We start from the raw sequence: 72,089 nt of genomic DNA, 5'->3' as shown, positions 1-72,089 counted from the left end.
CACTTTTTTTTGGTAGTTTTTTTTTTTTTTTACTTTTCATTTGTCTAATGAGAAATAATCATATGTTCGTTGACAATTTTTTTTTGTGTGTATTTTGCTCCCTGATGAGCACAGTATGAAAAGACCAAATATTTTATTACCATAGATGGACTCTTTTCTACTTTATCATTATTCATAGCACTGTCCTCTTGAGGCTGGAATATGATCATAGTACATCTGTAGTTATTGGCTTTCAATTAAAATAAATATTCTTGACTAATTTTGGGAAGAGGCTTTTTTCTTCTGGTGTATTTCCCTTTGGTGTTATGCAGTACTTTCCACACTCGTCTTTCTCACTGTAACTTTGTGTACTTAGAATGAAAAACTTAAGTAACAGTGAAAAATCTTAAGAAGTATATCTGCTTCAAAAGATCCATAAACATCTCCCAAAGCCCTGCAGTATTTATTGCAGCACCTCGCACACAATATGCATTCTGTCTTGTTATCTATGTGAAAAAGATGTAAATAGTTTTTGACTTATCTGTGTTACTATCCCCAAATCAAAAATGGATCATAAAATCAAGTCTTTTCCTAAGTCTTCTATTATGGGTTATTTTGATATTTATGCTGTTCATTTTCACGGAGCCCTAACTTGCCAAACTGGGCTGGATGCTCATGAATGCAGTGGACCCAGATGTGACGAAGCTTCAGACTGTTTCATTACGGCCAGTTTGTCTGGTTTCACATATAAAAAGGAACCTAGAAGTGTCAGTCCCTGAAGATTAGAAAGCAGCCACCATGAACTAAGCTAAATGAGACACCTCTGATTTTTCGGGCATGACTGAGAATCTGATGGTGCCAGAGCTGTGTAGGGAGAATGCATAGCAGGATGGAGTCGGGCTGTCCAGGTTCATACATCAAATCTTCCCCGTTACTAATGTGTACTTTTGGACAAATTACTTAACATTTGTGAGCCTCAGTTTCTTCACTTGTAAAATAGAGGTAATAATAGTATCTAACTCACAGGGTTGATGTGAGGATTAAATAAGATCATGCTACTAAGAGAACACAGGACAGAGCCTGGCACCAAATAAATGCTTAGTGAATGTTAGCTGTTAAGAAATGTCTGTCATAACTACTCCTTGATTCTGAACTACTAAAGCTCTTGGAATCTGCAGTGCTCACTTTGGCATTAATTCATTTATTACTATCTATTGAGGTGATTTAACTTCTCCTTAGATTGCTGAATGTGGCTCGCATAGTGTTTAATATAGCAGATTGCCTGGTTCAGTGCTGTTCACATTAAACTGACCTTTGATAAATATTTACTCAAAGCTCTAGTTCAATACCAAAAAAAACTAAAGAGATATTGTATTCTATTAATGGAGAAAAAGTATCCAGCTTATAGAAGCTGCTTTATTCTTCGTTGCTAGAATAATGGGTTTAGTCATGGGAATCTACACCGAGAATGACACTGATAACAGGAAACGAATAGAGGAGGGTTTAGAAACCTTATGTTAGGTTAAATGAGAAACAGTTGAAAGGAGTGGATGAGAATGTCTCTTCCTTTGGTGTTAGGTGCTGTTGGGGATGTTTGCAGTTTTTAGGTTTCTATTTATAGTCAAGATTTAATATGAGTTTCTAAGGCTAGAGACAAGGGGTAGTTTACCATCAGAAGTCATCACACTGTGGAAGCCTTTACTCTTGCAGTTACTATGGCTTTGTTTCTAAGTAAGCTTTATCGTCCTTGCCATTTTCTTTCCCTGAAATAATTCTCCCTACAGCCTCCTCAGTCCCTCTGAGCTTCTTGAGGGAGTGCCTACCAGTTTGCCAGAGGCCCTCAGCGTTACTGAATCCAGCCACACTCTCACTATGCCCTGCTCCCCTAGGCTCCATAGATTCCAGACCAGTAGAATAGAAACAGGTGGGAAACTGGAACTAGCAAACTGTAAATAGCCAAGGGGCTAGGATTTATGGTCAGTAAGAGAGAACTGGGTTGGACAGAGTAGATTCAAAGTTCTCTTCGTCTCAGAGCATGAGTTTGGTTTGAAAAAAAACTCTACAACTTAGCTTCTAACCCTACCCTGTACTTTGAGGATTCATGCTCTCTCTTGAAAGACTTTGCTATTTAGTTTAAGTTGCCAGTGCAAAATAAATAAATAAATAAAATAAAAAAGGTTTTTCTATAAAATAAAAAAATGCCATTTTTATACTATATTTGGTTTGGAGACTGAATATATAAATTCGTAGATCAAAACTATCAGTGGAAGTGCCAAGAACTGCTTTCCTTTATGATCTGGTATTTGGGATTATGAATTTGGTACCTAAAAAGCCAGTTGCTTTGATTTTATGTTCATTTTTGTTTCTAAAATTGGAGATAAGCACAATTACATATAGCTGTTTGCAAGTTCTTCCCCATGTGGATTCTCCTTCCCTTGCAAGTCTTTTACTGTCCTGACTGCCTTTAACTATAATGGTGGCTCAGCTATGTGTTTTGGATGTTTGGCTAACAATTCAAATTTGCCATTTTCCCATCACAATTATATTCTCCATTACTCTTTCTCTCTCTCTTTTTTCTTTAAAGCAACAGTTGTAATTCATGTAATTGTAAACACTTGTTTAAGGTAAATTCTTAGTCTGGAAATATTTAAAATGCTCTGTCCTTTGGAAGCACATGAGAAATAGCATTTTACCACACAGTTTTTATTTTCACTGAGCACACCTAAAGCCAAAGTAATTTTGTTTCGTGTTGTGAAATGTTCTCACTTGTGATTATTCCTGCAGGTTTCTTGTTTTATTTTTTTAAATCACAACAACTAAAGGGCAACAAACAGCTGCTAGAGTTACGGCTGTCAGACATTTTAGGCAGTTTTCCTCTTTGCATGAACCGGGACTGCTGAAAATACCTAGCTGTGTATATGTTGAGATTGCCACCCGCTGGTGAAATAGAGAATTTCCATTTTAATGAGCACTTGAAGAAAACATATTTGTTTTGTTTCCAGAGCATAAATTTATATGTTTAGTTCTTTTAGACAAAATATTTTGAACTTCATTAGAAGAATAAAAGATTTCATTGTTATAAAACAGCTCTACTGAAAAAATTAAATTATCATTATGAAACCATTGAAAAATCTTTGTTTACATCTCTTGTTGACTCTAGAAAGGTGAAAAAAAAATCTTGGAGTTAAATGTGCCAGAGTGTTATCAGTGGTTGCTGTTGAGTACTAAGAGAACGAGGGATTGAAATATTTTTTGTTTCTTCTTTATACTTTTTCTACAGTAAGCTCGTATTGCTTTAAAAGAAAACATAAATCTAAAGAGGAAAAATAACTATATGTGTGTATATAAATCGAAATGTAAGTCTTCAATAACGGCATTTTATGGAGTGTTAAAAAAAAAAAAGCACCATCCTAAATCAATGCCACATTTAACTAAACAGATACAAAAGGAACAAAAGCCTGGAGATTGAACTGCAGCTTTCATCACTCCACTAGCACAGATTTTAAATTCAAATGCATACAAAAGAATTTATTATGTGATAAAGATGCCATTTCAAATTCACGTGCAAAGATGCTTGGTTACCTTACATCATTTACCAAATAAGTTCCAGATGTGGAAAATTAAAAGTATAAAATAAAATAAAATAAAAATATATAAATAAATATTTAGGTTAAGCAAAAAAGCAAAAGAAAAATTATAAAGGAACATATTGAAAACTATGTATGAGCATCATCATAAAAGCAAATGATAAACTGGGAAAAATATAGTATACAGAACTGACAAAATAAGTAAGATATTTTTTAAAAAGGCCTATGAACATTTGGAAAAAAAAGTTTAATCTCATTACAATCAAAGGATTATGCATTTTTAAATGAAAAATTTAGCTATAAAATCAGCCAAGATTTATAAAATTTTATTATACTCTATGTTGTCATAAGTAGTCAATATGATAGAACTATTTTGTTATTTAAAATTTTTCCTTAAAAAGATATTTAATAATATGGAAAATGCTAATAACAAACAAATTCAGATTACCAATACAGTTTAAATAATAACATAGTTTTATCTATATTTATCTCTCCAGAAGGATTTTACTCCAAAGTTTTAGTAGTGATTATCTCTATAACTGGAGTTACTGGTGATAATTTTTTTCTTCATTTATTTATATATTTTTTTGAACTTTTTTAAAGTGAAAAAATTGCAAATATCTAAAAAACTCATTAAAATTCCTTTAAAACTAGAGTATAAAGTAATACATGCAGTTTGATTATTATTTTAATAAAAATAAAACATATACACTTATTTACATTCGAAATTCATATATTTCAATTAAATTAATTTAAAATTTTAATAGTAATTTTGTATGGTTATCTCTATCGTTATAGGCATTAATTTTCTTCATCATTCATTCCATAATTTACTGTTGATAAGCAAAAATATGCCTTATTTAGTAAAAATCATCTTTAGGATATATTTAATAATGCAGAAACATAGGCATGAAAAGTTTAGTTAAAAAGAGGGGGAACTATGCGCAGTATATACAGCTTATTCACAATTTGATAGAAGTTAATACGTATATCTATTTTATTCATACAAATATATGAATAGATTTTTTAAAAACTTAGAAGGGAATGTTCTGAAGTTTTAATTCTGATTATCTATAGAATTATGGATGTAGTCGGTATTTTTCTTCTTTAATCATTTCTAACTTTTTAACTGGAAATAATAAAGTCCATACATACATGTCAAATACATACATCAAATTGCATGCTTTAAGTATGTGCAGCTTATTGTATGTTGATTATACCTCCATAAAACTGGTAAAATATATAGTATAAAACTGTACCATCCACTAAAAAAATAAAAACAACTCTCATCTTGTCTTCCTAAAAAAAAAACCTAAATATTTAAAAATGCCGAGTGTTAACTTTTTACTAGCTCAATGTTATTTCACCCCATTTGTAGGTATGGAGAATACCCAAGACATTTAAAAATATTTCTTCCCTGGCTTTTGGTGCAGTAATGAATACAGCACTTTAAACCAGTTAACACACATTTGGATTTACACAAATTTTGGAGAGTGGAGGAAGTGGTGTAGAATATTTCCACTTATCAAGATATGTTAGTCCCTAAAAGGAAATTAACATCAAGTGTAAAGAGCCAACTACCTTGTAGAAATAGTCCACTATTTTTTTGTCAAAAGAAGGTGATTGCTTATGATAACACATTTAAACAATTAAGCAAACATGATCCAACTTTTCAGAAAGAAACCACTTACTGAGATATTAGAGTTTCTCATTAGCACATCCTTGGCTTTAGCAGTAATCTTACTGATTATGTGCACTGTTAAATAGTCCATCTGTAATGCAAATGTAACTTTAAAATGAAAAATCTGACATCAGTTTATTTTCCTCAAGCAACTGTAGAACTAAATTAAATAAAACCCTCTATGTGAGGCAGCCAGCCTTTTCTGATAAAGCTTTCAAATATCCGGCATGTTAAAAGTGTGTTGCTATCTGTGTGGAAAATGATACTAGAAAAAGAACACTTTCTCAATCATTTTTTAATAAAGGAAAATATACAGCTTTCCTGTGTAGCTCCACACTGCCTGACTAGTGAGCAATACTAATGTATATCAAGAGATATGATGATATATCTGCTAGTCTCACTGAGCTAGCTGTTGGGAGACCTTTTGTATAGATGCTCCTATGTGTGACAGCTGGCTGTGTACTCCATTCTGCCTTACTCATAAGACTCACTCTAAAACTCGAGCAACTAATTTTAAAATAGTAATACATAGCATAGGCCTAAAGAAAGAATGAAAATACCCATCCCCGAGGCATGTCTCAAACTGATTAAAATAAAAATTGTTTAATTATTTATTAGTAGTTGTTTTATAAATTTCTGGTTTTGCTAAAGAATATCCACTGTGAGGTGGGAGAGAAGAGCTAGAGGGGAGAACTTGTCAGGGGACATTGTGGTTAAGGGTTTCACATACCACACGGACGTCTTTGGACTTTTTTTCTGTAAGTGCTGTGGAAACAGAAATCTTTTAAGGGGAGTGTGAAAGGTCAGATTTGTATTTTCTCTGTGTGATGGAAGATGGATTTGAGGAGGGCAGGAAAAGAGGCAGGTAGTAGTAATGGTGAAGGACCGTGAAAGTCTGAAGTGAAAAGTCTCAGGTGAAAAAGGGAGGAAGCACTAAAATATTTCTAAGGTAAAGCATGTAGGAAAAATATTCAGAAGGATTTGGTAGTTGAGTGAATATGGGTGCCAGAGGTAAAGCATGGAAAGAATTGAGTTTTCTTCTTTATATAACTGGGTGGATAGTAGCACTCTTAACTGATATTGAAATCACAGGTGCTGATGGTGATTAGAGAGAAACATAAGTGTCTGGCTGACCTACTTTCCTAATGGATACATGCAGTCACTCAGAAATTTTACAAGAGCAAATTGTATGGACAGACATACAACAAACAATGACAGGAAAATTACAGACAAAACCCTCCAACTAGATTGCAAAAGGCCAGTAAAACATAAGAGCCTTTTTACGAAGATGTAACAATTAGATTGCATTAATTGTATTTGCTATGTTGCAATAGGAATGATTTTACTTGCTGTTATAATGAACTCTGTTATAATGGGCATTCGCCTTGTATCTCACCTATTCATTCATTAGAATGAGGTGTTTTTTTTTCTTTTACAAAGTAAATATACAATAAGATCAAGTAAATTTTGATGATTGCCAACAGATGGCGAGGGGCTCAACCTCAGACCATCTGATCTTTTGCTTTTAGTTCTTTCCAGCTGTTCTTTCTACTTAATTACCTTCCCCTCACTTCCTAATCCCTTCCATGTAATTCTACACCCAGATTGGGTCTAGCACTCTCTATTAATTTTCTACAGCCTACACTGCTTTCTGATAAGATAGTCTTTCTTTGTAGCTGTGTTGCTAATGGATCTAAACAGTCTGGTTTTAGCAGAACCTTTCAATCCTACTTGAACCACGTCTTTGCTCAATTTATTAATTCAGTTTGAAGCTGAGAATTTAAAACTTACTCTGACAGTTTGATCTCATTTCACATCTGACACAATAGATCAACTACCAGTAATTTTACATAATCAAAGAACTATTTTAACTGACCTGTCTTTTAAATCCTTCTCATAAGAGACATTTATTTTTTTCAATCACTGAAACAGACTAACTAGAGTGATATATATGTTTCAGTGAGAAATTGCCTTTATTATGTGAATGCATTTCTGCATCTTTTAAGAATGAAACAGAAAGTACTGCTGTAATAGGTATTTTAATGATATTTTAGTGAAGTGCATAAAGGGTAGGAATTAATGGATACTCGAGGTACCTCCTAAGGTGATTTACTATATACTCTGCATGTATATAAAACACACATCTAGATAGAACCTTTTTTTTTTCTTTCGACAAATCTATTTTAATGTTCAGTTTGGTAGAAGGTGGCTATTTCCATGAACTGCTCAATATTCCCTTCTAGCACTGCTTTACCAAGGTAGATTAATTGAATTCTGTTGATGGAAACTTCCTGCATTATAGATATGCTGTCATGTTTCTGTTGTGTTTAGCAGTAGTTTAACCAAATGCTTATTCTTTTGATTTAGAAATTGCACACCAAAAACTATGTATTGTTAAGCATTTGTAAATCAAATAAAGCTTTGTTTTAAAGATATCTTCTGTTTTGTGAATGCCATTTAAAAATAATCACTATTTTTTCTAATTATAAAAGTAATAAATGTACATTTAAAATATTTAGAGAGTACAGAAAGATAAAAGAAAAAAACCTGATAATGCTCATAATCTCATGAGAGATGATGGCTATGAACATTTTTGCATATGTTCTTAGTACATTTTTAATGAGTCTCTGCATAAGTGAAAAATTTTAAGTAAACTTGGACTTCCATTGTATATAATGATTTATAGACAAGCTCTACAAAAATTTAACTTGTGAATTTTACTCTGCATGTGTGAGAGAGAACAATTTAAATTGATTTTTAAAATTTTCCCTTCAATTTGTTTATGAGTGTGTATTCTCTGTAATAAACATAAGATAGGGGATAGGAATTTGCTGTTTTCTCAATCGATCTTAATTTCTGAGTGTCTCATAGTGTGTGGGTATTGTTACACTGACTATGATTCTAATTGTAAAAATACATAATTTTCCTACAACATGGTAAAAACTCGAGCCAACAAGTTTGATTCTCAATCACAGAAATAGTTGTCTATTCTAATACCAAAAAAAAAAACCTGTTGAAGTTATGGTATTTGGTATACAACCTGGAGATTTTCAAAGATAAAAGATTTTTTTCCCATCATATGCTGATTTTAAAACCTCTCTCCTGCATGAGATGCGACTTCACTGTAATCTACTTGTATATAGTTATGAATTTTTCCCATATCAACATTTGACAACATTTGTAATAATTGTATTGTGGTTTAGCAGATGGATGTATCATATCTACTTTAATTCCACTATTTTTAGACACTTGGTTAATTTCCAATGTTTAGCTATAAATAAGGCTATGAACAACTGCTGAGCGCGAGATATGATGGTCGGTCATTATTTTTGCAGATGTATTTACTGCTGTTGTAGTGTTTTTCCTTCAGGTGTTTTTACTACTTTCGTGATGCTAAAATATAAAAGGGGAATGAGGAGAGGAATGTGATTGTACGATATCCAATACAGGGTTGCTTTCATTGGAGGAGGAGGCAATAAAACATACATTAAAAAAACATGTTTATTATCTTTTCAATAATTGTCTTAAAAATCACTTAAAATACTATTTTAATGCACTCAAGAAACTCACATTAAAAGAAATTCTGCACAAAATAAAGTAAAAAAAACCTTACTAATATATAAAGGTATACCATTCCTTAGCTGGATTCTCCCATATTAGTTTATATGTGTACTTTCTAGCATAGTATTTCTCATTTTGTGTTCCCAGGAGCTAAATATTGGTAAGTATTATATCAGTGAATTAAAACATATATTTTAAGTATAACCTTTAAATGTTTGTGAAGACTTCTTGCCATGACACTTCCTGTTCAGAGGATTGGACTAACACTTAGTCAAGTGAGCCAATTCAAAGAGTGTATTTGCTGTGGCTTCTTTTTTTGAGAGGTGCAGTGTTCTGGTTCCTTCTGTTGGTTTCAGGCTGCAAATAGCCATGGCATTTCTCAAAATTAGAAGACTTCAGATGGGCATAGCTTTTCCTCCAAGCTTAGGTTGCTCTGGACAGCTGCACAGGAGGATAGCTATGTGTTGTCCTGACTTGGGCAGTGGAAAGTACCCAAGCTCTCACAGCTTTGTGAGAAACTACTCATGTGGACTCTCCTCGTTCAAAAGTCTTTAGAAGAATCAAGGATTCATTTTCTAGGATACACTCCTAGAAATAATGCGGAATAATAACTCCTAGAAATAATGCGGAATAATAACTAGTTGACAGTATGAACATTTTAAAAGCTTTTGATAATACAGATAAATTACTCTCCAGAAATTTTGTACCAATTTATACTCATGCTAACTTATATGAGACTAATCTTTTGGTTAAAACACTATTATTTTTAAAAGAAACCTAACCATAGACCAAGTGAAGGTTTTACTTTGTATTTCTTTAATTACTAGAGGAATCAAACATTTTTTTCATGCTTAATAACTTATTGCCTTTTTTTTTTTTTTTTAATTTGTGTTCTTTGTCCTCACTCACCCCTGCCCCGGTTCTGGTGCAAGCATTTAAAAAAAAATTAATATCTAAGTACTTTTTGTATTTTATATCCTTATTTGAAGACAAAATACTCAAACATGTGAAATAACATACATTTTTCAGGAGAAGGTAATGATAGGAAGAGTGTGAGAAGGATAGATAGGCAGCGGACATTCAAGTAGAGATGTTACTTATGGCCTTTCATGCCCTCTCCTCTGGTAAAAATTATCTCACCCATGGCTTCTGATGCTTAGGTGGCCACATGTTATACACCACATGACTTTAATGATCATAGTTGATGGGATGTCTACTCAAAGGTCACCAGTTAATTGGCTGCCAAGGGATTTATGAACTGCACTGGAATCTCTCCCTAAGGAATTAGAATACCAAGTAGGAAAAAAAAAAAAAGATTGCCAATTAATAACAGGTATAAAAGGACAAACCTGCAGAATATGAATGAATCAGATTAGTGGTGAAGCTGCAGAGAAAAGAGTCCCGAATTCCTGCTCCTGAGGACTCTAAAGCCACCTTCGATAGGGAGCCACATTCCAGCTCCCATTTCAGCAAGGCTGTTTACTTTTTCCTCTTTTATTCCTCCTTGTATATCTTTGTCTTTTGAGCTTCCTCGAATGGATTCTCTTATTTACATTTAAGTGAACTGGAAGAAACACAATGATTCCGAGGAAGAGTACTTATGATACAGATTTAAAACTATCTTTGTTATTACAACTCTATCTAACTTTAACATATCCCAGCAGAATCATTTTCATAGTTAAAGCTTTTATTTAACAATTTCTTCAACATAAAATCATTGAGCATGTATAGACCATATTAGGAATTGTGCTAGGTGGTAAAGGAAAAAAGGATGATGAATCAGACAATCTCTGTCATCTAGAAGCATATAGTTCAATCATACTTTTCTACATTACGTGGTCTTTCATTACTACAGATTGTCAGATCAATGGTGACCAACTAGTTGCTAGGCAACTTGAAAGACAGGAATACAGAACGGATGCAGCTACATTCTGGTATGACTCCTTTGAAATGTTTATGAAGAACTGTGAAGGGTCTGAAATTTTCTCTACTTTAAAGCTAGGATATTAGCCTGTCACAATTTAATAGATGCTGGCAGAAGACATGTGACTTCTGAATCAGAAACAAAGGACTTTATTACAGAAAGGCAGGCAATGTAAGTTTTACATTTGCTTCTGGTCTCCTTGCCTGTGGCGGCAATGCAGAGCAACCCAGGTGGATGTGTCACAACTGAGGAACACAGGCAAAGGGAACCCAGATCTTTTACTATGGGCTGCAGGCAAACCTGCCCGACCTTTACCCTGGGCAGTAACCTCTCTGCCCTCTGCTCTGCAGGGAGACACTATCTCTCTCTTCCAAGGCTGTTCACTACCACTATACAAACATTCTTAAAAGACAGTCCAAAACAAAAGTTGTCAGTGCCTTTGCTTATAAGACATTTTGCAGAAACGTCAAAGACTCATGGGGAATTGTCTCCCAGCAATGATATATTTTTTAAAAACACTCAAATTTTGATTCTTGTTTTTAACTCTAAATATCTATTTTAAAATTGTCCTGTATTTCTGTTGTTGCCATCTCCAGTTTATAGGTGTATTAGTTAAAACTTTTTTTTGTGTGTGTGTATAATAGAAACCAACTTTCTCTAAGCAAAAAATAAAGTTTGTGGAAAGACACTGGATTATATCATAATACAGAAAACAACCAAAAACCTAGTATCGCTCTGGTATCTTAACAGCAGAAATTCAAAGTTGTCTTTAGAGTGTTATTGTTAGCATGCCTCAACTTCGGCAGCCCTCAAGCTCTGTCATTCTTCATCCCAAGTTTTAAATTCTCAAGCAAGAGGAGTTGAATGGCCCAGCATAGTTAAGGCTCTGCCTCTATCTTGTCAGGAGTGGGGAGGGGCAGAAGGGCCATCAATACACGGACTTGTTAAATCTTGGCTGTTCCCAAATTAGCAGTGTTTCTTGGGAGCATTGAAAGCCTTCTCAATTGCTTTCTGCTATATCTGGATTTGTTTTGATTGATAGTCCATTGCTCATAAGAGAAAGGCAGTTATTGTTTTGAGCATTATTCCATTTCTTTAAAAAAAATCAATCAAATATAATTTTGCTTTGTGTGTCATTTTCTTGGCCATTTTCTGCCATTTCTCTCTCTCTCTCTCTCTCTCTCTCTCTCTCTTTCTTTCCCCCTCTTTTTTGCAGTCATTTTGTGAACTGATCTAAGCCAATTTAGCAATTCAAGAGTTTTATGTAAATATAGCTAGCCTCTGGTGGTTGAAAATAGATTGGACTGTATGTTTTTTCTTGTCGATCTTCCTATTAAGTGGTATACTATAAATAGGGCAAGGCTTAATCCAAGTTTTGTTAATATTAAATATTTATTAGCTAGTCATATACCTTCAAGATCATGATTTCAACAATGAAAATCTATTTTTAACATCTTTTATGCTAATTAATAGATTCTCTGGTATAGATTTCAATAATGCTATTTGAAATACCAGAGTAGCCTCTAAAACTGTGGATTTTCAAAATTAGAGTATTTCCAAGGTTACTTAATCAGCCCTGGAGAGCGGACATTACCTTATTATACATATGCATGTATGTATATGAGACTTCCTGTGGAAGTATTTTTAAAGTAAGTTACTAGGAAGATAATATAATAGGTCAGAATGTAGGCATTTAGTCATGCACTCGTGCTAATTTTCATACTCCTTTGTAATTAACATTCCTCCTGACTGGATTAATTGGGTTTGCAATAAGTAATCACATTTATAATATTGCAACTGTGCCCAAATTAATTGCTCATGTGTTCAATGAGCCATTGCATGTTCTCATTTAAGCAGCTTAGAGAGCCTCTGATTTTAGAACTGTGGTCCTAAACCTTTTAGGGTGAGGAGCACAGAATCACCTACGAATATGTCAGTAAGATGATCACAGCAAAAAACTAGTGGTTCCCAAATTTTGGGAGTACATGAGAATTACCTCAGTATACTCACTGAAGATACAGATACCTCAGCTTCACCCCCAGCAAGTCTGGTTACGTAGACATTGTGCAGGGTCTTGAAAAACTTTGAGAACTATTGTACACTGTCTTCCTAGAAATGGCACATATGCATTTACTTCAAACTCTACCAGTGACTTTAAGGGAGTCTCAGAACCCTATGGCTTTAGTCTAGCACAATTTTTCTCAAGACTGACTGCATGTTATAATCACCAAGGGAGTTTTAAAACAATATTTCAAACCAATTAAATCATAATATGAGTGGTATAGGGTGACTAAACTGTCTGCATATTTTTTTTTCTCCAATCCAGAATGGAGACTAGAGATTTCTCCCAATGTATCAATCCATTTTACTGAATTATACTCACTTGACAGATACCTAGCAAAAGTGATAATAAAAAGAAGCCCAGTTACCTTATAAATCTTACAAAATACACTGTTTAATTTGTGTATGGGTGAGAAGGTACATCACTTTTGGCATTGATTTGTTTTTCTCTCTTCAAAGTTCAAAGGATTTAGTGCACTTTGTACTCTGTTTGATTGATAGCCCTCCCAAGCTTGAGAGAAGAAAAGCAAGGCTCTTTTTACAATTTATGGTGGCAAGGTGAGTGTTTATTGTGACATTTTAGTTGAAGAAAATCTAAGAAAATGTGTGGAGCTTCAAATTGACCATAAGTTTACTGTGTTTTAATAGATTGTCCAGCAATAATTAAAAGTAAATATTCTTTATAAATAATAACCCAGAGAAATGATTAAATGGGAAATTTCGCAGATATTATCTGAGGAAGATTTTTTTTTTAATTCTTTTTATTAGGAACATATGATGAGCAAAGTAGTAAATGGAAACTAATTTAGTTACATCAATAAAGGTTTTGAAATTATTTTGGACTTCTATATAACAAGAAAAGGAGACCTATAATCAGTGACAGAAAAACCATGTTGAAAATAACTGTAATCAAAGCTTATTCTATGTTTCTTTGAAGTGGATCCACTCATAATATTACTCATATAGACATTCAGAACACTGGCAATAATAGGTGATTTAATGGTGTTTAAAACCCTTGAGTAAATTTATATAGGCCAAGAAATTTTCCTGAAGACATGATTTAGTAATTATGATCATTTCTTGTGCTGATATCTCTTGACTTAGGATTTCCACTGCCAGGGACAAAGTTTTAGAAAATCAAATTGTGAAAATTAAGTGTCAGAAGTTTGACTAATTCAACATGTATGAATTACAGTCTGTTTGTATAAAACTGCCATCCAAGTAAGCAAAAGGGCCATTTTTAAGCTCAGAAAGCTTTCTCTTCAAAACTGGATGCACCTAATGACATAGGGTAAAGAGCGGTTGAATGCAAATTTGTTCTTTTTGTCAGAAACTTTTCTTTCTTTCTTTCTTTCTTTCTTTCTTTCTTTCTTTCTTTCTTTCTTTCTTTCTAACTGTTAAGGGGGAATTGTTGGTTTTATTTGTAAAAAATTGAAAAGGTTTTTAAGCTTTTAATAAAAACTTGGTACCTTTTTTAATGGATTGTGAAGGACTTACCAAAATTGTAAGGGTTTAGAAGTTTGCTGTAATCTATTTGTGGTAGGAGAAATTGAAGTGTAATTGAATTGTAGATGTGCTATCATTTTAGGCCACTGCTGTCAGAGAAGATAGTACTTGTGGAAAGGTGATTGCTTTTCTTCACTATGGAGTTAATGGCTTTTAGGGAACATCAGCCTTGTGGGGATAATGATAACAATGGTGCTGGGTACCTACTCTTCACCAACCTTACAAGTTGCTATGCATTTCTTTCTCTGATCCTAACAGTCCTGTGGACAGTGTCATTATTATCTCCATTTTATAGATGACGAAATGGTGGAGACAGCATTCAAATCCAGATAACTCTGCTTCTTAAGACCCTGTTCTTTCTGCCACATCCTCTTGTCTCTGTTTCATATAATCCCTAAAACCCCTTGCTTAAATCCTGGAGGTTTACTCACTGCATTTGGGGGCAACATTCATAGCATTGGACAGCTCCACTCACCCGAAGTCCTTTCTTCTTTTGAGCTTATGTTTTGCCTCCTTGTGACTTCCACTTATTAGCTCCATGAGAGCGATGTTAAGGATAGATTAGAGAGAGTAAGAAAAAAAAAAGCAGCCTTGAAGACGTGAAGGTAGACCACCATGGAAGCTAAAGAGAAGGCTGTGGGTCTGGGGCAGACAGGAAGTTAGCACGGAAGCTGTTCTCTCCTCCTAAAACTGAGTTTTCTGTCTCTGATATATGAATGTGACAGTTGAAAGATCGGGGTGTTCTATTATCTAGTCAGCAGGGGGAGCAGTGAACTTGAAGTGATGTCCTATAGGGAGAGAAAGGCTACTCAGCGCAGCGGTTTATGATTAGGTGTTCTTATCCACCTGGCATTGATAGAATCCATTAAAAAAAATGTTTTTGTTTCTTTTTTCCCTCATGCTGTTTATAGTTGATTAAGTCATTGGACACCAAGAGCCATGTTGCACTAGGAAAAAATATCCTCTTTAGTGGTAAAGTACTTTCTGTGTTTATCAGTTTCTTTGAATAAGTAGTGAATTACAGTTTTAAGGATACGTGTAGGCTTTATATTGCACATAGTATATTGGTACCATAGTACACATAGAACACTTATATATAAATAGATTAACAAAATTAGTTGTAAGATCTCACATTTTTACTGATAAGGAGGTATGACTCAAAATTGATAGATTACCAGTTTAGAGTGGTGCTAATTAAATTTAAATTGTAGTCTCTCCTCTTCTTAAATTGGAGGGCCAGAGATAGGATAGTAAATCAAGAGGTGACTCCAGTGACTGGAAAATTTTGACCTAATGATGACAAGTAACATTTGTTCACATTTCACTGCGCACTTTTACACCTGCCCCATTCATCCTCCCACTGTGAGACAGGTAGAGTAGGTACCTAATGGAAATAACTGCGAGCAAGTATGTTGACCAAATTCTCAGATAACTTAAGAGACTTTTCCTTGGCTCCTCAGTGGTAAGGCTGGTGCTCATACCCTTGGCTGCTAACCACAAATTATAGGCTAATAAGTCAATCATTATGGGCTGTCTATGATCCCTTTGCTACAGTTACTAGCCTCCCCAAGGACACTAAGTTGTTAAATCTCTGGCTGATCTAGGCACAAGAATAGGAAACATATTTTAGCTACTTGATCAGAGGGTCAGGAAGGTGAGCTAACAATTTAGCATTAGCTCTCTCCTGTTGATACTGTAATACCAACATATTTCAAAACAGATAGAGGGCTCTGGAAGGCTTTACATATATCTATGTACAAAAAAAGATTTACAATGTGTTATTAAATGGGAGTTTTGAGGCTAGCTTCACGGGAAGTGCCAACCGCTCTTCCTCCCAAATTTCCTCTGGTGCCACTGTCAAAGGCAAAGTACCATCTAGCTGGATTGTTATTCTGACTCAAGATGTCATTTCCAACTTTTCTTACATATAATCCATTTTATGAACTTTCTTTTTAGTGATATTAAGTAGAATAGCATAAATAAGGCTTTTGGCATTAAAGATAACAAATGTGTTGAGCGTTGCCCAGGTGTTTTTGCTCTTTACCAGTGAATTAGCTGTATTGATTCTAGGATTTTAAATGACCCTTTTCACTAGATTTGATTAATATCTCCTCCTTTCGTCTTGGCTATCTTGCTCCTTCCTTCTCTCTTGTGCTGTCTTCCCTGTCACACCAGCACAAGTTAGAGGTGGCTGACCTTCAAATGACGAAAGGTCAGAAGATGTGGTAAGGAGGGTTTCTTGGGCCTGGCGATTGGCCTCTAAAGAAGGGGTTGGTCATGCAAAGGACAAGCCTTCAGTACATGGCCGGGGCCCTGGGAACACTCGTAGTGGACCTCCCAGCTTGGTGAGTACCAATCTGCTATCCTCTGAGGACACTTGGTTTAAATTGGTGTTCATACATTATTTTCTTTTCTCTCTGCAACTAAACTGCGAAGTCCTTGAAGATGCTGCCGTCTGGTATGGCTTTGTACAGCCCTGCCGGTGTCCCACGGAGTGGCAGAGACATAGTGAATGATGACTCTTAGGTGACACTTTCCCTTGTCATTTAGAAAATAGGCAGGTGGGGTGCTGACAGCCCTTTCACTGAAGCTGGCTACTCTTCAAGCAGGATGGTTTTCACTTGTAGATGGCTTACGTCTTTTCATAATATTTTAAAAGTAAATTTATTGCACATGATAGTAATAAACTATATTACAGTAAATTTGGAAAATTTAATCATAAAAATCATTCCTATCATTACTACACGAATGCATCTACTCTTAGTATTTTTATATGTATTTTGATATATTTCTGATGGTATACTTGAATAGTGTATTTTAAAGATTGTGACATTCCATTCTAAGCATTTTTCTTTTGTTTAATCATCCTCATAAATGTCATTGGGATACCAAAATGTATTTCACAATATTCCTATTATTTATTAGATATACCATTATTTGTTTCTCATTGGTATATTTATTGGACATATTATCACTTAGTTCCTCATTGTTATCTATCAGCTATGCCATTATTTATTTAACTATTTTCTTTTAGTCGCACACTGATAATCAAATAATTATTAAGTTATTATTGGCTTGGGAGATCTACCTATTTGGATTCAGTTTGACAAATATCATTATTATCATCATCTTGCATAGTGTTTGGCTCATAGATGAAATTCAATAAATGTTGATTTTCTTCTCTTCTTCTTATTTCACCCTACCTTCACTTAATACTAACCTTATAGTTGTTTCTCATATTGTGAACCACAGGGCATAGCACATATTTAATCCAGAGGTTTCTAACTGGCTATCGTGTAAGTTTGCCCTGGCTATTTCAACTAATTTATGGAGAGTACTAGTACAACTAATTTATGGAGAGTACTAGTATTCTGATCTCAGGGGTTTAGTTTTCTCTATAGTGTTTGGTCAGGTACATTGATTCATTCTTGCCAGACAGATAATGTTAAAGCTACTAAAGATTGTACAAATCACTTTTACCAATGAATTCCCAGTTAGCGTGCATCGGAATTTTGCAAAGTGCTTTTAGAATGATGATTTCTTACTAAATCTTAATTTGGTAGGTGAGAATCTGCATTTTAATAAACATTCCAGGGTTTTGTTTCTGATGGGAGAAGGACCACAACTTGAAGTTACTATTTGGTTAGTAGACCTTGCCAACTTTTTAGAGTTAGTGTTAGATTTTTATCATGTTCAGTCTTTTGCTCTTAAAACTAATTGAATCTTGAGAGGACTTATAACAGGAGGCAAATATTATAATTACAGTTATGTTCTGCAACAGAAAATAAGCTCTAAATGAATCTTAGCATTTTACTTGACACATTACTATGTTTAAATGTATTAAAGATGTCATTGAAAGGTACAGGGGAGGAAAATAAACTTGATTTGGCAGGTAAGTGTTCATGGTACTATTATCCACAACTGTCTATGCTGATTGACAGCACACACATTACCTCTTAACAGGCATTGTACTCAGTTGCATCAGCATTAAGTGTATGGCATTTTTACTGAATATTTGAAATTGTTTTAGTTAATAGTATTAATTGTGCATAGACCAATTTTCAGCCACTGTTTCAAAGTGCTTAATGGATAATAAACCAAAAGCTACTATGGCCCTCTGCTTAGAGTAAACTTAAGTCAACAATGCCGTGTTGCTTAATATTATGTATTTTGAGCAGGACAAATGTTTAACAGTCCAAAGAAAGAATCTTCTCCGTATGATAGATATAGAAACTGAAACTCAGAAAGGTGAAGTGTTCCAAGTCAAGTAGTCAAGAGGAGCAGAGCCAGAAGTGATGCTCAGATCTCCTGGGTCCTTGTTCTCTGCTCTTTCTACCACACCAAACTACCCTTTCTCTACATTGTTTCTATCTAATGAGAAACAGTCTAGCGGCTGGTCAACATGCCATCATCTATATTTCTATTGCAAAGAGCATTGAAGCAAGGAATTTTACTCAATATTTTTCTTTTGGAAAACCAAACATGCTTTATTTCATTTTTTTCACAATTTATTTAAACATCTCACATATACAAAATAGGTACAATTTTAATTTTTCTGCTTGTCTGAGAAACAAGGCTTCTTTGGAACCATGGGAGAGGATGAAAATGAGACGGGCAAAGAACAAATGCTGAATTTAAAGAAGAGGACAATGTTGGGCAAATGATCTGCGTATTTTTATTCAAGGATAAGTTGTAAAATGATAATGCAAAATTAAATGGGGGAAAAAAGCACAAAACAACCCAATACAGAGAAGCATCTCTTCTCAAATTCTTCTAGCACCATCGACGTTCTTCAAGTATCTGAAATACTATTAATTAGCACCTTTGTATTTTGAACAAAACAAAAACAAGTACCTCAGTTCATCTCTGTCTAGGCCAGCACCTAATGGTAAGGATCACACTCACAGGAAAGTATTTTGAGGTAGTTTAAACCTTTGGAAGTTTGGGTTTTAAACTTCCCTCTGTGGAAGATATTCAAAAGCCACAAGTGGTGCAAATGTTCATGGTTTTTATTTTATTTTTCAATTTTTATTTTGGTTTTCTTACAAAGGTTGACATTTTCCACAACAGGTGTAAGAGTGTTGAAAAAAATTCCAAATCTTTTGGGGATGGGGAAATGGAGAGGGAATTAATTAAATCGTATTGCACAATGCTCTGACCAATCCTTCTCCTCTTTTGCCCACAATTAAAGCAAGTAGATGTGCAGAAGAAATAGAAGGATTCAGCTTTTAGTTAAAAAAGAAGAAATAGAAATGGGAAAGAGAGAAAGTTTTTTAAAGATTTCCTTTCTTTTAATTTAGGTTGAGTTCATTTATTTGAAACAGACTGGGCCAATGTCCAAACTGAATTCTTGGTCAGCGTCACCGATGTCCAAAAGTGCAATATCAAGGATAGGCAGGCGAGATGGCTTATTTGTTTTGTATTCGATGATTGTCTTTCCCCATTCATTTGTCTTTCTCTGTTTAAAAAAGAGAATAAAACATATACATAAAGAAGTACTATTTCTGAAACTAATATCGCCTGAACTTTAGATATTATAAGAACCACTTTTTGGCTTGTGTCATTCTGAAGACATGTGTCCCCAAATCGAGTTAATCTTTGAAACAGTAACATCAGGGTCTTTTTTTTTAGGGGAAGAAGCTTTCCTACCAGTCTATTTTTTAAAAAACATATTTAGTACACATTTCAAGTGATTTATTTCTACATTATCATTTTCAGGATATGTGTGTGGGGGGGAGAGTTGGGGAGTATGCAGTACTGCTATTAGTGCATTTTAATTTTTCTTCCATTTATAGCATTTTGTAGAGAAAGCATGAAGAAAAATTAAATGCAGGCCATACTAATAAGTAAAATAAAATACATATAACTATAAGTCATAGCTTGAGATCTTTTAACTTCCAGAAATTTTAAGTATGGGCATACATCATCACTTAAGAAACTCATGTTAAAAGAAAAACAACTAGGATTCTACTCTGCCCCCACTCCCATAATGCTATTACCATATTTCATTATTACTTACAGAGCAGCCATCTACAAGAACAGTGTAAGTGAATCTGCTGTTGCCCTCAGCAACAAGTTCAACATCATTGGAGCCTTGCAGAATGACAGACTTTTTCAGGTTGCCAGTTTCCTCATCCATGTATGCAATACTATTCTTGCAGTGGTAAGTGATGTTCTGAGAGGCATGGTTGGCCAGCAGGCGCATGAAGGCAAGTTGGGTAGCCATTTCCTTGGTAGTTACTCCTTCAACATTATATTCAAACTGTAGAGAATACGATGGGAATTTTGGTTAAGTGGAGAAGGACTCAGATACAAAGTGTCAAATAAAAAAAAAAGTCTTATATAGGGAGAAATAATGGACTCAGATCTGAACCTTAGGAAGAGGGTACTTTTAAAGGAAACAAAGTTCACTAATCTTTGAAGCGTTAGCTTCCTAGAAGGGACATATGAATGACCAGGTTGAAGCAAGGTCATCTCAAAAGGGTACCTCTTTCAGATAAGCCTTTTTGTGTACATTTCTTCTCTAAAATAAGAGAGTAAAGTGATAGAGATTTGGACCTCTTTCTTTTTTATTAATTCCCATCAGTAGGCATTCAATGAAGTTGGTGAAAAGGTTTGATTTAAAAAAGCAAACGAATCGAAAGCAGACCCACAAAATATGAAGGACAATTAGTGCTGGCCAGAAGGGAAGGGGGTGGGGAGGCTGGGAAAAACAGTGAAGGTTTAAGAAGTATAAATTAGTAGTTGATAGAGGATCACGGGGATGGGGAGCAAAGCATAGGGAATGCAGACAGCAGTAAGGTAATGGCTATGTATACAGAGGAAAGATAGAGTAATCAGGGAGATCATTTCATAAACTATATAAATGTCTGACCAATGTACTGTATACTTGAAACTAATTTAAAAAATCAATACTGACGATATATTTAATTTGAATTTTCATTTGATTAAAATATTCTCCACATTAAAAAAAATCAGAACAGTTCATGTTCTGAAAATATGTATGCATGGGTATATGCAGGCCAGTATTCTTTCATGTTCAATGACATTAGTCAGTTTCTCCAGGGATTATCAGTTAAGTCAAATTTGAATAATAACTTTGATATGTAATCCAGGACAGAACTGGAACCCAAGAAAATAAGAGATTCTTTTAATAAGCCCATTTTGGTAAAAGATTAAAATGCAGATAATGAAAAACAAACAAACAATCCTAACACAATATTGTGTAGTAAGGGAAGGAATGTTTGTAGGGGACCTCACCTGGGTACCACCATTTATAGTTTCTCCGAACAAGACGTGCTTCTTGGCCTTGGAACTTCTGTACCAGTTCTTGGCTGGGATATTCTCAGGTTGAGCCCGGATGCAGCTTTCGCCAGTAGAGAAATCACAGTATACTTTGATAGCATCCATAGTGCATCCTTGGTTAGGGTCGATCCAGTAGTAACCTTTTAAGAAAATAAGACCCAGATTATAAAACCTCTCAGGTGCAGCTTAGGTTCTAATAATTACTAGTTAAAGATTTTGATTCTCATAAGTAACATTTTGATTGTACTATTGTATTGTCTACTCCACATTTAACAGGCAGAGGGTGACTCTTTTCAAGATTAGACAGTTCCTCCTTCCCTCTCCTCCACGAAAAATTAAATCAGAGTACATATTACCGTGAAAAGGGGGAAAAGTATATATTAAGAGAAGCTCAAGAATGAGTGATGGCTGGGAGAAAAAAGTCCTTCAATAACTGAGTGTAATTTCACATAATTCAATATTTTAAAATTAATTTATTTCTTCACTTGAAGAAATGATTTTAAATTTTTTTTCCTCATCTACCTTCCGCCTTCCATCTTCCCTCTCCTTTCCGGTAACCACTAATCCATTGTCCATGTCCATGAGTCTCTGTTGGTTTGTCCTGTTCATTTGTTGCTTTTAGGTTTATATCCCACAAAAAGTGATACCAGATGATTTTCAACTTTTCCTGTCTGGCTTATTTCGCTTAGCATGATTATCTCAAGGTCCATCCATGTTCACATAATTCAATTTTTACCCAAATACCTTTCCATTCTAAATCTCAGAGAACTGATTTTGAAAAGCCCAACCTGTGAGAATGGTCAGTCTTGACTGAGACACCTCAACCTACCGCTGCTCCACTCTGGGTGGCTGAGTCTCAAGTCACGGCATGTACGAGCTGGGTTCTTCCTAGAGCCTTCAGGAGTAAGAAGAGTCTCAATCTGGTTGTTGAGAGATTTCAGAGTAGCATCGACTTCATAATCCTTGGGTCTGAGAGAAGGTGGTGAGCGAGGCTGGTCAGCTCTGTAGAAGTCTCCATCAAAACCAAAGTCGTAACCACCACCACTTACACCGGGAGGTCCAGGAGGTCCAGGGGGACCAGGAGGGCCCTGCAGAGGTGAAAGTGATAAAGAGGAGGCTTTGTATTTGGTTATAGTGAGAGACATCAATGACGGCAGGTTTTCCAAAGGGTGGCATGATCTACTAAGTATAAAAGCATGCTTGACTAAGTAAAAAAGAATCAAATTCATATAAATAAATGACGTGCTCCCAGGCATATTTGCAGGGATGGACTTAAACAGCTCATTACATATAGACCATTTTACAAATTTTAGAAAACATATGGAAGTGAAGGACTATTTTATGTATTGACATAATTCTCTCGGTTTGGTCTGAAGAAAACATTTCTTAGGCCAGTAAAACCCTTTATTCTTTCCCCCAAATGATACTTACAGCAGGACCCTGGCTACCCTGAGAGCCACGAATGCCAGCAGGTCCCACTGTACCAGGATGTCCAGTACGACCATCTTTGCCAGCAGGGCCAGAAGGACCAGCAGGGCCCTAGGGAAGAAGGAAAGCAAGTCTGTGTGAGCCAGTGAAAACCCCACAGGAAAGCAGAAGCTGGGGCTCACTGCCTGCCACAGCCTGTATTTCAGAGATAAATGTCTCTTAGATTGACCTACCCTAGGACCAGCAGGACCCACAGAGCCAGGAGAACCTTGATCACCATGGTGACCCTTTAAAGAAAGAACAGGAAAAACACATTTTCAGAACATGTCAATAAATAGATTTTAAAAATTTGAATGGAAAACTTTAATTTCAATGAACTCTGGATTGAGAAAATTGAAAATGTAATATGGGGCTCTTTTCTCCCATTATGCTTACTATACTCAATTATTTTTTTCCTACAATCTATTTTAGCAGTGCAATATTAGTCATTCCTCTAATTATATTTATTTCAAGTGAGGTTGAAGGACATTGTTGCCAGGAGATTTTAATATAGTTCCCTTAACCCTCACCTTTTCATGTTGGGATGAAATAGCATTAGCTCAGAGATGGTGTTAGCAAGAGAATGGGAAATAAATATGATTTAGGACATTTTAGAACAATAGCAGTGAAAATGTGAGAAAGATCATTGGCGTTGAAGGCCTTTAAGATCTGTATACATCATGGAAGTCCACCTTTTACTTACAGCAAGACCAGGAAGACCTTGCAATCCATTGTGTCCCTTTAAGCCAGGAAGACCTCTGGGCCCCTTATCACCAGGCTCTCCCTTATCACCTCGAATACCTTGTGGGCCCTGTAAAGAGAAGGACAGATAGGACATTTACCTTTTTATTTCTTTTTAATGACACTCTTCAACAAATATTGTTTAATCTGTTTACAAAGGTAAGTCAAGACATGCGAAGGTCTAAAAGCCATGTGGTTGCAACTCCCATTTCTTAATCTGTGCTAGTTAAACTATCTGCAAAATTGGCTAGATCTTCATGATTATGTAATACAAACAAGTAGAAGAGATTTGAAATAGAAGAGATTTAAAAGCTAGTTGTAGCAATTCTTAACGTGGACTAATTTTTTTTTTTTAATATAAAATCTAGCCTATCTATTGTTTGTTTTCTTAATGGACTGTCTATACTGATCTTAATGTTAATTTGTAAAGAAATCTTCACCGTGTACATACACTAGGACCTCTTGGACCAACGGCACCGGTAGGACCAACAGAACCAGCAGGACCCTGTGAATTAGAAAAGAAAAAAGCACATCATCAGCCAAGCCCAAGATCTTCCTCCCCGGGCCCCCAGAGTTGCTAAGTGTGAGGATGTCAGAAGTGAAGCCTATGAGGATGTGACAGTCTTAAGGGACTGGTATTTACAACTTACAGGTTCACCGCGGTTTCCATGTTTGCCAGTGGGACCCACAGGGCCATGAGGGCCAGGTGCACCCAAAGAGCCAACGGGACCAGGGTTGCCAGGGTAACCACGCTCTCCCTACCAAAGGCAAAATGAAGCTTAGCATCAATCTGGTCAGTATTTTAGTCATTTTAAATTGGAGAAACATAAAGATGTAAACCAACCTTGTGTCCAGGTTGACCATCACGTCCTGGGGGACCATCGCTCCCAGGGTTGCCCTGTGAAGACACCATGGCAATAAAGGCACTTAGTGAGGCTCCGTAGACCACCAGACCCTATAGTTTAGGAGTTCTGTCTTCATCTCTCCCAGTGCTCAATAGCGAGCCCTCTTTCAGATTGTTAAAAATAGGAACAAGAACTTGCCAACCTAGATTGTTTTAGAGGTATTTTTAATATTTTGGCCAACTTTGATGTGTGCTATTTAAAGAGCCAATCCCCAGTCCAAGTAATTTTTCATATTTTCAATGCTAGGAGTAGTCAGTATATGTAGACATTATGGAGAAACAGACATCTTGTTTAGAAGCTTGGAATAAGTGAACCTCAGCTCGGGATATCAAGTTTCACATTGAAATACTGCCAGATTTTATTTTACAAACCAAGTGTTAGACTCACATCACGACCGGCTTCACCAGGAGCACCGTTGACTCCGGGATTACCCACAGCACCAGGGGGGCCACGGGCCCCAGGTGGACCTGAAATGCCGAGAGGACCAGGTTCACCCTAAAAAGGAGGAGAAGACAAAACAATATTCCTCTCATTGAATCAAGTGCCAGTCTCATCGTCCCGAAACAACCCTTGCCAAGAGAGTCCAGTTTGAAGAAAGAAGGTAAATTGAAAGTGAACAGGCCACAAAATGGTAAGAAGTATCATTAATGTCATCCTTGCCCTCCTCCTACAGACTTAAGATGATCAGTTTTATGTAGTTTTGGAATGTTGCTCTGTATAAGGTGAGCCTTGTTTCATCTGATAGCCTGAATGAAATGATTTCATAAAGCGGAGAGAGTTTATGGAGATGAGGTGGTTCCTAGTTGCTGTCATGTATAAGGTTTAATGGAATGATTCAAGACTTCCAGAGTTTCATTCTTCCTACAGGATAAATGATGCCAGCATTTCATACTGCAGAGGAGTAAATGCAATTAGAGCTTATATCATTCTTAAGCATGTAAAAAGAACAAATGTCATTCTGCATAATGTTAAGCTATGTTTTTATCGTGTGTGTCTAAGTAAGGTAGTATTAAAGCTTCTTAGTGAAGTGACATGTGATCTGTATAAAGAAAATGCCATGAATAAAAATCTTAAGTGGAGTTATTCAGTGATCAATCTGTCACACTTGAATTGGCAGCTTTTAAAATCTTTTATTATGTTAATGAGAATGAGAATGGTGTCAAACACTTACCACAGATCCAGCAACGCCTGGTAGACCACGTTCACCTCTAGAACCTGGGAGACCCAGGATACCAGGAGCACCAAGAAGACCCTGAGGACCTGGGGTGCCAGGGGGTCCCTGAGCAGGAAGGAAAATGCTGAGTGTTACTGGTAAGACCATAGACAATAACATAGGATGACTTAAGGATTATGAGAATGAGCTATCCTAAGTTTAGAAAAAGGCCCCTTATTAACTGAACATATCCTTGGATATTTTTTCTCTAATGATGACAATGTGTTTCCATCTTGACATATATATTTCTTTGTACCTGATTCCTTCTTGAGACCAAGGGGACAGCATTTAAAAATGTGTAGTTGAGATTAATGAAGCCATCTGAGGTGATGGAATGGAGTTTTTATAGAATTTATTCCCAGAAGTGAATTTTGACCTTGGCCTCTAACTTAACCAGGTCTAGTAAAGGCACATTTCAGGGTAGCAATTATACTGGACAATGCATGTTTGAAGAACTGATAGCTCACTAAGATCTATTAATGTATCGTAGGATGATCGCTGCAATGGGATTCTGTTTTAACCCTAGTACCAGTAAGGTAACTTCAATAGCTTAAAGGTCTGTTTAGATAAAACAGTGAACTTCTCATTATTGTCATCACCATCTAGTGTCTTCTGAGCATCTGCTGATGCTATGACACCTTAATATCTGTTGGATAGATTTCCTGGCTCAGTTGAGCTCTACCTGAGAGCCTGTAATACTCGTCAACAAACATACACTATTTGAAGATTTGTGTAGGGCTTTAGTTTAATTCAACACAAGATATTAAGAAAGAAGAATTTGAATTCACTTACAGCAGTGCCAGGCTCTCCAGAGGGACCCTTCTCACCAGTGAAGCCAGGAGGGCCACCTGCACCAGTTTCTCCAGTTCGACCAACTGGACCTTGGTCACCACGAGGCCCACGAACGCCTTCTTTACCAGCAGCACCAGGGGGACCAGGAGGGCCAGTGATACCCTGTGAGCAAATGTACAAGGTCATTTACTTTCTGTTTATCATCACAGACCCAGAAGAGAACAGCTAAGGTTCTAGATGTTAAAATGAAGTATGAGGCAACGAAATAATATCCTGGCCTTTTGGGGGAAATGTTTAGGCTTCCAAACATTCTTTCTTATAGGCAGAAGCAACTCCCATATTCCTTCTCCTGAGGCTGTAATAAAGTGAACTGAGGCCTAAGCTGTGGCAAATGTTTGTGAAGAAAAGCAAAGCTGTAACACTGGTAGCTTGGCATATTAGAACTATGTAGAGTTACAAGAGTTAGTTGTAAATGAATGGGACTTTGGGGTTTGGAGGACTCTACTCATTTCTTTTTGAAGAAAGCCAATAGTGGCATTTTGTTCATAAATGAGGAATCACATATGCTCTCAACTGGCTTTAATTAAATGCCTACAGGGAATGAAGATTTTTCTGTTATGAACCTATAAAAGGATTCCAAGAAATCAACATCTTTGCTGGGTTTTTTTCCCTGAAACCTTAACTGGAAGACTTAATCCTTGGTAATTAATTAAATTCTCCTGAGTCCTGACAGGAGAGTCTGAATTGAAATTAAATTAGAAGCCAACCACCTTTAAATTCAGGAACAATTATACCTTAATGACAGAGACAGAATGTTGGCCATAAAGGGTAATTAGATATAGAAATATCTTATATGTGACTAAAGCTGTTGTTTTTTTATTTTTAACAAAAAAAGACCATGCCCCTAAAAGGGGACTTGTGTTCACATGAATAAAATTCTCTTAAACTGGTATTATAAAATATAATTTGTGATGATTTTGCCTTAACGATTGCAGATCAGGAAAGTAATAGCTAAATATTAGTAGTGTGTTTTCATAGAGAGTTTCTTACACTTTTGTATTAGAAGCCAGATGGTTTGGCTTGAGTAAATGAAGATGTATTTTGAAGTGATTTACTTACAGAGGGTCCAGGAGGACCAGTACGTCCAGCAGCACCAGGAAAACCAGTAGCACCCTGAGAACCAAGCACAATAAAATCCCACATTAAAATTCTACCGTCAATACCAACTTCAGGGATTTGGGTAAAATGAAAATTTCTCCTCTGGTAAATCCTTAATACATGTAACCAGGGATGGACCAAGGAGTAGGTAGTGGCAGCTTCATATGGGGTATTATTTAAGCAGGACCATTAAGACTCTCCATCTCTACATATCTTCCTGACCAGCATGCTCCCAGTTCTAACACCCAAATTTTGCATTAAAGTTCTGATGGTCCTTTTCAGAATTTTTCTATGTTTACAAGATGGTTGTAAGAGCAAGAAGATAACACACAATGCCATTATTACCCATTGATGTGTACGTGCTAATAGCTATCTTAACCATCTGGCTGGACACTAAGACAGTGGACACTGAAGATATAATTTCATTTACAAAGGAAGATATGAGAAAAGGCCAAGAGTATTAATTTCTGTCCAAAGAATGAAGGCAGGATTCAGTGGAGTTCATTCCTGGGAAGCTCTGGGTCTCTAGGGAGTCAGTGCAATGCCTTAGATGCCCAGGGAAAGGACTGGGTTAGGCAGAAGTGTTGCTAATAGATTCTGAAGAAAATACAATTATCAAAGTCCATTTAAAATACTCACAGGGGGGCCACCATCACCACGGCTTCCAGCAGGACCAGGGGGACCATTTGGACCCTAAATAGAAACAAAAAAAAAACCAAAAAAGATGGGGTCATATCACAAAAAAATGCTTACAAATGTTACTCTTTCTTCAAAGAGAGCATTCCCATATGTATTAGAAACAAATCAAAAAATTAAAAATGATTAACTGTGTCATATAAAATAAGTATTCTTACTTCAATATTACTACCCTATGGTTATTGAAAAAGTAAGAAAACATTAATGAGACTTTTATAAACTGTAAAGCAGTAAGTAAATATTAATTCTTATTTTTTAAACCATCTTCTCTTGGGTATATTTCCTTGTGTGTATAGTAGGCATTTCATTGATGTATGTGGAATGACAATATTTCATAGGTAACTATACACGCTGTGCTGACCACCAGTGAATTCAACTTACAGCTGGGCCAGAAGATCCAGCGGGGCCTGTGGGACCAACAGGACCGTTTTCACCCTTGGGCCCTTTGGTTCCTCTCTCTCCTTTAGCACCAGGTTGACCAGCAGCACCCTGTTGGAAAGGAACAGTTCAGGTATTCCAACTCATTCGACTTGCTAAGTTGAGATGTTTTCAGATTAACCTATATTATGTGATACTCACAGCAGGACCAGCGAATCCATTGGGGCCAGCGGGACCAACCTCACCACGTTCACCCTAGGTGGGAGAAGGGATTTAAAAATGTCTTAGCAATCTTAGATTCATCGATGTCTAAAAGCTATGAGTGCCCAAAGTGACTTGGGTGTCTACTTACAGGGCTACCGCGAGGACCAGCAGGACCAGCAGGACCAGCAGGACCAGCTTCACCCTACGGCGGGACCAAAGATGAAATTGTTAATGTGCTTCACACAGATGCTCACAGAGGTGGAAGGGAGAGCTAACAGTGGCGTTTTCAGTTGCATCGGAAGAGATAACAAATGCACATCTCACAGAGTCAAATGAAGTGGATTCTTACTCTGATGTTGTATTCATTTTGGGGGTTGAAGTGGTGCTGGCCATACACTTGCCAAAAACACTATATATCAGTGCCCACAATACCAGGAGGAGGACATTTTAATTTTTAGATGAGCACAGGGCTGATCTATTGGCCGCAATCTGTACAATACAATACATAAGGTCTATTTTAAGTGAACTGTTCGATGTGAAATGGGCACACTATGTATTTTATTGATTTTTTTTTTCACAATTGAAGGCTTTGAGAAGGCTCAGTGCATTAGGATACTGTTAATGGGTAACAGAGAAAGACTTTAAAACAAATGATAGAGATTAAAGTATAGATCAGGTAGCTGCCACATCTATAGGAAAGGAAAGAGAACTTTAAACACACAGCATTTATCTCCTGCCGTCCCATCTCTACAGATAGGTTTTTAAATAAGTGGCCTTTAAACCAAGCCATAACAATGAATTGCTGGGGGTTTGGGGGACAAAGGCAGACAGGAAATTTTAGATACTGCTATTGGATCGGAGACATGCAACCCAGTGAAAATTCATGCTTACCCGGTCACCAGTGGCTCCAGAAGGACCAGGAGCACCTATGGCACCAGGAGCACCCTAGTACCAAAAAAGAAACAAGTCTTACTAATAACACTCCTATACCATCAAAAATGACCCTTGCTATTCCCCCTTGCTGTGCTTATACAGTGTCTGAACACTTTTACTGCACACTCTGATAGATATCAAGAAAGCCTTTGATGCATTTCAGTTCTAATTGTCCAGACGATTAGAAGTCACTCTCAGGAGGAGAGTATCCCAGTGACAAAAGTTATGGAAATGTGTAAGTCAAGGGTAGGTTAAGAATTGGGGAGATCTGATATCTGCTCTTGTAAAATTCCCTAGAGAGCAGCAAATGAGTAACCTTGTTTGGAAGTGTTAGGACTATGTGATTCAGAGAAAAGACTTATGAATGATCCATAGGAAGTTATCAGCTCTGAAAGAGAAGTGAGAAGAAGAAACCAAGGTACCTTATGGCTTATCAGAGCAATGATGCCGACACTCTAGATAGGGTTACTATATCTTTATGGGATTATCTTTGGCATCTCCATGGTCTTAACAGCTAATGTTTGGGGCTTCTCTTTGAATGATAAATCCTTGAGGCATACATTTGAATAAACAGGATCTTCATAGACATTCTGGCTTCTTAAAAAATTAAGAGTTATTTTTTTGAAAGCCCTATAACTTCAACAATCCTTTTAAGTTTCATTAACTCTAGAGTTTTCGGTTTGTAGTTTGTACTTGGCATAGTTAACACTAAGGAATGTAGAAAATTCAGGTTATGATTTTCAAAGGGTAAGTCCTGTTGAATTTTTCTTTTGGAAGATGTAAAATGATATTGTTAGCCATAGATCTAGGAAGGAATAAAATACTCTTTTATTAAACTTGAATCTTTCTTTTGTTAGTTCTATTTTGGAAAGCTTCTTGACTCAAATTGAATGAGTTGTTAAAAAAAAAAATCGATAACTCAAGTACAAACAACCAAACAAACAAAATTTTACTCACGCGAGCACCATCTCTGCCTGTGCTGCCAACTTCACCTCTGAGGCCAGTTTCACCCTGAAAAGATAAAGCAGAAGCAACTTTTTGTTTTCTGACAAAAATTAATCTAAAGTGTTTTAACAGAAGATGCTATAATACCTCATTCATTTAAAATCTTTAGTAATGCTTTGATTCCCTACCATTCTATAGGATGTTGAATGAGGGGGGAAAACAATCAAGGCCCTTTCCAGATTATTGTGAAATATTCTTTTTTAATTTCCATAACCCTCCTGAAGCATAATCAAGCAAGGTACAAATTCATGGGGACATTACAACGGGCTTCAGTCAGTGCCCAGTCACACTTATGGCATAACTAATGCAGCAGCACGGTTGACAGCTGTTCAATATAGCTTCTTGCCATTAATTAGGGCAGGATGAGGCATTATTGTTAGTGGCATTAAAATGAGCTTCATGTATTACTCAACACCATCTGTTTGCGTGAAATTCCATGGTAGCAAGGAATTTTGCCAGATTAGTGAGTTTAGAAATGTGTAGGTGCTAGGTGGCAGAGAGAAATGTATATAGATAGATATCAAAATGCTACCAGACCACCTGCTAAGAATTGTAAAAAGTTGGGCAACCTTGTGCAGCCTTCTTGCTAGAGTTCATCAACAGTATGTATTAAGGTCCAACATTGAGAGGGGGTACCTTTTCTCCCTTGCCTCCAGGTATGCCCGCAGCTCCCCTCTCCCCTGGAAGTCCACCAGGACCGGATGCACCAGCATTGCCTGGAGGACCAACACCACCAGGCTCACCCTTGTATGAAACACATGTGAAATCAATTATTACAGTGGCAAAAAAAAAAAAAAAAAGAAAAGAAAGAAAGAAAAAAAAGAAAGCTCAAACTCTTGAAGAATTCCAATGTAAACATTTAATAGATAGCATTCTTGCCTTCTTAGAGATACAAAGAAGATCTATTGAGGGGATGGAGAGTATAACAAAGGAAGATGATATTATGAAACAGTGACTAAAGAGAAGAGGATAGCGGGCGTGGGTGGCTGTGATTTTTCTATAACTTGCTCCCAATCCTCTTAAGGTAGGCAGGCATAGAAGAAAAGAGAATAGGACAGTGGGAAGCAGGGAGTGCAAAATGCTTTCCCACAAACATTTTTCAAAGATAAGTCTCTTAGCCCAGACAGGAAATAAGGAAAGAGACGTCATCAATTGAGGAGGTTTACATTTTAATCTCCTGAAGAGTGGGAACTATAGCTTCCATTTTTATATAAAGTGCTACAATTCCTCGTACTTAGAACCTGTTGACAAGTTTCTCAGATGAAACTCCTTGAAAGTACTACCTCACAGAACAATATTTCCTCTCTCCCTCTTACCTCAACTTTATTTAGATACCAAAACAACTTTTTGCCGCTAATCTTTAGATTTTGTTTCCTTAAGGTAAGCATGAGAAGTAATATGAATTGTTTTTTCTTTATTGTGGTTAAAGTAATTCCACCCCCACTTTTAAATCATAGATTCTATTTTGAAACATAAATTTTCAGGCTTATCTTTTTGGGGTGCATGTACTGTCTAGTTAATTTTTATCATTACCAATTTTTTTATTAAAATTTAGACTACTTATTGAAATTTTACTCTTCAAAGTAGAATGTCAAGAGGGTAAAAGTTTGTTCTCTAAAAATGGTGTCCAAATGTATATGATGTTTCTAGATTAAAACCCAGGTAAACAGTGTTATGAGGAAAGAGTGAAACCCATACTAATTCATTTACGTGTCTAGGACAGTGGGTTTCCCTTCTTTTGGAATAATTCAAGTCTGCTGGATTCAGATTGTTATTGACTGAAATGGAAATCATCACAGAACTGGAAATAAATAAAACATCTGAAAAACATTTGTAAAGGATCTACTTATTCTAGAGTACTCTGGGCCAAACCAGCAATATATAACATAAAATCGTACCTTGTTTCCATCAGGCCCTGGGGGTCCAGAAGGACCTCGGCTGCCAATAGGACCAGAAGGACCAACAGCACCACTTTCGCCTGGAGGACCACGCTCTCCCTGTAAAACAGGGATTAGAAGAAGTATTGATTGTACTGTCCATTATTTTCAAAGATACTAAATTCACTCTTGTTTAGCTTTTGAATCCTGGTTCTGCCGTTTTTTAGCAAATTATAATTATTGTTCCTTGATCCCTCTACAAGTAAAATGAAGAGATGAGATGAGGTAATCTCTAAAGTCTCATTCGGCTGTAATGTCCTGTGGTCACACCTCCAAAATTTGTTGCTCTCAGCATATAATATTTAACCTTTGGAATTCATTTCCTTGTTTTGTTTGCTTTTATAGATAGATTCATAGGTAAAAAGAGATGCCAGTTATGCATAGTATTCAAAGGGAAAGATTGTGTCATTTCAGGTAAATAGCAATGCCATGTGTAGATAAAATTAGATATTGTCATATCTATGCTCCTTTTTTACAACTGCGTGCAGTAATGATGTAACGGTTATATTTCACAGAAGATAAATATATGTATATGTATGTGTGTTTGTCTATTTCTCTCTATTATCTATCTATCTACCTATCATCATTTATCTATTATCTCTCAGTTTGCATGTAAATATCATTACAGCATAGCATTCTATAGCCTAAAATATTTAACAGGTAAGTCCACGTTGAAACTGCTCCAAAGTCCCTTGTTATAACTTAGTTCTACGGTACTATGGTTCTAGGATACTAAATTTATGTGAGCATCCTAGATATATGGTATCTAGCACATAAGAGGATACTTTAGGGACGAACTAAAAGTATTCTAATGACCACAAACTAAAATTTGTTTGTTTGTTTGTTTGTTTTAAATATGCCTACAGCACCTGGTATTCCAAGGTAGTCTCCAATCCAAGTACTAACCAGGCCCGACCCTGCTTAGTTTCATGAGATCAGATGAGATTGGGCACATTCAGGGTGGCATGGGTGTAGACAGTTTATTTATTGTAAGAGTGGACCCATGATTTCAGCTTTAAACTTTGAATATCAACACACATTGCAAAAGATAGACTTTAAATCTTGTAAGATATTACTTTTCTTTGGCTCAGGTCAAGCCATTATCATAAATTTATCATGCTTGTCTATATAAATCGCTGAATATAATACATATGTTAGTTTATTTATGTTTCTTATAACTGTGGGGTTTTTGAAAATGAAATATGGGCAATTAGATTTTTAAAATCTACTATCAATTCAAAGATCTAGTGCTCTCTACAGATTATGTTTAACTGTACAAGAGTTTCAGGAAGTTGTTGAAAGTTCATCGATAGTTTTTAGGAGAAACAGTACTTGTTTTAAAAACCATAAGTTTTTGAAAATTAATTAAGTAACACTTACTCTTGGACCAGCAGGACCAGGGAGACCAAATTCACCAGGAAGACCCTAGGCAAAAGATGAGAATAAATAAAGCATGAAATTTATGTATGTTCTCTAACTCTACTTATGAATATGATATGTAGACAAGTTTTGAAAGAGTGAAATAAAGCCAGATAGGCTTTACTTGAGTGTGTAAGTACATAGGCTAATAAGAATAGGAGAACTTTCAGTGGCGTATGGAAAGATATAAAAAGTGACAATCCCATCGATCAGAGCTATATCAATCCTAAAACCTGGTATGAGGAAATTTAAGTTTCCCATTATTTAGTTTAGTGTTTTAAAACAAGTGACCAGACTATTTCTTTTGATAATATGATAAATAATGATGAATAATATCAGACATCACCTCTTTTTAGTTATATAACAGACTGCTTTCCTGATAGAAATGATCATATTATGCATATTACCTAGTTAATTGTATACCCAAGTGTATCTCCTTTATTACTGACCAGCTGTCTCCTTAACATGCACCACTGTTGACAGAGGAGACCAGGACACATAACATAACTGAACTGAGAAACATTCATCACAATTACAGAGAAAATGACTCAGAACTCGTCCTGATTGTGGAGAGCAGTGTCATGTCTGAAGACCAAGAAAAACATTAAAAATGATTTTTCAGGGTCTAGTTTATTGGGAAATCAGTGCATTAAGTTTTTCATTAATGGAAAGGCCATAATTTATATTTTTATATTACCAAGAGCAGTATAAAAACTAAAGCTATTAAATGCAATGTTCATTGATTGATTTTACTTCCATAATGTGATGTTTCATTCAATTTTTAAAACAAAGTAATTTGAACAAAACGAAGTAACTTGGCTCATTCTCCCCATCAGTACCAACATATGTAAGACACTATCATTAACATATGAAATATGAAATTTCCTTCTCTATATTATAATTGCCTTGCAGTAAGGTATTAAACAGAGAGAAAGTCTCAAGTTTAGGTGAATTTACATGTTTTACTCACCCTTTCTCCTGGTTTGCCAACTTCACCAGTTGTACCTGAGGGGCCAGGAAGACCCTAGATGAAAGAAATACCAACCTCAATCTTATGGCTATATTGAGGGGATTTGCAAGTAATTAGGTTCTGCGGGGAACTATCTAATATCAACATGATCATTAACTATTGTGAGTTATTAAAATATTACACAAAAGTTTGTCTTGAAAAAAATGCATCCTTCTTTGTTTCAGTTCTGAAATCATGTTCTTTGTGGTAGAGGAGGGTGGTATGGTGATTGATAGCTGGATAGTCTGACCAAAGATAGTATTCTGTATGTTTTGATTGACTTACCTGGAAGCCTGGAGGACCAGCAGGACCTTGTTCACCTTTTCCCCCTTGGACACCCTGAAAGTGATAGGAAAGACAGAATAAATAAATATATATGCCACCATTACTATCTAGCAACATAACTTTTGGACCGGAAAAAGAAGACGGTCATTTTGCAGATTCATTTTAGGACATAAAAGAATAAGAGGTAGGAGAAATACTCACCTGTAGTCCAGGAGGTCCCTGAGCGCCATTGTTTCCATCAGGACCTGGAGCACCCTAAAATGTGTAACAGAAAAGCTCAGAGTTACCTGTGACTCAGGCGGTTTGAGATACCTCAAAGCTTCAGGTGTTACTTCCTAAAAATAAAGCTTGTCATTTTAGCACGAATTAAACTCATTATGGGTCCCCCGCCAAAGCCTAAATACTGTTTACTAACTTTTGATATGGCTCATAGGAAATCCATAGATGGAGGGAAATTTATGAAGGCCTGAGAATGAATTAAGTAAAAACCAAAAGCATCCATAAATATTTCTGATTAAAAAAAATATATATATATATATATATGTTGTTTTGTTATAGCTCATTTCCTTGTAAATGAAATTAAAATTTTTTTTTTTCTAATGGTAAAAGAATCCTAGGGGATGCCATCTTGGGAGAAAGTGATGGAATAATATAAGGTGGCCTCACAGGAAGTGTTTCCTAGGTGAATACTACATGGATAGACCCACACAGAAATTAACACGTACCCGAGGACCAGCAAGACCGGCATGACCTTTCTCACCACTTTTGCCAGGTTCTCCCTATAATAAATATATATAAAAAAAATAATCTTACACATTTAACATCAAATTATCCATAACAATTTTAAAATGTTAATTTCTTGCTTTTTTTTTTTTTTTTTTTTGAGATTCCTAGTCCCTGAATTCTCTTATCAAAGGTAAGATCCATCATCATGCAGTGCCATATACAGCAAGGTACACCTGTGTCTGCAGAAGCATGATTCAGGAGATGGATTTTCATTAGCAGGTGTACAATGATACCCGGGAGGTCAACTTTTCATGCGATAAGTAGTTTGCCATTTTCTGGTGTTGAGTGCACTGACGCAAGACAGAAGTAATAGAATTTTGGTGAAATGTGTCAAAAGAGTATTGAGGGAGATGAGTTTATGGTGATTCTTACAGCGGGGCCTTTGGGTCCAGGGAATCCGATGTTGCCAGGCTCTCCTCTTGCTCCAGCTGGGCCAATTGGTCCAGGCCTGCCATCAATCCCAGGAAGGCCCTGAAATCAAAGTTTATTTAAACTTTACTCAGCATCAATAGGGTCTCACAACCTCAAGTTTTGATGCTGCCACATGATGAAACAATCATTTTCTGGATGCACAGATGCTTCCTGTATAAAGTGCAATAAATTATGAATCTCTTTTCTTTTTCTAAATAAGATGTTGGTATACACACAGCCAAGTCAATTTCATAAGTACACAATTCCCTTTCCCCCTCTCTTTCCATACCCTTGTCACCTTCTTCAATTTTCCCTGCCATGTGTTTCTTTTTCCTTCTTTCGTTTCAGTCCTGCGTTCATTTGGACTCCATAATTACAATCTATTACTTTGTGTTCCCAGATGATTTATGTGGCTGATATTTATTTTTAATTTATTCATGCATAAATAAGCCACAGAACAGACTTGATAAGGCTGTAATAAGTGTCCTTGAAAATATAATGGAGAATGAGCAATACTTACCGTAGGACCTTCTTTGCCAGCTGGGCCAACATTTCCAGGGGAACCAGGAAAACCCTGTAAAGTAAATGAGGATGCTTTCATATTGGCACTTTCATACACGTACTTGAGGCTCCAATTAATTGAAATCTCATAAAAGCACTTTCTCTTCACTTTCTGTTTGTTGCCTAGGGTAAATCATTATGGGTATTACCCACTAGCTGAGAGGTAGAAAAAAAGCTCTGAAATATCTATTTTTTGTACCTTTCTTTTCATTGAATTTTTGTACAACTGATCTGTTTGCAGATATCTCAAGAAACTATAAGAGACATACCATATGGGAAAAAGTATCACGCTATTTACTCATAATAGAAAAACAAATACTTTTAGTAAGCAATTTTCACAGCGGATTTATTTATTGCTATTTTTGGTGTCTTTATTATTTATTTATGGTACAATTACAGTTGATATTTTTCCTTAAAAGATAATGGAGGCAAAAAATAAATTACCCTATTGCTATGGATTAGAGTGTCTACGGATCTAAAGGTCATTTCTCCATAGTAAGTATGATGCTGAATACATTATAGCACTTTGTGTTTGCTGCAAAAATGATTTCACTTATGAATCTAATAAACCAATAATGTATAGTCCTAATATGTTTCAGGGACACCTTATATAAAACTCACAAATTGAGATAAAAGATTCAGGCTGATAGAACCAACCTAATTTGGATATATTAAAATAAATCCATTCTTCTAAAAACTTCATAGCCACTATATCAAGTAATAAATAGGAAATTTGTGCACTAACTAAATCTATGAAACTATCTCTTGGGCATTGATAAAGTGAAGATGGCAACCATCAGCAAGGCTGCTAACAAATTTACTTTTGATTTTTTTTTTGTTGTCTTCAAATAATAATCATCCCTTTAAAAAAGGAAGCAGTGCCATGTGTAACTTGTTCAGTATCATTATGAAACTTACTCGAGGTCCCATGAGGCCAGGCTCTCCAGGGCGACCAGAATCTCCATTGGGACCTCGGACACCAGCAGGGCCAGTTGCACCACGACTTCCAGCAGGACCCTGTTAAGAAGAATGGGGAGGGAAGGATGCTAAAGTGAATGACACACCCATCACCAGAAGCATCAAATTCCTTACCAGGAAATGAATGAAATGAGTAATAGACAACTTACCATGACACCAGCTCTGCCATCAGCTCCAGGAAGACCACGAGAACCAGGACTTCCCTGTAAGAAAGAAAATGAGACAAAAGAGAATTGGAGAAAATCCTTGAATCACATACGGCAGAGTTTATTGAAACATGACATTATGCAAGAAGTCTGGATCTCCTTAAGGGGAAAATACGAACACAAACCAAGCCAAAAAACTTCACTTGAACCCCAAAAGAATGCATGGAGGAGGCATTCTGCAAAAGTAGGTCAACATTATTTCCAGACCAATTTTATAACATATCAAAATCTGAGTCTTCAATTTAATAAAGCAGATGGAAAACAGATGCTTTTTTCATCTAGAAAATGTACTCAATAATTCTGACCAATTCCCAGTGAAGAGGTGTAATCTGCCTCTGGTGTGGCTGGGTGTCAAGAGCATTTGGAACCTACTCTCAGCCCAGGGGGTCCTGGGGGGCCAGCGGGTCCAGCTTCACCATTGGAGCCTCTCTTTCCTTCTTCACCACTGGGACCAGGAGGACCTTGGGCCCCAGCAGCGCCCTGTTTAGTGAAAAAAATAAAAAAGGGGGGGAACAGAAAAAAATTTTTTATGCCATATACAGCTAGAGGAAAGAGTACAACTGTTTTTAAAGTAAAAGTATAAGTTTTGCATTGAAAAAGTAATAAATTCATAAAATTATGATTCTAGAACTACTTACGGGCTCTCCTTTGCTACCACTCTCTCCTTTGGAACCAGCTGGACCAGGTTCACCCTATGGTTGAATACAAAACAGTGATCAAATGACAAACATTTGTCACAACTCTCTTGCAGACAAACATCTTGGGATGTTTATGGATCAAGGTAAAGAGAAACTAGGGTTCTCTGAGAAAGGTGCCCAGTTCATATTTAAATGGTTTATAGGGGAATGGTCTTGATTGAAAGGATAGGACTGATATCACAGAAATGTGCCTCACTGACCTCTGGGTCATGTTCCAGGGTAGCAGGAAGGGTGTGTCTGTATGTGTGTGTGTGTGAGAGAGAGGGAGAGACTATACATATATGTATGTGTACATATAGAACTACAAACTAAAAATGCTAAGGAAGGAAAAAATAAGAAAACTATGAGAGGAAGTCTAAATGGTGACGAAATGAGGATAGAGTTGGTATTTTAGGATGATGAAAACTGCAGCCATGGTCACTTACAACAAGTCCTCTGGCACCAGTAGCACCCACAGCACCAGGGGGGCCAGGAATACCACGGGGTCCAGGAAGGCCAGGAGCCCCAGCAACACCAGGCAAGCCCTGTAAAGGAGAACCTAGAGTGGTTAATCACGAGAGAGGCAACATTCACTAAAATGCCTTTAAAACCACAGCAGCAAATTTTAGCCACCACGCCCCATGTACTCACAGCGGCACCCTTTGCACCAGTAAGGCCATTGGCTCCAGGGTTACCCTATGAGGAAAGAAAGGGAGAAAGATATCAGTTAACAGGACTATTTCTCTTCTTCCTTGACCCCATCATCATTTTTTTTTTCTTCTGCTCAATGAGGTTAATGACAATAGCTACTCACAGGAGGTCCAACGGGGCCAGAAAGACCTGGGAGGCCCACTTCACCACGGGGACCCGCGGGGCCAGCAGGACCAGGGTTACCAACAGGTCCAATTTCACCCTAAAAGAGGAATTGACACCAGGACATTAGCCAGCAAGTAATGAAACAACATTACTTCGAGTTTTAGTACACTAATTTTATAAAATTTCTTCCAAATTGCAATCATTTCTCTTATCTGGTCTGGTTCCAAAAGTCTTTGGACATGGGTTTCTATTTTCCTGGCCTGGTTCTGCCATCTTGTCTACCATTGCTTCCTTCACCCATTTCTGTCTCCCCAAGGTAGAGGCTCTGGTTCTCAGCTAGTCAGTGCCGACTAGTTTGGGAGTATATCCCCATGGAATCAAATTCCATGTTGCCATCTATATCTATGCTCGTAGAGCTCAAGTGAAAAGAGAAAATCTATTTCAAGCTTGGAGTGAGAAAACTAGTCATTCTATATCTATTTTAAAGAAGGGACTAACAAAGTTACCTGTTCTGTAATTACCTCTCTATCTGCAAACACCAGCCCTGTCTTTCTCATTACAATAAAAAGTTCAACAAGTCACCAGGTTTTTACCTTGGGGCCAGGAGCACCTGGGAAGCCTGGAGGGCCAGCTGACCCAAGGGGACCCTGAAATCAAAGTAGAAGGTGGTAAGAAATTTCCTCCCAGCAAATCAACAATACAACAACAACAGGAGACTGAAGTGGATTAGAGTGGCTTGATCTTATTTAATACTGGCAAAGAAACAACTGACAGCTAGTCTGTTGTCAGTAGTAACTTATCAAAGAGAAGACATTAGAGGTCTTTGAGGTAGAGTAGATTTTATTTTATATATCAGTCAAAAGCCCCAGGGATAGTACTTATAAATAGGATCTTCAAAAAACCCATAGGACATTTTGGTAAGGTGTCTAAAATGGTGTTATTTCAGAGGAAATTAATAAAGAAGACAGCTCTCATCCCACACTCTCAACTCCTTCCAAATAATTCAGTGTCAAAACTTACAGCAGGACCCACAGGACCCACACTTCCATCACTTCCACGGGCACCCTATGAAGAAAATAGAGAAAAAGTCAGGTGGAAAGTTAAATGGCAGTCATTAGAAGATTTTTTTTAAAGAATAAAATGAACAAAAATGAAAACACTCACAGCTGGGCCAGGGGCACCAACTCGTCCTCGCTCCCCAGGAAGCCCACGGGCTCCCTAAAAGCAGAAATGTTTTCAATGAAATCCAGAATACTAGTTAAATAAAAGTCGCAAGCATCATTTACTTTGTCCAATTTCCAACATGCCCAAGAAAGCATTAGAAATAACTAGGTCTTGTTCTAACTCCAACTAAAAGATAATGGATTTCAATTAAGTATGTAGAAGGCAATTAGAAAAATATCAAAGAATAGGATGCTGAGGGAAACAGTAATTAGCAAAATGTTAAAGAAGTTCCAGCTTGCAAAGAGACTTAGATTTACAATAATCAATACTCACTGTTTGACCTGGAGTTCCATTTTCACCAGGGGCACCAGGTTCACCCTACATGGAAAAGAATTGAGTTTTTGTTCATTATGTGTATATCGATTACTTTTTCTGATTGGGTAATTTTTACCCTATTATTTCCATTTGAACCATTTGTATATTTTGTAACATTTCTTACACATATAGACTGTTTCTCAATTATGCCATACACATAAATTTTAAAAATTTCTAAAATATGGGTTTTCATTTGGATAATACCAAATATCATGGTACTAGGGAAATGTGGTTGTGTTATTTACTCCCTCCCTAATTTTCTCATTAGATTTTGGATATCATTTAGACTAGGCTTATATATTAGGAATGATATCATAAAAAGAGATGGCAGAGAATAAATTTGTTTTAATATTACCCTATTTATCTCTTTAAAGTTATTTTAAACATTCAATATTTTTATTTTTGAAAAATATGCATGAAAATTTGAACTTCATAATATTTTTTAGAGCTGTCTTATTTATTTCCAATCTATATTCTTACCTTGAGTAAAAACCATGGTGGTGGTGGTAGTGCTGGAGTAATTTGATAAAATGGTACATGTAAAAAGAACTTTCCTTCAAGGTAATCTAATTTAGATATGGGAGAAACAGAGTTCGAGAGACCAGTTAAGGACCCTTCCTTTCTAGGATTCTATGTGATGTGTATTCTTTGGGGGTAAACACTAGTGTAGGAGTTAGGAATTCTAGCCTACGTGCTTCCAACTACTAGATATGTGACTTTGGGCAAGTCACTCACTCTTTAAGACTCAGTTTCCCTCATCTGCAAAATGAGGAAGTCTTTAAAGCTCCTTGAAGGCTTTAACATTTCATGATTCTGTGATCAGTAGTCTGAGCTATTATATTTGGCTCTAGAGAGAATGAGTTTGACCTTATCCGTTTGTGTGGCAGCTGGAAAGTTAGAATAGATTCTCCATATTCATGTTCATTTTGGTCCCGCTAGTATTCGTTACTCATTAATTTGTAATTACGTTGGTATTCACTTTAATATCACATTATCTCCTTAATAGGAGAGAGAACATTTTATAGTTGAAAACGCTGTCAGAGAAGAGCCTAGCCAAGAGATAACACACTTCTGAGACTTTAATTACCTAATTAAAATATTTTTGAGTGCGCACAGATAAATCACAGGGAAGAGGTTGAAAAGTGTATTGTGACATGAATGTACCTAAATAATTAGTGCATGGCGAAGGAGAATTTAGTTTAAAAATAACGTATAGTGTTCTACTATCTGAGTATATGGTTATTTACTTTGATTTTGGTTGTAGAGATCAACTAAAATTATAGGAGGAAAGAAAATGAAGGAAGAAACTGCTGACGTCTTTTTTAATCTGAGTCGTGTAACAGATATTGAATTAAATAAATATTGTCAATAGTTGCCCTTGTGTCACAGTATCCCACAGTCACACCACTGAGGGATCAGTTAATAGTTAATTAGGAGAGAAGAGGGAATGAGATACTTTTTAAAATATAAGTAGCCCTCAGTCGAAATATACTTTCTGGTGGTGATGTGAAATCACAATTGATTGTTTTAAAAACTACACTTCTGATTTAGTATTTACCTTTATACCTGGAGCACCAGGCTGTCCCTTCAATCCATCCAGACCATTGTGTCCCTAAAAGGCAAATCCTTATTATTAAAATATTGTTCCGTTATAGTGCTTGGTCAAAAATCAAACATCCGTCTTGGTGGTTACTATCTCCTGGGTGAATCTTGCGACTGCTTCAGCAGAATGCAGTCCCAGGGCTCCAGCTCCAAGTGAATTTCCTCCATTGCCCTAGGTGAGCCTCCTGGCACTGGAAAGGGAAGGATATAGGACTAGATGCTCTCTTATGTCCTTTCCATCTTTGATAATTTTACCATTTTCAGATAGTTGTAAATACCTCTTAAGTCATACCCATTTATACAATTTTCTCTGTAGGGACCCTTGTTTCTTGGAAGCTATGAACAGACAGTAAAAAGGGTACATGCCAATTTACTTTTCAGCTGTCCTTACTCTTTAACTCTCTCTCCACTCTGGCAAACTCTAGGACTTTGGAGGCAAACATATGTCACCCAGGAATTTTAATATAGTTAAGGTTTTTCCTAAAAATAATCAAATTTTCTCTCTGGAATAAATAATGTGCTCACCCTAATACCCTTGAAGCCAGGAAGTCCAGGAGTTCCAGGGAAACCACGAGCACCCTTAGGAAAAAAAAAAATCACAGAAGACAAATAATGTTTTTTTGTTCCAAATAAAAAGACAATTATTTCTTCCTTCCAAAATATTTCCTCTTACCAAAGCACAAGCTTGGAATCAAAGATGAATATATTTTGAAACACAGAGCTGTAAATTAACTTGTTCTAATCTGAGTAATTAATACTGTGGAACTTGTTGAAAATACGATTTAGTTGTTTAACAGTATGCTTGTTGTCATTGATATTACATTATTTGCATTAATAAAAACTGTATGCATTCTTACCTAGGCTCCATTATTTTTCAGATGCCTTGAATAAGTGTTATAAGTATGCGGACATCTGTATGGCCATTTAAACTGATGTTAGTTTTGGCAACTATTTTATATGAGATGTCTCTAATGTTTGGTCTATATACTGTTGTAAAAATTCTTACCTGTGGTCCAACAACTCCTCTCTCACCAGGTCGTCCAGGTTTTCCAGGGTGACCCTAAAAAATGAAGGTGTCATAGGATTAACCTTTTTTTTGGTAAGCTGGGGGCATGTTTATTTTTATAATAGGGGAAAAAGGCATCCCATAAAAATGTGGATCTAAACATATTTTTAATTAACAATTATATGTCCTTCAACACAATCCAATTAATTAATATTTCATTAAAATAACATTTTCCATATGGTGACAGTTATGTTAGGCGTATTTGGCTTTTGGCAGAATACTTAATTTAAATCTAGAAATTCTCTTTGAGGCAGGAGTATTTAAATAGCATTTGGGAATGCTTAAGAGTAAATACTTACATCCTCTCCAGCTTTGCCAGGAGGGCCAGTTGGACCACGAGCACCTGCAGGACCCTAAGAAAATGGGAGACCCATCATTTTGTTAAGGCTATATTAATAAATTTCTCGAAAAAAAGATGTATCAAAAAGGGTAAGAATGTACTCACAGTTTGACCAGGTTCACCAGGCTCCCCAGCTGGTCCTTGGAAACCTTGAGGACCCTAAGAGTAAATAAACAATATGTCATACTCTAAGTCTTTATTTAATTCTCTGTCTTTTTACATAAGAGAGATTACAAGCTTTTGGTACTTACAGGAGCTCCAGCTGCACCAGGAGGGCCTCTGGGTCCCATCAAACCCTGTAAATAGGACAGACACACTTAGCACTGATAAGTTATCATGGCCTTGGTTAGGTTGAGCTGGAACTAGCTTAGTAATGCCTTGGACATTTTGTGATGGACAGATGAGCAGAACTATCCTGGTTTTATTTCATGGTTTTTGTCCTTCCCCAAGGAAGCATATAAGGACCCAAGTTTTCTCCACTATTTCTCTGCCCTTGCTTTTCTTTCTCTGCTAACTCAAATCAGCAGAAGTCAAGGCGAATTGGATGGGATGTCCACAGGTTCTCTGCAGTTGTGCACGGTGAGTGTTAAGATTGTTCTAATGCAATGAAGCGAATTAGTCTTTGTATAGTACAGACTATACAACTGCCTTCTATGCAATTGATGAAGCACTGCCATTTGGAGTCCCTTGATCGTGTGTCTTCTCATCATCTTTAGCTAAGAAATTGAAATTTTTATTTCCACAAGAGGCATAAGTTGGAAAGGATCAAAAATCCTTCTAAATGATTAGAGAGAAGTTTGTTATAAACTTATAACTCTTTAAAAGGCTGTTAGTGACAGAGAGAAATGTCAAACAAAAGTGGATGTAATGAGGGATAAAAAGAAAGTAAAATATTATTAAAACATCCCACTGGAGGAGTCCATCTAAAGTTATTATTGAAAATGTGGCCCAAATGACAGCGGATTGCTCTCCTCACTCTGTTCTTCATTCTGTAGCACACAAGTAGAGTGAAACAGAGTGATACTAGTTTGCAACCTAACTACACATTATTGACTCCCCTTTGCAGTAATCAATGCCTGTGCAAGCTCTTCTAGGTGCCTATTCCTCCATTGCTGAAAATACTGCATAGACAAGTCTCGGGTAATTTGTTCATAGCACATCAACCATGGGGACTCTGCAGTCAAGTCTGCCCCTCTGTATTAATGCCTAGGGCGAAATAATATGGGTTTTGTTAAAAAAAAAAACATATCATCTTAATTATAAGAATTATTTATTTAGTTTTGGAAATTGTGTCAACCTTATAAAAATTGTCACTTTTCAATCAAAATAATTTTTTTTAGGTATACATTAAAAAAACAATTTTCTTTGAAACCATAAATCTTTAATTATATTTATTCATTTTTTCCATGTATTTGCAACAATTTCATTTACATAAAAAGTAGTTTATTTGGTGGAGGCTGTGAGATAGATAATGATTACTCATTAATTCAGAGAAGAACCCTATGGGGTTTTATAGTTATTGATTTTCCAACACGGAAAATTATTTTAATATTTTATTGCTGCCTATCTTTTCTATTTGTGAAACACATATTTGTTGATTACATATGTCTGTGAATGTGTGTAGATGTGCAAGTTTAAATTACATTTTACTGATATTTAAAAGTAAAACACTCTGCTTTATGCCCCCCAGAGAGTTGTTCCAAAGTCAGGGGAATCTGAAATCCATATTAATTTTCTGGGCTTATGTAGGCTTTTTAAATTAATGCTTTAATTTTTCCCCCTTTAGCTTCTTCTTGAATTGTAGGTACTGCTTTAAAACTGACTAATGTCCAGCACTAGCTGAAATGGCTAATTTCAAATATCCAATATAAACAAAGCCAAAAGAAAATCTCTACTCTTCATTTCATATATGAATGTTTTAAATTATCAGGAAAAGTCAGGAAATTGGAAATCATCAATTAAAGGCACATAACTTCTCAAGTGAGAGTTTAATTTACAGAAAATATTATCTTGCCCTTATAGTGTATTAGCTTATTGTGGACCATTAACTCCAGCAAAATATCTTCTTTTGAAGATAAAGCACTGCACGCATTGTTCAAGTAAAATTTATTTTTAAAGATAATGTTAACTCTGAGCAGATAAATACCTTTGTTTGGAAATAATTAATTAAAATCACTAAATTGTGTGTGTACATTAAACTGTAGTGTTTAATTGACTTAATGTTTATACTTCCAGATTATTATCCCTCTGTTTCATACACTCCAGTATATATTTTACATGCTCACATCAGTTTTTTTCTTAACACATCTCACTAATGCTTGTCAAATGTTCACTTATTAAAGATAGACCATCATCGTCATAATCATATAGGAAATTTTTCCAAATGTTACTTAAATTATAGGATATATTGCTGAATATTTGTGTTGAGTGATATGTGCCAAATTTTACTCATATTCTCTCCTATACTGATTTGCAGTTAATAGCCTAAAAAAAGAATTTTTTTAAATCAAAATGAATAAAAAGAAACATTTTCTACATTGTTAACTCCTGAGGGAAGGTGAGGAGCTGACATATTCACTGTTATATCCCGAACACATAATACAGTTTGAAGCTCATTGAAGGCATGTGATAAATATTTGTTGATTAAATTAATATTTCATTCAAGCATTAGCTACATGAGTTGTGATGTCATTGAACACCAGACATCTTGTTTGTCTGTTCATTCTAGTTCTGTCATTAACCACATGCATGACCTTTGGAAAGGGCTTAAACTCTCTAGCTATAAAATGAACAGACTTGACAAGAATTTGTTGATTCTTTCTCAAGTTTATAGAAGTTCATGTTTCTGTGTCTCTGACGATTGGTTAAAATTCTAACCAATGTTAAAGATGTAAAAAAAATTAATCAGAGTGATTATTCTTTTGAATTAAATTGATTTACCTAAGTTATGATTACTATGGCTAGAGATTATTTCTTGGATATAAATATCTGATCTAATCTAAGAAAGCATGTTTGTAGAGAAAACTGAACCCCTTAAACTAGGCTTTTTATAGAATTTTTTAATATTGAGTACAAAAACTGTTGCTGCTTTTATCTGACCTAAGTAGTAGGTGTTAACCTAGGTAACGAAGGGCAATGTGAAATTGAACATAAGATAAATGCTCTATTCAGTGATATTTTGGCAAAGATAAAAAGAGATAAGCATACCATTGGTCCAGGGCCAAGTCCAACTCCTTTTCCATCAAACTGGGCAGCAAAGTTCTAGAGAGGAAAAAAATATATACATACATATATATAACATAAATATGTAAATTATAATTACCAGCCACGTAGTTCATTTTCTCATTCTATTGTAAATATTTTCCTGTTTTTGTCTAAAAGTGAGCAATATTTTTGATATAATTATTAGTTTAGAATTCCATTTTGAGTTAAATTCTTAAACAGTTAGGTAAATATAAATTTAAAATTTGGTCCACACCTAGTTTGAAGTGAGGAGCTTCCCTGCCTTGTTTTCGAACTCTTTCCTTCCCTGTTAACCCTCTCGCTCCACTCTCATGCCCTACTCCTACACAGAGGAAGGGAATATTTCTAATCCTTAAAAGTCACTGAGGGCAACTGATAAATTAAGCAAGATCAAGAGGATAAGTTTGCATTTCCACCTTTTGCCCTACTCCTCCAGAACTACATGAAATGACTAAGAGAACTTGTTCTTGCTGGAGTTTCAAAAAGTTTTCAAGTTTAGAGGAAAATTAAATTAAAATGCCCCTTAGAAGATTAAACTTTTTAAAAATAGTTCACAGTAATAACTTTACTGTTAAAGATCTTATAGCAGTAGATCTATTAAAGAAGGTGCTTTTTAATGTACTCAGTAGATAAGCAATCATAATAAGATCTTTGGGGGAGAAAGGTCTTATTTTACTGGCATACAGTTCAGCATTGGACTCAGGCTTCTGATTCATAGTACTAACCAATTAAGCAAATATGTTTTCCTTCCCGCGGTGAGGCCATTTGGCACTCATACTATTGTTAAGGACATAAAGCTAAAAGAAGATATTAATGAAAAGGGAAATGTACTTTTCTCAAATTAGTTTCAAGCAAATTAAACCTAAAACTGCTTTGAATGTTGGCTCAGCACACCTCAAGCCAAGGAGAATAAAAAGAGTAGGATGTTTGTGAAATTGCTTAAGAGCAAAGACTTCAGTTATAATTCAATCGAATCAAACTCTTTAATAATGCAACACCTCTTATTTGTGCCCTACTGATAAAATCTATTAAATTCTCAAATTAAATAATGGTCGTGAGGGCTGCAGCTACCTTCAGTTAACACACAGACCAGCCCTGTAATTGACAAGAACTCACAAAGAAAACGGGCAAAACAGAATCTTGAATAAAGAAACTAAAGAAATAAAATAAAATATACTAATATCTAAATAGCAGACTCTCCCTTAACTGCTAAAAATAAATTCCATAATGAGCCTTATTCCAATAGAAGTATGAGAAACTGAAGTTAGCTAAAAGTTAGCAATACTCAAGATAGCTTACCCCGCCAAGCCCAGGGGGGCCAGGAGGACCAGGTGGGCCAGGAGGGCCTGGGGTACCGTCATCACCATCTCTCCCTGGTGGGCCTGGTGGCCCCTGTTATGTAAAAAGCGAATTAGGTAAGGATTAGACAGACCCTGCAGAAACTTGTAAGTGAAAACAGATACCTAAGAACACATGTGGTAAGATCAGTTGTTCGGGCCTTTCAGTGTGCAAGTCATGTCGAAATTTAATATGACATATTTGTCAATGACTGAAATTCACTTATGACATGGATCTATTTTAGAAGGAGGTTTTAATAACTGAAATACAAAGAAGACACCGGACAGGGTAATTCTTTTAGGAAGAGGAATATCTCAGCCATTGAATGTTAATTTATAAGAGAGCTCCAGTATTCAAATAAAGATAGAAATTATAGCTAAAATTTATGATTCATATGGTTAACTGTGCACAGTGATGTGCTATATATAGTGATTGTCAGTTTTTGACTGTGATGAACTTATTCAATTGTTTTGGTATGTTATGTGAGAATAGTATCATAATTAATATGATAGTTAATAATTAGTTAATTTTATGGCAGGGTAGAAAATCTGTAGGATTTTTTCATGGTGTTGTTGAAGTGATTTACTGACATAATGCTACCTCTAATAAATAGTTTGAGTGGGCTGAATTTAAGTCTTCACTTCCTAATAAATAGAAGATACAGGTATTTATATATTGGCAAATTGTCAAATAATGCAAAACTATGTAGTTATACATGCCAAACAGGCATACCAGAGAGATACAAGCATACCATGAATAAAATGTAAGCCTAATTTGCACATTTATGAATTTAGATAGAGATATGCTGTTGACCGCTGTTTCGCTATTATTCCCAGGCTACATAAGAGATCTTACTTAAAAAGCAAACAAAACTTCTTAAAAAGAGAAGGACTGTGGAGTGGTAAGTAGATGCATTTTCATTACGTGTGTGTTGGATAGGTCAACTAAAAACAAAGAAAGAGAGACCATGCAAAGAATAGGCTGTCTGTAATAGTTTTGCTTTTGGGGAGGATAATCTTGACCTGAAAAGAATATTGATTATATGTAATAATGCTCATTCTCCTCTTCTGTAGGGCATTATCTGCTTAAAAGGTGGTGCAATTATCTGGATACATAATATTCTTATAAATTGTCAGTCTCCTGTAGTTTCTAATATGTAGTTATTCAATTATGGGCCAAAGTCCTTTAACAGTTCAAAAATTACACACCCTTTCTCCGCGTGGTCCTCTATCTCCGGTTGGACCCTACAAGGAAGATACAAACAGCACAATTCTAAGTGTCTGAGCAATTTCCAATGAACGAGCAAGGAATCTTGATAAAAATTAATTAACAAGACTGATCTAATCACAATGTTATTAGATAATAGTTATAAAAATGGTACAATACAATAGATAAAAGCCTATTGTTCTTATTATGATTACATGTAATTGTTTAAAACTGGAAGATTGGAGGCTATAGTCTCTACTCATTAGGCCAACATTATAACTACTATTTTTAGAAAGATGATTTCTGTGGAAAATTTACCATTTTGTTACATCATTAACATATTTATATAGTCAAAGACTTTTAATATAAACTTTCACCTACTACCTATCATTAACATAATAGTCATTCCATTTCCAGAATAAAAACAAGTCTTTTTTTCTTTAGTATGCACATCACCAATTTATAAAATATAAGTGTAATTAGAGAGGTTTCTGGAAGATAATAAAACTTTGTTATCTTAAACATCAAAGCTATTTTATGATGTAGCTAATGCATATTCATGTGGGCAAATCTTGGCAAAGTATTTTCCATCTATAGTCTATTATAAATTTAGTTAAATTATAAATTATCACTGATTATTTCAGATATTATGGACTATTGGACTCTTACCTTTCTTGCAGTTGCCTAGAAAAGAATAGGTAAATGATTATTAAGAGGAGAAATTTTAAAATGTCTTCCATTTGCATGTAGTATACAAATACACCTATGAAATATATATATTATTCATTACTATTATCTTAATATTTCAAAGTATAACTTTAAATTTTACAAATAAATAAAATATGTACAGAACCGACATATATACTTATCTGTAATTATGCCTCAGGTTCAACCAAAGAGCTAAGAATTTGTTCATAATACTCTTAAAACTGATTCCAAGGGAGTGACAAGCTTCTCTAGATCTGTGATGTCTTCTGTTTTGTAGTAGCTGTTGCTAAACTCCAAACTTCCACCGGGTTATTTACTTTCTATTTTTTATGGTTGCTCTTATGAGAGTGGTCGTCTTCGGTAGCCCCGCCCATTTTGAAATTGGGGTGGGTACTTTCTAAGGCAGCCAGAAAGCTCTGACTACCATAACTCTTGATTTGCTTAGGAATCCAGGTTGGTCAATGCCAATGTAGCCTCTCCTTCCAACCTCCAAAAGACATTATTGTGGCCAAGGCAATCAAAGTAGTAAAAGAAAATTCTAAAAATAATTTTCCTTACCTCTTGTAAAGCTGTAGAAGAAAGGGGAAAACAGGAAATAATTATTAGTATCATTTCATTGACCAATAGCAGCGATTATCAACTAGATGTATTAGTCTATAAAATTAACTTATCTAATTAAAGGACCAACTGTGTTTTTTTTTTTTTTTTTATTATGAGTATTCTGATGACTTGGGAATCATGCAGGCTGAAAGTATGGCAGGGATCAGTAGGATGATTTGCATGCAATATTAACATGTAACTATATTTGGAATCAAATTAGTAATTATTTGCTATGTTGTAAACCTATGAAATATTAATGTGGTTGAAGGATATTTCTAATGCTTAGTAATTAAGCTGGTAAATTGCACAGGTGGACCGCTGAATGTGAGTAGGACCAGTAGATTGATGAGGAAATAATTTATGGTTTAGATAATTTTAATACTTAAAAATCTAAAACAGGGGAAATTTTAAAAAGTATGTTACTAGAGTCGACTTTTTAAAATAAAAATAAAACATTAAAGTTAACGCTTCATTCTTAATGTCCTGTTTCAACAGGTCTAATTGGCAAATTAGCCGCTTTGAGAGTAGATTCATTCGGACATCTAAAAGTTTGCTTTAAATTGGTTCACTTAAATTAGTAAGGCCATTTTACCAATATGTATTACTTTGGTTCCTTAGAAAGAATTGCTCTGTATAAACGAAAAAACTGTGGATTAAAAATCATCTTGAAAAACAATAGGAAAATACACTTAAGTTATATCTCCTCCTTTGCCATAATTGCTATAGGTTCTTAAAACTGAATTCCTCTCCTATGGTATAAAAATTACAGGTTAACACAGGATATAAGTGTGGTCAAGCTGGCAACAAGATGAATCACCCATAAAAATTGTTTTAATTAGGTGGCCAAGAAGTATATCATATGGAGTAAGAACATCTGTTGCAATAGTCACAATTCAGGAGGGTAAAACACATTGAAGGGCAATTTATGAGGATTACTTTTAAATCAGGAAAATGGCATGTTTACTTCATTGTGTCCATCAGCAGGAAGAATAATTATGCCTGGACTTGATTAATGGAAGTCCTTATGATTTTGGAAATTTGCCTTTTAATTACTCAGACTGAGCCATTTTGAAGAACGTGTGTTTGGTAACGTTTATTCCAGACCATGGGTTGGCTGTTGATCAGAAGGCGAGTTGCCTTTTGTACTTTCAAACTTCCCTAGGTCTGTTTTCATCTTTTCTCTAGGAGCCTACTCTTTCCTTCACCCTCAGATCTCATTTTACAAAAAAGAACTTGATAATGTGAATTTGTTCAATGCAGTTACTCCTTAGTATCCACAGTCTGTATACTGAAAGGAAGGAAGAAAATACACAAAAAATGCATCAGTAATGATGCAACGATAGACACTGTGGCATGCGGGTGGAGCAAACGTTTTGGAGGTGGGGTGAGGCCAGACACCCCTCATACTCCACCACGTCAGTATCTTTGTCTGGTCATTAAGAAGCCATTTTCAAGACAACACAGACTGATTTTTTTCATTCTAGCTTCGTATGGAAGTCTGGTTATAAAACCTACAGCTGGAAAGCGGCCTCGGAGTCATCTGATCTTGATTCTGCATTTTAGTATATGTGCTGCCAAAGCGAACACGCTGTCCTGCATTTTAGAAAAGGCTCAGTTTGACTTGCCCAAGGTCACATGGCAAATAAGTGGGAAAGATATGGGTCTCTTGAATCTCAGATTGGTGTTGATATTTCCCAACTTGCTATGTTCAGAATGTCTGATCGTTACTGGAAACATGTTGAAGAGGTAACTCTCAGGTAAAACAAAAGACAGAGCAGATTTTAGTTAAATGTCACCATTTCCATGACCAGATAATGAATTGAGAAGCTAATTCTACTTTTCAGAATGTATCCATTCCAAGGAGCATCCATTTTCCTTCTCAAAATACACTGACTAGCTATTGGAAATGGCTTCAATCGGAAATGCTGGTCATCTCTCCCTAAAACCTGTACAATCTTCCATTAGTGTTAAGGCCTGGTCCCCTGTGCTTTCACTGTCCTCACTCCAGAGGGCGCCTCATAGTCGTCGTGGTCATCATCGTCATCATCATCATCCTCCAGACAAGTCTTAAAACACTCAGAAGAGAAAAGCCCTCAGGGGGTGAGTTTTATATTACTAAATTAGAAGGATTTCTAAAACAGGCATCGAGCTTTACAAGGTGGGCATCAGTGCATTTATGGGGCCTGTTAGGGGAGGCTCTTGCTGTCCTTCATCACATCAGTTGTTAATATCTCATCCATATAGAAGAGCCTTTCTTCTCCCTTTGAACTTCACCAACCGGAGGATCCAGATAAGTTAACAGTTTCATTCTGAGTTCAGAGAAAAGTTCCCTAACTTTTGGCGAGAGTTGGGCCTTTTATGTTTTCATTTCTAATGTAAGTTATCTGTTTCTTATCAACGCCGGCGTTTCTCCACATGCCCGAGAGAGCCTTCCCTCCAAGCCGCACCTTGAACTTAGTTTTGAGTTTTCCTTTTTCAGACCAGGGTGCCCACCCATCTAACCTCTCTCCCCCGTCATCTGCCCCAAACAAGCTGAAGGCACTTACATTGGCATGTTGCTAGGCACGAAGTTACTGCAAGCAGCAACAAAGTCCGCGTATCCACAAAGCTGAGCATGTCTACAACTTAGACATGCAGACTCCTTGTGTCGCAGAGCCCCTGGGTCACCGGCAGAGGTATCACCTGGCGGGCGCAGGCATGCAGTCGTGGCCAGTACCTCCAACTTAGCTGAAACCTCCTGCCGCCTTGGTGCTAAAATAATAAAGCCCGGATCTGCCCTATTTATACCGCCAAAGTTTCCCTGGCCCGAGGGTGCCTCCAAAAGCGCTTCCACCAATGGGAGGGCTGGGGCTGGGGGCCCGGGCAGCCACAGCTGGGAGGAGACTGCGGGGGCGCAGAGGAGGGAGCGAAGGGGGGAGGGACGTGGCCACGGGGCTGGCTTCTTAAATTGGTTCCATTCTTTTTGAGGACGTGGACACTTTTGAGGCTTTCGAGGGGAAACTCTGACTCGCTGTCTGCATACCTCCGCCCTCCCCATCCCCCCGCCCTCCCCATCCTTTCCAAGTTTGGAAACTCTTTTGGACACGTCGGAGCGCTCTACAGACACCGACGTGGGCAGAATTTGCTGATCTCGGGGTAGTAGGGCAGTTGTAGAGGGGACAGAAGCCAAGGATCAAAGCAGGAGCTGTCCAGCGGCCTCACCTTGTGCCTCGCGGGCCACCGGCACAGTGGAGGGGGCCCAGCGGGCGCGGAGGGGGCAGGGGAGGAAGGAGCGAGGGTCGGGCCGCGTGGCGCGGCCGGAGGCCGCCCTCCGCCGCCCCCTCCAGTCCGCCTCCCGCCCCCACCTCCTCCCCTGCGCAGCTTTTAGCCAGCTTTTTGTCGTTTTGGGCGTGTGTGCGCCCACTTTTTCAGCAGTAACGCGCGCTCCTCCCTCTCTTCTGGCTCCTGGAGAGGGTTGAGGAGGGGGCGGGGGGGAGGTCTGTCTGTGGAGGGTTAGCTTGGAGTCCGAGGACGCCTACTGTTGGGGGGGGGGGGATAGAGAGCAGGCTAGAGGCGGCGTGGCACCCAGCAACAGGGAGGATAAGCTTTCCGCACACTAGACCAGCCCAAGCCATTGGCAGGCTCTTCCACATCCTCGCTTTCCCTCCGCTGAGGCTGATTCTAAACCGAGGCTTCGGGGATTGCGTGACCCTGAGAAATGACTGCAGCAGACCGACCAAGACACCTCTCTTATGCGGTCTCCTTTCTGAGGTTCCGCTCCCTCTTCTTCGGGTTTCCAATCTCCCCCTCCTTCTTCACAGACTCCTTATCTGCATTTGCTAGACCTATCCGGAGCCTGGACTTAGATAACCCTCCAGGGAGCCTCCCTCACCCGCCAGGAACCCTCTTGATCTCACTGCCCATTCACTGACACCCCTCTTACAGGCGATCAACCGCTCAAGCACCTTCCTAGCTTCTTCCTAGCTCCTTCCGCAGCCTAGCCCATCTTGAGGCGCTTCTAATTCGAGTTCGGGATAGCGTCTGTCTTCTCTGGTAACACCCCGAGCAGCGCCCCCATCAATGTAGATGTTAACTCCCCAACGCTCAACCTCGTCGTCCCCTTGCAGCCCCATCCCACTCTCTGCTCCCCACCAGGGAAAGGAGGAACTGGGGCCTTGACCCTGAGACACTGAAGCCCGGAGGTCAGAGCTCCTGAGAACTGCGAAATACTGAGTGCAGTCAATTGCAGCGGATGGCCCTTTCCCAGCCCTTTTGAGATGTCATTCTGGGCCCAGAGGAAAGGCTACGGGTCTGGGGCTGTGCTTCTGCTTGCCCAGCACCCCGGGTGGGGCAGCCATGGATTACTCAGAGCGCCGTCCTCTCCCAGAAGTCAACGCAAAAGGGGCATCTTTAGGTCAATTCCGTCTCCACCAAACAGAAACCGAGTGGGCTATAGTTCTTTAAGAATCTTTTTTTCTTTCCCCATCTCTTCCCTCCTCCATCTCCTCCTCCTCCTTTTTCTTTTCTTTTTTTTTCCTGTTGGCTAAAATTTAAGCAAGAATTTCTATCTAAGTTAACTCATCAGCAGGTGCTTTAAGCCAAAGGGAATGAATATTCTTAAACTGGTTGCTTCCTCTAAACTTAAAAACAAACAAACGAAATGGTTAATGGACATAAAAGCTAACAACCAAAAGCTATAACAAACTCTTCTTTTATTCTAAGTAAGGGAACCTACTTGGGAGATAACTTTGGAAAACTTTTTGAAATAACTTTAAGTAATTTGAAAGGGTATTTTGTCAGTTCTAGGAAGGTGTTTAGAAGGAGGAATCAGTCCACAGTCAAATCTCATCCTTGAAATTGTAGAACAGCTTTTGGAAGTGCAATTAAAATTATTTCCCTTTTAGCATAAAAAATGTTCAGCTAGTTTTTTGAGAATTAGAAAACTGTAAGTTCAAGCACACTTTTATATACTTACAGGAAAAGGAAAAAAACATCTCTGCAGAGTAAACTGATAAAACTTGAAAAGCATTCCTGGAAACTGATGCAAATCCCAAATGCTGCCCGGCTCCCTCCCTGCTGATGTGGCAGGATTTGAAGTTTGAAGCAAGCAGTCGTCAGCGTTGGTGGGAAGCCCTGGATTCAGCTGGAACAATGAGAATGGAGAAAACTGATGGGAAATTTTTCTTTTTTAAGTGGAAGACAGAGTCCAGTTTCAGTAGTTTTCATACATTACTTTGATGCTCTCTTTCTCTTACTCATCACTCAGGGGAAAATAGTGTTTGTGTTATAGAAGGAATTCTTTAATATTTTTATTTAGGTCTCTGTTTAATATTTTGTGCCTCTAAACAGTGAGAAGCTTTTTATGTGAATGGGGTGGGGCTGGGAAAAGAGCTGACCCAAAGCCTAAACCGAGTGTCCTGAATGGCTGTGAAGGTGTGTGTGAGTGTAGGGGAAGCCTCTGAGACTGGGGGCAAGGATGGGAATATGGGGGATGGGAAGGTTGGAGATTGAGTAGGAGGAGCAAGAAGGAAGGGAGTAGAAAGGGGTAGAGGTGGATAGTGGAGGATGGAAGAAGGGAGGCAGAGATCAAAGACTTCTACTTTTTGCCTCCAGGCAGTTGACATCTGGGTTCCTTTTCTTACGTCATTCTCTGTTGCAAAAAAAAAAAAAAAAAAAATCATCTCTTCAACTCCCTAAGACCTACAGATGACAAACTAGACCATACTTTATAATATGGGAAGAGAATGGCTAGGAGTCTGGGGGCTAAAGGAATGCAGAACAGCCTGAAAGGCCATACTTTTATTTCTTTTTTTGATCAAAGTAAACATCTGATTGAAGTCTCCTTTCAAACATTTATTAAGGATTCACTCTCTGGAAAGTATTAATACTACACTCATTCTAGTTCTAGCTCTAGTTGAGTTGGTTGTCAAACAATTGTTAAGTAGGTATTAGCTGACAATTAAGGTGGTAACTGAAAAGGTTTGAAGGCTGGCCTCTCAGCGTGATATTTCTTTGGAAAATATAGATTCTTGCCTTACGTCATATCAATTGGGCTATTCACTTCTTGCTGATTATTTAAATGAGATCAGATACATATTCATTCAACTAATATTTAATGTTTTTCCAGGCACTGTACTAGCTGAGGGGTATATAACTGTGAAACAGAATGACATGGTCATTCCCCTTAGACGGCTTATAGTCTGTTGGAAGATAGAGAAGTGTGTGGGGAGTATTGTGATGGGGGTACAGGGAGCTGATATGTTTATGGGAGGATTTCAGATGGACACTCAATCTAGATTTAGGTGAGTGGAGTCAAGGAGGGCTTCCTGGAGGATACAACAAGCTCGAGCCTTAAATGAGACTAGGATTTCAAAAGGATGGGGACAGATCCAGGCACAGAGGTGTGAGAAGATTTGGTAATTTTGAGGAATGGAAGTCTTTTAGCATGTGGGATTGTGAAGGGAAGTGGGGAGAATAGAGGAAGGAACCAGAGATGAGATTGGTGGATTTTCCAGGGACCAGATCAAACAGCACTTTTCAAGCTGTATTCTGATGCTCATGCTTTCTTAACTATGTCATGGGGAGTGTTTGCATGATTTTAAACACAGAAACTACATAATGAGAGAGTGCTTTTAAAAAGAAAACTTTTTAAAAGTTTAGAGGAGGAACAGAGTGGAAACAGAAACCAGTTAGGAGGCTTCAGCAGTATTTCTGAAAGAAAATGATGGTGGCCTGGACCAGGGTAACGTTGGTGAAGTTGGAGAGAAGTTGGTGGGCTTTAGAAATATTTTGGAGCTAGAGGCAAAACACTCTGGTGTTTGGTTGGGGGTAGGATGAAGGAGAAGAAAAACTCGAGGGGCATTGGGTTTCTGGCCTTAGCCACTGATTGCCTAGAAGTATTGTCTATCAAGTCAAAAAACATTTGAGGAGAGGAAGGCTCTGGGTGATGGAAGGGAGGACAGAGAGGTCGAATCTGCGTGTGTTCAGTTTGTGGTGATTGTGGACGATCAAATGGGCAGGTCTTATAGGTGATCAGATGTTTAGGTCAAGTTATACTTGACCTAGACTTATGGATAAGGGAGTCATCAGATTACTGACGTTGTTCTAGTGGATGAAGTCCCCCAGCCTGTATGCATGCATGAAAATAGACAATAATAAAGCTTAGAACTTAAAAACCTGAAGAGCTGCAGCATGTAAGCAATAGACAGAAAAAGAGGAAAATTCATAAAGGTGACTGAGAAGGAACAGCTACATGAGGTGGAAGAAAACTATAGTGTCTCCAACACAGAAGGCAAGGGAACAGCTTGTTTGTGGGAGAAGAGCATAAGTTTTTTGGGTGCCGAAAAGTTTCATATGTTTCTGAGAACTCAAGTAAAGGCTAAAATGATTACATAAATTAGCAACTTGAAGGTCACTGGTGACCTTGCTGAGGGTGGTTTTAATGAAATGGAATCCGGCTGACAGAAAGTGGAAGAGTGAGGTAATAAACACATCAGGGAAATGCATCAATAGGACATTTCGTTGTTATGCAAACATCAGAGTGTACTTATACAAACCTTCGTGGTGTAGCCTACTACTGTAATTGTATGTACTATGCTTTTACACAACTGACAACATTGTAGGTTTGTTTACACCAGCATCACCATAAACACATGAGTAGTAAATTGCACTACAACACTGCAACAGCTATGACATCGCTAGGTGACAGGAATTTTTTTAGCTCCATTATAATCTCTTTAATTAAATTTATTCAGGTTACATTGGTTAATAATATATTAATTTCAGGTGTACATCATTATAATTCAATATCTACATGCTCACCACCCTAAATCTATTTTCCATTATAATCTTACGGGACCACCATATTACACACGGTCAGTCATGGACCAAAATGTTGTCATGTGGCGCATGATGGTGACAGAAGTCAGGAGAGCGCTGGGATATAGTTTAAGGGTGATGTTAGGGTTAATATGGAAGAGAATTATGCATGTTAGAATGAGACCATTGAAAGCAGATGTTTAATCTTACTCCATTTTAAAGATTTTCATCGAAATGTGCTTATTTTTCTTTAGGTTTCCTGTATTTTACCCCTCCTCATTTGTTTTTTAGTATTAAAGCAATGTGTACCATAATGCTTGCAGATTTTTTCTTAAATTTAGTAATGAATGATCAATTTTTTTTCAGTAGTTCCATTTAAAATGTGTAGACGGAATTAATTTATCTCATATGTACGAATCCCAGTTTAATCCGGGGAATTAACCTGGGATTTAGAGCCCCATTTTTCAAGTTTAGAAATATGAAATAGATAATTCTCAAGTATTCTTGTACTCATACAGATTATAAGGATATAGTTGTTTTGTGGTACCTTGTTATTGACTATCTTATATCAAAGATCTTTAATTCTGAGAGACATATTAGGGCGTACAAATTTCAGCTTTAAATTAAGTCCACCTTTTTCCTTTGATTACATTTATTCAACTAGTTCAAAATCCATTCTTAAATTGCAGAGCATGAAAACGATGATGTATTCCAAGAGTCCACTCCAGCTTATTAGAAGTTTGGCTGGCTTGGTTTCCAGGCTCATATTTTTCAGTTCTTTTTAAACAGCTGGAAGAAATAAGACTTTTATTTCAGTTGCAAAAAAGGTTCTGAGTGTTGGTAATTGATTAATTCACCCATTAAGTTGAATCAAGATGCTTGTTCTTTGGTTCATATATTACATATAGAAAAAGAATGATAAATACTTAATTATATGATACCATATTTAGAATTTATATAGTTTGTATTTCATCTTTTAAAAATAACTAGCACATTAAGTTAATGGTATTATTGGAGAACTCTTTAAAATTTAAAATTTGATTTTGGCCTTTGGAGTTTTCTACTTGTACGAGCAATCTTCCAGTTAGTTAATGTGACATCATAACTACCTATTATATAGTGTGCTAAGTATTGTGCCAGGAATTATTCATAAATTATCTCAAACCTCTAACAATCATGTAAACTTTATTCAGGTGTATTTTATTACTCCCAATTTTACAAGCAAAATCCCCTGAGGTTTACAGAGATGAAGTGACTTGTCTAAGGCTTCCCAGATATCTTAGAACAGATGAAGTCCCTCGGTTGTACATTTTCAAAATGCCTGTACTTTTAATATCTAGTATCTATCACAGTGATAATGGATTAATTAAAAGGAGTTAATTGTTCATTGACTGGCTTCACTTGAACACAAGGTCTTCAACAGCAGAGACAATGACTATTTTATTCACACTTCCAATCCTGGATCCTAGCATCATGCTTGTTGAATAATGGATGCTTAACAAATATTTACTCAATAAATAAAGACTGATTTGGCATGACATAACTGGGGAATATGGAACTTAAGTGTAAATTCTGGTTATTTTTTCCATTGATGGTTTACCATTTAACCTGTACATTTTAAAATTTCTTTTTATTGGTAGATAAGAGTGACAATCAACACATGAAATTTGAATAACACATGAATATATTTTAACCAATTCACCCAATAGTAGCAGCTAATTATTCCTTGATATTTTCTAAACATTTTATTTTATTAAGTCTAATTTATGAAGACAAGGTGATTGAAGAATTTTAAAAAGCTAATATTATTAACAATTAAAAGTCATAACATTTTAAAGTTGGAAGACAATTTAGATATCATCCAAATCATAATCACAAGTGTGTGAAATCAGGATTTATTTTTCTATCATATTTCTCAAGTCTGGCAGATGTCAGATACACAACAGGTATTCAGTAAGTTTTAGTTGCATGAATTAATACATTTTACAAATGAGAACACATGCCTAGAGAGGTTATGTGATGAGTTGGCTTACAGTAGACCTGTAACCAGGGAATCTCCTGATTCTCATTCTCTTGCTCTTTTCTTTAAATTTAAATAATGTCTAGCATTTGTCTGGAACATAACCTTTACAATAGCCTGGAGATTAGTTATTATGTTACAGAATTGAAAATTGAGGCTCAAAAAAAGACTTTGGGTGGTAATCACACAATAGAATATATAGATGTCAAACTATAATGTACACCTGAAAATTACATAATTGTATTAGCCAACGTTACCTCAATAAACTTAATAAAAATAAATTTTAAAAAGACAAAGTTTTTCTCCAGATCAGTGGTTCTCAAAGTGTGGTCTCCAGACCAGTAATATTAGCATCACTTTAGAACTTGTTGGAAATACAAGTCACACACCCCATCTCAGACCTACTAAGTCAGAAACTGGCTGTGAGTTAGTGGTAATCTGTGTTTTCACAGCCCTCCAGGTAATTTAGTATTGAGGAATGTGACTGTTATGGTTAACTTGAAATAAATCTGAAATTAACATCATGGAGAATAGATGTGAGTATAATAAGATAAAAAAAAAAAGTGAGAGAGCACGGTTAAGAAAATGTTAACTCTTTTTCTATTCTCCTTCACTCTAAAAAGCCCCCTTAAATCCATTTTGTTCTCTAATATATTTGTTGACCTACTGCTTCTCTTCTTTTTACCTGTTATTTTTAAAAATATAGTTTAAAAATTTTCAATTACAGTTGATATACACTATTATATTAGTTTCAGGTGTGTTTAGACATTTATATAACTTACGAAGTGATCACCCTGATAAATCTAGTACCCATTTTTGCTGCTGCTTTTCTTGATTCTCCTTGGTTCAAGGGGATGGGTAGATGAACATTTTGAAAGGCTATTAATTGTTCTTTATTTATAGTATTTATAACATCAAAAGGAGACCGTTTTAATCCCTTTTTGTTGATCAAAACTCTGTTTATGGTTGAGCAACGTAACATCTACAGTGGAAAAATGTTCCAAAGTATATACATTAACTCTTTGAGAAAGCCAAGAGTGATTGGCCTAATGGTTAGAACTTCGTGTTGATGAAATCTGGTTTGTCACCTCACTTCCTCTATGGATCGGTGAATTTCTCCCTGTTACATTCTTTGGAATTCACCACTCTGTGGAACTGGGGCATAATTCCCTAGGTAATTAATTTTCTAATTAAACATTTCAGGTGAGACAGGAAGGATTTATAGTTTACTGCAAATCCATTTATTAATTATTCTGGAAAATGCCCCAAGGCACAGGTAATGTTTGGAAATATTTTATCTATATATTGACATCATAAACATATGCTTCACCTCCCCATAGTTCCCATGTCATGCTTTGAAACTTGAATAAAAATGGGACTCCAGAGCCTTAAAATGGACTTTCCTTTTAAGTACCCAAAAAGGAAGAATACAGATTTTCTTACTTCACTGTTTCTTCCTCTCAGTCCCTGCTGGGTTTTCTGACAGGGTCCTCATTTTGCAACTGGGGCCTCTTAAACATATTTGCAGACCCAGTCCTGTGCAGACTCTGGAAATAGGTCCTGTCCCTGTGTAGAATAAATTTAAGTAGCTCCAGTTTTAGTATTTTCTAACTGCCATTCATTGGATTTCACTTTGGGGCACTGTTCTTTTGTCTGGGTTTCATATATCTGAAACCCAGTCTGAATTTAATGACATTCTCATAGCATACCTTCTATCTTCTAGCTCCTGAGTTTCGCTTTCGATAATGTGCCTGTTTCCTCTATGACTGGCCTTATTCACTTGATTTATTTGTTCAATGGTTCACTCACTCAACAAATCTACTATTGTGTATGCAAGATACAATAGAGGAAACGGGGCTTGAAACATGATCTTGGCAACCATCATTTTATTGCCCTTTCCTGACACAGTGGAGGCTGGGGTCCTGTCCCCAAATTTCAGCACCATGTCTCTACGTTCACGTCTGTTACCGTTACAGACTTGCCTGGCTGCATCTGCCATAGTGCTTCCCCAGGGCTCTGTATTCCAGCACCTGTTGCAACACCTGCATTTTTTCCTGCAGGACCTCACTGATGGCAGTCCTGGCTTGGCCCAGGAATACTAGTCATCTCTGTGCTTTCTCTGCTTCGGACTTCCAACTATTGCCTACAGCTGAATCCATTTGTGCTGTGCCTGCTCCCAGTTTCCACTTTTCTCTCAGAATCTCCATCTGAGAAAGGAGGATGAGTTTTGCCAGTTCCTCTAGCCACATCTTGTTTTGGGTTGTATGCTCAACAAACAATGATGGCATTCCAAATATGTGCCAGGTGCAAATGCAGGGATAAACAGAGGGATAAGATGTAGACTCCAAGCTCAGAAGAGATCACAAATATAGTAGATCCTCCCCAACTGCAAGTATAAGGAGATATTTTAGTTCGAGGTACTTAAGATTTTAGGGGGAAAATAAGGTCACCGAGGGACTAAATGCAAACCCTTCTAAATCTTTGTACAATCTCTAAAGTAGAACCATCAAGGTGGAATGCTAAGTAAGGAGAGCATCGGTGACATTTTTCATGTCTTAAATTACTAATAATGGTTATGATACAATTGCTTTCCATTTACCATTTCTCACTCAATAGAAATTTCTCAAGGTCTTTCTTCCCTGCCATTTTAATGAAATGCCCATAAATTTGCTTTGTTTTGCTGAAGCGAATATACAGATGAAAGAATTTCCTCCTGTATCTGCTTCTCCATTCAAATAGGCAATTCCTTTCTGACTTCATGATTTGAAAGTGTTGACTCCTACATCTTTAGTGTGAAATAATTCCCCAGAGCACATGCCATCAGGCCTCTTCCACAACCATCACTCCCGTCTTTCCTTGCAGCTGCAGGAGTGCCATTTTAAGGTCTTAGTTTATGTCTCCTTGAATTCCCTTATTTCCTAAAGCCTCAAGACAAAAACCTCTGTTAGCGCCATGCCATCTGCTTTCCTTTACTTTTTTAAAATGCCCAACACACAATTTCTTCTTCTTCTAATTATCCCCAACGGGAGTGACTTATAATTCTTACATACTGAAACTAAGATTCTTGTAGTTGGAAAAAAGATATACAAAACTCAGTTTACATATACCGGAATCCCTTGCTTACTAAAATTTGAAGTAGGTACAATTCACTAATGAGGAGGGGTTACTTTACCTAACAGGAGAAAATAATGCATTAACTCATTCAAACAAAGATATTTTGCATTTATTCAGTGAACAATGTATTAACAAGGTCTAAGGAAATTCATAAGGAGGATCAAAGAGTAAGAAGTACCAGCTTCTCTTTGAGAATGTTGAGTAGGTAGAGAAATTTGCCAGGCAGAAAAAAAGGAAAACCCTTTCTAAGGAGATGGTACAACATGTGAAGAGGCAGGTGACATTTATCATAAGCTGTACTTAAAAAATAATTAATGTTATCATAATTTTCCTCTAGAATAGTGATTCTCAACCCAGGGTGAATTTGCCCCAGGAGACATTTGGCAATATCTGGAGACAATTTTTACTGTCCTGACTAAAGGAAGGTGGTGTGCTACTGATGTCTAGTGGATAGAGGTCAGAGATGCTGCTGAACATCCTGCAAACACAGGACAGATTCCATAACACATAGTTATCCCCCTCAGATGTCAATACTGCCACTGCTCAATAAGATAAGTTCCATGAGGGCCGGGACTTAGCCCATCTTATTCACTCCCATGTCAACAAGATCTATCATGGTTAAAGGCAGAGCTGGTACTCATTTCACATTTGTTGAGTGAATGGAGGCATGAAAGAAAAGGAGAAAGGTTTGAGGAGGGGAAATACAGATGGTCCTTGAATCACATCTTTTTGTTCAGTCATTTTGTTATAACATTGATGAGAAAAACAATCAATTCCTTGTCCAGACCACTGTCTGTGTGGTTTGCTGTTCCCCCCACATCTGTGTGGGTTTCTCTGGGGGACTCCAGTCTCCTCCCACACCTCAAGGATGTGCATGGGAGGTAAACCGGCATGTCCACATTGTCCCAGGTATGGGTGTGAGATGACCCTGCAATGGGAGGGCATCCTTCCCAGGGTGGATTCCCACTTGGACCCCTGCGTGTCTGGGACAGGCTCTAACTACTGCCCGCCGCCCTTCCCACCCCCACCCCATGACCCTAAACTAGAATAAGCAGGTTGAAAAATATCTTCCTTGTTTTTATTCATCTTTCTTAAATGTATGTATAGCTCTCATTTATTTCAGTATTTAATATTAAGAGTGTTCGGGGTCTTTATTTAGAAGTTTGGTGATGTTTCTTTGACCAGAAATATGCACTAGGAACTTAATTCCTATTTATCATTACCCTATGGTAAAATTATTTTTGCTATACATCCTTTCAGTTAAAGTAGCAGTTTCCAAGAAAGTATAGATGACTTTAAGTAAGGACTTACTGTACATATTCAGAGTTAGAAGTTAGGGTATAATTACAGAGCAGTGGGGGAAATAAGGCTGTTGGTAAAGAAAATAGAAATTATGAAGCACATTTTGTTTTATATTAAGGAATCTTCCTTTAATATCTTGTCCATGGAGAGAACCACTGGTGGATTTCAAGCAGGAGAATGATATCATCTGATTTAAGTCTTCATAGGCTATCCAAGCATTAGTGGAAAGAGCCTGAAAGTTAGCCAGTCACTTGGAAAGCATTGTAATAGTGCAGGGATGAGGAGGGGCTGACCTAGGGCTAAAGTAGTCAAGACAGCGAGAAGAGGGCTACTAAGAGATATTTAAGACTTAGAATTGATAGGACTTGATGATCAATTAAATATGGAAAATGGAGAAGTTTCTGCCTTGGGCTACAAAGTGGATGCTGGAATCATTACTTGAAATAAGGAACATAGGTGGAGAAGCAGGGTGTGCATACATGCATGCGCACTTGTCTTTGTATGTTCATTAAAACGTTAACTTATATCATTATACTCAACAGACTCTTGATTAACCAATTATCCAGGCACTGAGAATATCAAGATATATAATTCCAGCTCCTAAGAAGCTGATATCCACAGAAGCATTATTCACAGTAGCCAAAAGCTAGAAACAAATCAAATGTTTATCAATAAGTGAATGGATAAATAAAATGTGGCATTTCCATGCAATGGAATTTTATTAGCTATAGAAAGAAATGAAGTACTGATATATGCTTCAACATGAATGAACACTAAAAGTATTACAGTAAGTGAAGGAAGCCAGACACAAAATGTCACATATTTATTTGAAATATCCAAAATAGGTAAATCCACAGAGCGAGAAAACAAATTAGTGGTGGCCATAGAGCTAGCTATAGGGAAGGGGCAATGGAGAATGATTGCTTAATTTGAGGGGGTTGGGGATCTCCTTTGATGATGATGAAAATGTTCTGGAACTCTATAATAGTTATGCTTGCACTAAATGTCACTGATTTTTACACTTAAATATGATTATTTTTATGTTATGTGAATTTCGCCTCAATAATTTTTTTAAAGGAAGCTCTCAGTCTTGTGAGAAAGAAAGACTAGTAAAAAAAATATGGCAAATCCATGTGAGCCATCTATAATTGTCTCAAATAATACAAAATGGTCTTCAAGCTAAAGAAACTGTTCAGATAAAGCCTCAGCAGCCACGAAAGCCCATGATAGGAGCAGGGAACAAGAAGGGACTTAAGAGACCATTTGCTCTATTTTTACAGCCTTGATTGCCACACTTCATGTGAGGCATAATGGAGTCATTCCAGAGACACAAAGTGGTTCCATCAATGTCTTGTGACCAGTCAATGGCAAAGGTCTGAAATTGTACAGTATACCGATTCTTAGAACTTTAATCTTTTCTGTCTGTAGGTTTCAGCTCCAAAATATTTGTAGAAAGTGCAGTCAGAAGATGAAAGTGATAATTTGAAGAATTACAAATAGAAAAATAATTATTTAAGAAAAGATAGTGGAGATTCATGTGTTGCCTTTAATGTTTTAGAGATATTTTCCAAAGAACATTAAAGATTGTCCACTATTTATGTTGTTTTTAAAAATAAAGAATGGGCTAAAATATGTACTGTGGTGAACAATAAGGAATTGGCAGAATAGTTTCACAATTAACTGAAGGTATTTTCCTAACGTGAAATGTAAAATGACGATACCTGCCCCTTTATTTTCTACACTTAAAAAATACAATATGTTTATAATACACTTTAAATACAATGAGGAAGGACTGAAACCACTGAACAGTTAGGATAGCTCCATCTCTCAATATTGGAAGAAATATTGCTTTAACTTACTTCTCAAATGAATCGTTTATCTATGTATTCAGCAAACACATATTGAATCATAGGCATGAAGAACAGAAGAATGCTTAAGGTGATAATTGCCTTAAAGCTGTTCATAATTTAGTGAGGATGTGTGAGAGAGGCACAAAATAATGCAACAGAGATCTTTCTCTGGGAAAATAGAAAAGAAATATCTAATTTTGCCTGAGAATATTAATGCAGACTCGCAAGAGGAGATGATGAGCCTCTATGAGTAAGGGTTTGTTGGGTTGGCTCTGCAGGATATACGCAAGAAAATGCAAAAACATACAGCAGCACAGTGGAATCAAGTTCTTTATTCATTTATTCGTTAAATATTTATATTATGCCTACCATCTTTCAGGCACTGTTGCAGACCTTGATAATCTGAGGTGGGAAGTTTCCTGCTCTCTTGATCTTATAGTCTAGCAGGAAAGACACGCATGAAACCACTCTGCACCATAACCTGTGATGAACCCTATGACAGAAAATCTGTGGGGCACTATGGAAGTACATGGCAGGGACCCTAGCCATGGGACACAGGGAAGGACTCTGAGGAAATGATAGACTCAGAATCAGAATGGCATCTTAGTCAGCTTGGGCTGCCATAACAAAATATCGTGGATTGAGAGGCTTAAAAAACAGACGTTTAATTTTCACAGTTCTGGAGATGCAAAGTCCAAGATCAAGGGGCCTGTTGATTTGGTTTCTGGTGAGAACCTTCTTCTTGGCTTGCAAACCTCTGCCTTCTTGCTGTGTCCTTACATGGAAAAGGGAGAGAACTCTGGCTTCTCTTTCTCTTTTTAAAAGGGCACTAATCTCTTCTTGGAAGCCTCACCCTGATGACCTCATCTAAACCTAGTTATCTTCCCAAAGCCCCACCTCCAAATACCATCACATTGGGGGTTAGATTGTTAACATTTGAATTAGGTGGCGGAACACAAACATTCCATCCATAACAAATGGTGGCATTTAGCCAAGGGACGGGGGAGAAGGAATTGGTGAGGTAGGGGTTGAATCCATAAAGGTCTGTTTCAGTTGAGACAGAGGACAATCAGGAAGGGCCTTGAAAAGCATCTTAAGAAATATATCCTAACAGCAGTAAGAATCCACCAAAGAGTGTTAAACCCTAACCCATACATTAACCAACCCTATTTCTCTAACTCTAACTCTAACTATGGGCAGATTCTGTTTAGAAAGATAATTCTGTCTGTAATCTAGAGCATAGATTGGAGAGGGGTAAGTGAAACATGACCTTTTAAGTGACGCTTCCAGATGAGAGATGAATAGTAGTGGGGCCTGGGGTGATAACACTGGGGATAAAGAGCATTAAGTAGATTTGGGATGTGAGAATTAGGAAAAGGGAGGAATCTAATACAACTATCAGGTTTCTGCCTTGTTGTGGTAACATATCTGAGATTGAGAATCCTGGCAGAAAAATAGATTTGAATCTGAGAAAATAATGAATTCCCTTTCAGGCATGCTGTGTTTGAAGTTCTTGCATATGATTTCTCATGGCTGGAGAATGGAGAATTTTTATGGTAAAGAATCAGAAGAGAAGCAGAGAATATGCAGCATCCGTGTAACAGAGGACAAAGATCTATCTTGTGAGGAATGGAGAATCATTGAGGGATTCTCAGTAGGGCATTTCTGTGGTTTAAGTTGTGATTTAGAACATTGATTCTGGTGGTGAGAAGGATGGATCATAGGGAGTTGAGACTTGAGACAAACAGTAAAAAACAATTGTATCACGTTGTGTGGTGATGGTAGGTTGCACAGAAGAAGGTAGAGGAGAATTATATAGTTCAAGGACAGGTTCATAGAATTCATTGAGAGAATATCTGGTTAAGGAAAGAACTGTAAATGATTTCTAAGAGTTTTTGGGAACACTGAGTGGGTGATGGTGTTAACAGATATGGGGAAAGTTGGGGGAAAGGCGGACTTGTGAATTTGAACCTATATTTGCATATTGTATGTTTGAGATGATACAGAACAACCGTCTTGTTGACTAGCCAGTAACTGCTACTGGCCTCTGTGACATCACCGTTGGTAGCGTATTAATGCTTACCTATTTCAGTTTCCCTCTGTAACTCTTTTCCCTAAAGACAGGTCTCTTCTTCTCTCTGTACATCATTTCTCTGAAAAGCTCTTTTACCAAAGAGGTAACTGAAAGGTTCTGTCTTTCAACTAAAGGTTGACTCTTTTTCTATGCACTCAATGTTAGCCTTATATAGACAGTTAATTCTGGATATTTCCATTGGGACGTTTGGCCATTTTTTCAATTCAACGTACTTATATCTAAGCTTTCCTAAATTTTTCATTTATGGCCAGAATCCTTATTATTTTTCCTCAGTCTCTTTGTATGACAATGTTCTCTGGGTTGTACACATCTGAAACCTCAGGATCATCTCCGATTCTTCCATAATCTCTGTTTCCTCAATTCAGTCAATCATAAAGTTCTATTTTATTTTCTTTAAGATGCCACTTGTTCCAATCCTTCTTATAGCTATCCTTAATGTTCTAGTTGATAAAAAGAAAAAATAAATAAAAACATTTATTAAGGCCCTACTATGTGCCAGGTAATCAAAGTTACTTGGAGTGTAGCACCACTGGAGGGACAAATACATAAACCAACAAATGCTATTTAATATTATGTGGAATCACTATAGAGTACAATATACAGTGGAAGTCCTAATAAGCATGCAATTAATTCAAACTATAAAAACCATCAAAAACTTACAAAGGGGCAAAACCCTAGCTGAGTCCTGAGAGATGAATTGGAATGTCATCGTAAATAAGAAGAGAAAGACCTAGAGGTATGGGGCACAGCAAAAACAAGAGTTGTGCCTTAGAAAAGATATGGCATGTAGAAGCTACACTCCATAGTTAGTGTAGCTAGAGTACAAACTATGTAGCAGGAAGTGGGTGGAAGTAAGGGTAGAGAGGGATCAAATCAATCATCTTAAATAAGGAATGCATCACTCTACACTCAGATTGTTATCCCAGATTTTTAGTTCTTTTTGATGCCTTTATTCTCTCCTTTATCTACCTAACAAGAATATATTTTATATGGTATTTAGAATGAGTTTTCAAGGTACTGTCATGTATATGACCCATTTAGCCATCACAACAATCCCTGGAGGTGGTAGCAAGTTCAAGCTAGTAAGTTTCTCAATACCAACAAAGCCAAGTTTAGACCCTGGATCATCTATATTAAATTGCAAAAGCTTGCCATTTGTCCATGCATTTTGTGTATTTCTTTCAAACTGTCTTTCATACATGCTATGATTATCATTCTACTGCTCAAAAACTTTCATTAGATCCCTATTATTCTATACCAACAAGAAGGACCTCTCTGCTTGACGTTTCCAAGGTGTTCCATAATTTGGAATTAACATACATATTTAATTTTCTACTACTCAACAAAAGTTGCCTTTGTGCTTTGGTTATCTGTTGCTGCCTAACAAACTAGCCCAAAACTTAGTGGCTTAAAACAATAAATTCTTGATTTATGGACTGGGAATTCAAGTAGCGATTAACTAGGTGGTTATTCTGTTCTACTTTGTATTAACTGAGGTCACTCAGGGTTCACCTGGCAGCTGGTCTTGTGCAACTGGTCCAAAATGGATTTGTTCATGTATCTGTTGCTTTAGCAGAGATAACTGAAAGGCCGAGCTCAGCTGGGGCTGTTGACAGAAATGCCTCCATGTGGCATCCCTAGCACAGCAGTGAATTCCTTATTTGGAACCCCAGAGAGTGTTCTAAAAGACTAAAGCAGAAGCTGCAAGACTTCTGCTGTTTTAGTCATGGGAGGTATGCAGTGTCACTTCCACAACATTCTATAATCACAAAGAGAGTCTCAGTGACAACTGAGATTCAAGAGGATAGGATTACACAAGAGTATGATTACCTAGCAGCATGGTTGATTAGGGAGTTACTTTTGGGGACTAATAAACATGCTTGGTTTTAGACCAACAAATTCTTACTGTATGTGCACAAGCCATGCTTATCCCTGCATCAGGATCATTATACACTTGATCTTCTCCCCAGATTCCATTCCACCTCTCCTTTGACTTACTTAAATTCTACCTGTCTTTAAAGAATTGTTCTAGTCTCATCTGCAGCATTTTGACTCTTCCTGAATACTCTTGTTCTCAAAAAATTTTCC

The 72,089-nt window shown here is 36.9% G+C and overlaps 1 protein-coding gene and 1 pseudogene across 1 annotated transcript; both read right to left on the bottom strand.

Moving 5' to 3' along the window:
• Positions 1-19,287: 19,287 nt before the first annotated feature.
• Positions 19,288-54,908, bottom strand: COL1A2 (collagen type I alpha 2 chain). Its single transcript, XM_016160869.2, has 52 exons — positions 54,370-54,908; positions 51,782-51,792; positions 51,185-51,199; positions 50,518-50,553; positions 49,271-49,363; positions 47,936-47,989; positions 44,980-45,024; positions 44,834-44,887; positions 44,688-44,741; positions 44,329-44,382; positions 43,848-43,901; positions 43,279-43,332; positions 41,679-41,723; positions 41,346-41,399; positions 41,202-41,246; positions 40,775-40,828; positions 40,180-40,278; positions 40,017-40,061; positions 39,812-39,910; positions 39,327-39,380; positions 39,061-39,168; positions 38,632-38,685; positions 38,423-38,521; positions 37,464-37,517; positions 36,905-37,003; positions 36,472-36,525; positions 35,948-36,001; positions 35,747-35,800; positions 35,423-35,476; positions 34,414-34,458; positions 32,995-33,093; positions 31,733-31,840; positions 31,049-31,102; positions 30,050-30,103; positions 29,307-29,360; positions 29,156-29,209; positions 28,958-29,065; positions 28,520-28,573; positions 27,842-27,895; positions 26,723-26,884; positions 25,889-25,996; positions 25,105-25,212; positions 24,657-24,710; positions 24,463-24,570; positions 24,264-24,317; positions 23,775-23,882; positions 23,266-23,319; positions 23,036-23,143; positions 22,434-22,692; positions 21,560-21,744; positions 20,319-20,561; positions 19,288-19,757 (listed from the first exon to the last, which is right to left on the bottom strand). Exons 1-52 carry the CDS (start codon positions 54,437-54,439, stop codon positions 19,611-19,613), a joined length of 4,101 nt encoding a protein of 1,366 aa, XP_016016355.1. The 5' UTR covers positions 54,440-54,908; the 3' UTR covers positions 19,288-19,610.
• LOC118611052 lies at positions 33,891-34,010 on the bottom strand (annotated as a pseudogene).
• Positions 54,909-72,089: the final 17,181 nt, after the last annotated feature.

The sequence above is a fragment of the Rousettus aegyptiacus genome, unplaced genomic scaffold, assembly GCF_014176215.1.
Source record: "Rousettus aegyptiacus isolate mRouAeg1 unplaced genomic scaffold, mRouAeg1.p scaffold_m13_p_13, whole genome shotgun sequence".
Classification (NCBI taxonomy): Eukaryota; Metazoa; Chordata; class Mammalia; order Chiroptera; family Pteropodidae; genus Rousettus; species Rousettus aegyptiacus.
This window is presented reverse-complemented; position numbering and strand designations above follow the sequence as displayed.

What these genes read in the sequence shown, in the direction of transcription:
- COL1A2 (XM_016160869.2), bottom strand. Translation starts at nt 54,439, where the DNA reads ATGCTCAGCTTTGTGGATACGCGGACTTTGTTGCTGCTTGCAGTAACT. An exon ending in ATGGAACTCCAGGTCAAACA is followed by an intron (nt 41,400 to 41,678) that starts GTGAGTATTGAT and finishes TTCTGCTTTTAG; the next exon opens with GGAGCCCGTGGGCTTCCTGG. An exon ending in CTGGACCCAAAGGCCCCGCT is followed by an intron (nt 36,526 to 36,904) that starts GTAAGAATCACC and finishes TATTTATTATAG; the next exon opens with GGAGAACCTGGCAAAAGTGG.